A 68,776-nucleotide genomic window follows, 5' to 3' on the forward strand; every position below is an offset into this window, starting at 1 on the left:
GATCAGAAATGATTTCCTTAAGTGTCCTTTTCTTTCCTCTCCTCTCTCCTTCCTTCCTCACCCCTTCCCCTCTTCCTTTCTTCCCTTTCTCATTTCCTTTTTTCCTTCCCCTTTAATCCTTCTTTGCATCCTTCACTCTCATTATCAACTGTTTTCTCCTCCCTTCCTTGTCTCCATTTTCCTTCCTTGCTATCTTTTTCTTTTCCTTCCTTTTCCATCCATCCATCCATCCATCCATCCATCCATCCATCCATCCTTCCTTGTCTATCTTCCCTCCTTTCTTCCCCATTTTCCTTCCTTGCTATCTTTTTTCTCTTTTCCTTCCTTCTTTCCATCCATCCATCCTTCTCTTTTCCTTCCTTGTCTATCTTCCCTCCTTCCTTCCCCTTTTTCCTTCCTTGCTATCTTTTTTCTCTTTTCATTCCTTCTTTCCATCCATCCATCCTTCTCTTTTCCTTCCTTGTCTATCTACCTTTCCTCCTTCCTTCCCCATTTTCCTTCCTTGCTCTTTTTCTCTTTTCCTTCCTTCTTTCCATCCATCCATCCTTCTCTTTTCCTTCCTTGTCTATCTTCCCTCCTTCCTTCCCCATTTTCCTTCCTTGCTATCTTTTTTCTCTTTTCATTCCTTCTTTCCATCCATCCATCCTTCTCTTTTCCTTCCTTGTCTATCTACCTTTCCTCCTTTCTTCCCCATTTTCCTTCCTTGCTATCTTTCTCTCTTTTCCTTCCTTCTTTCCATCCATCCGTCCGTCCGTCCGTCCCTTCCTTCCAGCCATCCTTCTCTTTTCCTTCCTGCCATCCTTCTCTTTCCTTCCTTCTTCCTTCCTTCCATCCTTTTCTTTTTCTTCCTTCCTTCTTCCCTCCTTCCCTCCCCTATTCTCTGCACTATTTTTCTTTCTACATTTCTTCTCATTTTCCCTTTTTTTACTTAATCAGATTTTTTGCTTTTTGCTTTGCTTTGCTTTTTGAATTTGTATACCGCCCTACTCCCGAAGGACTCAGGGCGGTGAACAGCCAGATTTGCTACTATTCAAACGTTTTAATAAAAATTTCATTTATTTTTGTTTTAAAAAAAAAGAAGCAACGCTTTTTCTTGACATGGACTCCCTGAGCCAGGCTGCACCCCCAAACTGTTCAGTCACACGCTGAACAATTGTTTACTGTCCATGGGTTATTTATGCTCCCGCAAGGGTCCCCGGTCAAAACTTCATGCCGTGTCGGGCGAGGTCGGCTCGGGCCTCTCGGATTTCGGCCTGCAGCTCGAGCGAGGCCTCCTGGCAGTCGTTGAAGGTAGCCAGGCGGTAGCCCACGACTCCCAGCGAGTAGCAGCCGAAGGTCACCAACAGGTAGGTCGGCAGGGCCCACAGCACTTGGTGCCAGCTTGGGGATAAGGGGTGAGATCCCACGAGATCCAGCATCAACGCAGCCCAGATGCCACCCAGGAGAGCCAGTGAACCAAGCCACTGCAGCAGTTTCGTCATGATCCTGAAAAACAGCAGAGAAAAAAAAAAAAAAAACAGTGAAAACTTGAGAGATTTACAAGTTTCTGCCTAGCCCGGTATATTTTCAGGACACCTCTGCCAAAATTTAAAATTTTTCTTTGCAAGTAAGTACAGGAAGGATTTTTAGCTTGGCCTCTCCCTATACCACCCACCCATCCTCCTTGCAAAATCTGGAATCAAGTCTTGAGTATTAAAAACAGGCCAGGAAAAGGACAGACGTCCCTGCCTGGCAGAGAGAAAAAATGGGTTTGAATATCAGTAGATAATATAGTAGATATATTGGAGATATATTAAGAGAGAGAAAAGTGTGGGAAAGGCAGGCGGAGGGGAAAAAATGGGTTTGAATATCAATAGATATTTAGTAGATATATTGGAGATATATTAAGAGAGAGAAAAGTGTGGGAAAGGCAGGCGGAGGGGAAAAAATGAGTTTGAATATCAGTAGATATTTAGTAGATAATATAGTAGATATCGGTAGATATATTAAGAGAGAGAAAAGTGTGGGAAAGGCAGGCGGAGGGAGAAAAAAAAACAACTTTCCAGACAAGACTACAAGTCCCACTAAACTCTTGTTGCCATTTGCCCAGGCAGATGGGAACTGGAGTCCAACCTCCGAAGGGCCAGGAACTTCTACCCAAACAAACCAAATTTTGCAATCCTTTCTTAACAGCGATGACAATATGTATATAGTAATATCATTATATATATATATATATATATTATAGATTAGTGGCTCAGTGGCTGAGCCTGTCGATCAGAAAGGCCGGCAGTTTGGCGGTTCGAATCCCTAGTACAGGTCTCCTGCGTGAGGAAGGGGTTGGACTAGATGACCTCCAAGGTCCCCTTCCAACTCTTATTCTGTTAATTAATCAGTGGTATTGCCTGGCTACAGGTGGCTCAGTGGCTATGACTGAGCTTAGGCAGTTTTAGCAGTTCGAATCCCTAGTACAGGGTCTCCTGCGTGAGCAGGGGTTGGACTAGATGACCTCCAAGGTTCCCTCCCAACTCTGTTCCTGTTAAAGATGTTATTATTTAACATACATTATTATATCTGTGCATTGCAATGGCACAATTATATCTATTATTATTATTATATCTACGATTACATCTCTGCCTCTAACAGCAACGGTTAAGATACCTTTACTATTATTATAGGATTATATTCGTGCATCTACTAATTGCAATGATCTATATAGTTATATATTTATTATTAGCAGCAATTAAAAAAAAAAAAAAAGCCCTCCCACCCTTTTCCAATTTTTTGCAACAATTGCAAAAAAATAAATAAATGCATAAAATAAATAAGCCTCCCCAGGGATAAACCCGCAACTGTCGACCCGCGCCCGCATTCTCACGACCCACCGACTCCGGGTGCAGCTCCGAGTTTTGCTTTTTTTTTCCCTTCCAGCTTCCCCGACTTCCCCGTCGCTCGCTGGTGACGTCACCCCCGGCCCCTGCCAATCACCGCGCCCGCTGAGCTGGGTGGCGCCGGTGGAGATGCCGGGAGTTGTAGTTTTTGTCCCCCCCTTTAACAAGTTTGATGTTTTTAAGCGGAAGGTGGAGAGGGAAGGCGGGTTCTTGAGCATGGGCAGAGTGCTGGGGAGGTGTTGATGCACTTTTTTGTGGGGAGTGGGGTCTGGCCAAGGTCTTCTTTTCTTTTTTTTCATTTAAGACTAACCCCCAACTCTCATTTAAACCTGTTGGAAGTTATTCTGGATAATAATAATAATAATAATAATAATAATAATAATAATAATAATAATAACAACAACAACAACAACAACAACAACAACAACAACAACAACAACAAGAATAATAGTAATATCATCATCATCATCATCATCATCATCATGTTGGCCTAGGTTTGCTCTGCAGAATCATGAGGACTGGAAACTTGGTTATAAGTGCTGTTTTTTTAAATGCTTCATGTGCAGAAGCCTGAGGACTGTCTGGAATCATTATTTCCTATATAAGCGTGGCCTTTCAGTCGCTTTTCTGGGCAAAACCATGAGGACTAGAAACTTTTATTATAAATGCTGTCTATGCAGAATCATGAGGTCTGGGAACTTGGTTATGAGTGCCGTTTTTTCAAATGCTTCATGTGCAGAAGCCTGAGGACTGTCTGGAATCCTTATTATTTCCTATATAAACGTGGCCTTTCAGTCGCTTTTCTGGGCAAAACCATGAGGACTAGAAACTTTATTATAAATGCTGTATATGCAGAATCATGAGGACTGGGAACTTGGTTATGAGTGCCGTTTTTTAATTGCTTCATGTGCAGAAGCCTGAGGACTGTCTGGAATCCTTATTATTTCCTATATAAGCGTGGCCTTTCAGTCGCTTTTCTGGGCAAAACCATGAGGACTAGAAACTTTTATTATAAATGCTGTCTATGCAGAATCATGAGGTCTGGGAACTTGGTTATGAGTGCCGTTTTTTTTAAATGCTTCATGTGCAGACGCCTGAGGACTGTCTGGAATCCTTATTATTTCCTATATAAGCGTGGCCTTTCAGTCGCTTTTCTGGGCAAAACCATGAGGACTAGAAACTTTTATTATAAATGCTGTAGTCTTTTCCATGGAGAATCATGAGGGCTGGTTATTTATAAGCCTGGGATTTAAAGCAGCTTTCTGTGCAGAATCGCGAGGACGGGGAGTCTTCATTAGAAATGTTGCATTATAATTCAGTTTGTCTATGCAGAATCATGAATGTCGGGAATTTTTTATTGCGTATAATAAACACGGCTGTGAAATCAAGTCGTCTGTGCAAACTCATGAGGACTGGAATCTCTGTGGGAAGCGTGGTATTTAAATCAGTCGTTCTATGCAAAGCCATGGGAACCGAAGTCTTTATTATAAAGCATTTGCGTCATTTTTTTCCCCCCCATGCATAACCATGAAGAGGGGACTCTTTATCATAAAGCCACCCTTCGGCATTTAAACCAGGCAAAAACCAATGAGGACCAGAAGCTTGGCATTCATTATCCCTTGAGGAAGAAGCAGCATAGCTTATCTGGTTGTCTTGAATGTGTGACCTGATATAAAAAGCCCATTTTTTTTTTGTATTGCTATTCCCACAGCATACACCCACCCACCCCCCGCCTTCAAGCCCCATTGGGATCACACAGCCATGAGGACTAGAATCTTGACTTTCGTTTCTCTCTTCGGCGTTTCCTTTCGCCTGGAAGAAAGCCGCAGAAAAATACCAAGAACCAATCGCTCGAAATATCGACGGCTAAGTGAAACTGGTCCCCCCTAGACCAGAGGTCTCCATCTTTGCTAACTTTTAAGACCTGTGGACTTCAATTCCCAGAATTCCCCAGCCAGCCAGCCAGCTGAGGAATTCTGGGAGTTGAAGCCCACACTCTTAAGGTTGGAGACCCCTGCCCCGGACAAAACCATGAGGACTGACACCTTGCCTTTATTCGTCGAGGAAATGGCGTCAAGTCCAGACCAGAAAGCCTATTTCCTTAACTCGATAAAGGCAAGGTGCCAGTCCTCAATGTTTGGATTTGGTATCGAAGGCGGCGATGAGGCCCAACCCTTTTCCCGTCCACCGAGCCGCCACTTTTCTCGACAAGGACCCGAGACAAAACCATGAGGACTGACACCTTGCCTTTTTATCAGTCGAGGAAGTGGCTTCGCGAGCCGTTTCCTTAACTAATAAAAGAAAGGCAAGGTGCCAGTCCTCATGATTTGGACTGGGTATTGAAGGCGGCGAGGACCAACCCCTTTCCCATCAACCATCCTCCGCTACAAGGACTCAAGTGGACCTGGCCGAAAGTGCTGGGAACCAGGCGCCGCGACATTCCCACTGGGTTTTCTCTTGACCAGGCGCGTGGGAATCCCGGCGGGCACGGGAAACAGCGGGTGGGGGGGTGCCCCCCGCACGAGGACGCTGCCACCCGCCATGTTCCCAGCTTTCTTTCGTCCTTCCAGCTCCTGGAATTGGCGCTCAAGGAAAAGTTTTGGGAAGCTGAGGCAGTTTCTGGCAGGAAACATCTGGTTTCCTCCATTTTCCGGCCCAGGCAGGCCGGGATTTGGCTTGAGATGGGAAGGAGAGGCTGGCATGGAGGGTGGGGAGGCCGAAGATCGGAGGGAGGGAGGGGTTGCAACTTGGCTGTGGGGTCAGATCTGGGGACTTAGAATAGAATAACCAAGTCGGGAGGGACCTTGGAGATCTTCTAGTCCATCCCCCTGCTTAGACAGGAAACCCTACTCCGCTTCAGACAAAATGGTTATCCAACATCTTCTTAAAAACTTCCAGTGTTGGAGCATCCACAACTTCTGGTGGCAAGTTGTTCCACTGGTGAATTATTCTCATGGTCAGGAAATTTCTCCATGGTTTTAAGGAATCGATCGAACCTTCTCCTCCTCCTTTCTCACCTTCCTTCCCTTTCTCCTCCTTCGTCTGTTGGTTTATCTTCTCCTTCCTGCTTCCCTCCTTTTCCTTTTCTCTCTCTCTCCTCCTCTCCAATTTCTCTTTCTTCTCCTCCTCCTTTATCTTCTCCTTCTTGTATTCTGCCTTTTCCTTCTCTCCCTTTCTCTCTCTTTCTCTCTTTCTTTCTTTTTCTTTCTTCTTCTCCTCCTCCTCCTGTTCCCTTCCTTTTTCTTTCCTTCCTTCCTTCTCCTCCTCCTCCTCCTCTTCCCTTCCCTCCCTCCCTCCCTTTTTCTTTCTTCTCCTCCTCCTCCTCTTCCCTTCCTTTCTTTCTTCTTCTCCTCCTCCTCTTCCCTTCCCACCCTCCCTTTCTTTCTTCTTCTTCTCCCCCTCTTCTTTTTCTTTCCTTCCTTCCTTTCTTCTTCTCCTCCTCCTCTTCCCTCCCTCCCTTCTTCTTCTTCTCCTCCTTTCCTCCTTTCTTCTCTTCTTCCCTTTCTCTTTTCTTTCCTTCCTTCCTTCTTTTCCTCCTCCTCTTCCCTTCCCTTCCCTTCCTTCCCTCCCTTTTTCTTTCTTTCTTTCTTTCTTTCTTTCTTTCTTTCTTTCTTTCTTTCTTTCTTTCTTTCTTTCTTTCTTTCTTTCTTTCTTTCTTTCTCTTTCTTTTTCTTCTTCTCCTCCTCCTCCTCCCCACTAACCAGAATTCACAAAAATTAAACTTTCTCTACCAGCCTTTGCAAAGAGGCCTCCTGGCATCGAAAAGCCCGTGCGTGTTACGATTCTGCCTTTAGATCAGGTTTTGCTCACAGGTGCCTCTGGGCATGTACAGAGTACTTTCCTCCTTTCTGTTAAAAAAACAACAAAACAAAACCCCAGATCTTTGCAGTGGGAGGTTGACTCCTTTCACACGGGGTGCCTTCCCTCCCCGATCAAAGGCAGAAAACCAGCTGCAAAGTTGCTTTGTCTAGAAATCCTGGCTGGCAAACAAAGAGACGCCCGAGGCCGGCTTAGCTCGAAACGCTGAATCGGCAAAAATAAATAAAAAAACAACCCCAAACACCCCGTTTCTCTTCTTCAGCCTTGCAAATTTGCAGGGTGCAAATTCTTCAAATAATTCTCCCTTTTATTTCTGCAGCTTTGACTCTCTGGCACACACACGGCCCCCCAAAAAAAACCCAGGAACGGCCTTCGACGAGACCCATGGCCTTGCCACCACCCCATAGCCCATCACCCTCAGCCAGCCTAGGTTTAGATCCTTTACCCCTGCCATATTTGGGAATCTTTTTGATTATTATTTCTCTTTAGCAAATCTCTTGTTGTGTGTGTGAATCACGCTTTTATTCTAAATCACACGCACCAATAAATCCCACGGCGGCTTATGTTGATGGAAGAGGTGGGATCCCAAAAGAAGATTTTAATTGCAGAATTCGCTTCTGCAAGACTCTTTCGGTGGTCCAGGCCAGGGGGATTATAAGTGGAGCCTCCGTGTTCAGGCATAGCCTATCTGAGCAACGGTGGGAGTTTCCACCGGGGGGGGGAAATCCGAGTTGTTTTTCAATTGCAACAGTCTGGGGTTTTTTTTTTAGGAGGTAGGTTGGCAAAGCACAGCCATACATACTTTCCATCCCACTCCCCAAATAATCCCTCAGGGCAGATGACCTCTCTCTCTGTCTCTAATTTGGGGACGTCACGGCTCTAGATTTGCAGACAGACACCCCCCCCCCATGTTTGGACGTGCTCGAAAGAAGTCAAGGGGGTCCCCATCCGCAGATGAAATTATTCATCCCTTGTTTCAGCTGGCTGCAACCCAGGACAGACTGGAAAACGGCAAGAGTCCCAAGCGGAACTAAAAGATCATCTAGTCTAGCCCCGTTTCGGTCCTGGGTTCAAGGCGGGAATTTTTCCTACCCCGTTTTTTAGACAGCTTTTCCAGTTATTCCTAGAAATCTTGTCTCCCCTTAATTCTTTTTTTCTTTTCTTTCTTTTTTCTCTCTCCAATGTTGTCTGGAATCCTCTTTCCCCTTAAGAGCGGTGCCAAAAAAAGAGAATTATCAGCCAATGCAATGCATATCTCTCAATGTTCCTCAGGTTTTTGGTCCCCTCCAGCGAGGGGAATCTGAATTCAAAGCTGTTGGCTTTTTATCAGGGGTTTTGGCCGCAGGGACAAGACAATAGAACAATATTCTGCAATCGGGAGATTGCTGGCTTGATTGATCTCAGTGCTGATTACTTAGGAAAACATATTTTTTTTCTGTAGCTCTTGCTTAATTTACTCCTGCCGGAGCAGGTATAGTTAGCTGTTTATACCAGGGATATTTGCAGATGGGAGGGAAGGAAGGAAAGAAGGAAAAATGAGAGGGAGGGAGGAAGATGAGAGGGAGGGAGAAAGGGAGGAAGATGAGATGGACGGAGGGAGAAAGGGAGGGAAGGAAGGAGGCAAGAAAGGAAGGAGAGAAAGAGAGGGAGAGGAAGGAAGGAAAGAAGGAAGGAGAGGGAAAGGAAGAAAAAAGAAATGAAGGGAAAGAGGGGAGGGAAAGGAAGAAGGAAGGAAAGGGAGGGGAAGAAAGAAAGAAAAATGAAAGGTGGAAAGGGGAGAAAGAAGGAAGGAAGGAGAGGAAGAGGGAGAGGAAGAAAAAAGAAATGAAGGGAAAGAGGGGAGGGAAAGGGAGAAGGAAGGAAGGAGAGAAAGGGGAAGAAAGAAAGAAAAACAAAAGGTGGAAAGGGAAAGGGAGAAAGAAGGAAGGAGAGGGAGGGGAAGAAAGGAGAGAAAAGGAGGGGAAGAAAGGAAGAAAAATGAAAGACGGAAAGGGAAAGGGAGAAAGAAGGGAGGAGAGGAAGAGGAAGAAAAATAAAGGGAAAGAGGGGAGGGAAAGGAGAGGGAACGGGAGAAGGAAGGAGAGAAAGGGAGGGGAAGAAAGGAAGAAAAATGAAAGGTGGAAAGGGAGAAAGAAGAAATGAAGGGAAAGAGGGGAGGGAAAGGGAGAAGGAAGGAAGGAGAGAAAGGGAGGGGAAGAAAGGAAGAAAAATGAAAGGTGGAAAGGGAAAGGGAGAAAGAAAGAAGGATGGAAGGGAGGGAGGGAGGAAAAGGAGAAAGGGAGGGATGGAAGAAAATAAATGAAGGAAAAGGGGGAGGCTAGGGAATGAAAGGAAAGAAGTAAAGGAAGGAAGGAATGGAAGGAAGGAAGGAAAGGAATAAAGGAAGGAATGGAAAGAAGGAAGGAAAGAAGTCTCTCTCCAACTCTTATCGCTTCTTCCCAGCTTTGGCAGATCTGTCTGGAATTGCTTCCCCTCTTTTGCCGATGCCCCAGATTCATCCTCGCCCTTCGCTGAATGCCCACGACTCCTGCCAACACCTTCCAGAGCCAAAAAAATATTCTTTTTTTTTTCCCTCTCTCCTTACCGAGAAAAAAACAAAATAAAACAAAACAAAAATTAAAACAACTCAGTGGGGTCACTTGGGGGGGGCCCAGCCTCCGCTCACCCCAGGCCAGTCGAGCAAATTGGGACTTGCCAGGCCAAGCCAAGCTGCCCCCCACTTGCCGCCTTGCCCCCCCCCCAAGAACCCAAGAGAGGGAGGGAGAGAAAGAGGTTATTGGAGCCGTCTTCAAGTAAATAAACCCTCACTGGAGGTTGGGACTTGCTCCAACCTGCCCAATTTCTCGTGAATGCTACTCACCTTGCCTACAGGTCTAAACACACATCACGCTGGAGAGAAACAGAAAAAATAAAAATAAAAGATTTGAGATATTCGGCCAGCTTTAAAAAAACAACAACGGAGGCCGGAGCTCTTGGCGAATTGTGTTTTTCCCGATTTTTGCAATGCATATTTTGATTTTTTTTTTCTTCCTCTCTCTCTGGAGAGAAATCCCACCCCCACCCCTGCAATTTTTACTTTACAGTAGTGGGTTTTACTCCTGGGAGGAGAGGTTAAGGCCCTTCGTTACTCCCAGATAGAATCTTGGATCACGTGATTACGGGGACAACGGTCGTTAAGTGTGAAAAACGGTCATAGAAGTCCCTTTTTTTTAAAGTGTCGTTGTAACTTTGAATGGGTCCCTCAATGAACCGTTGTAAGTCAAGGACTATCTGTATAGCAATAATAATGACTTGGTTAAGGTAGATAGATAGCTATAGAGAGCGCGATAAATAGATAGACAGACAGACAGATAAGATGGATGGATGGACAGACAGACAGATAGAAGGATAAAGATGACAGAATGATAGATAGAATGAAAAAGATGATTGAGATAGGTAGGTAGCTAGGTAGGTAGGTCGGTAGCTAGCTAGCTAGCTAGCTAGATAGATAGATATGATAGTGAAGATAGAGAAAGATAGATAGGAATAGATAATTATTGATAGAGATAGAGATGATAGAGAAGATAGAGAATGGAGAAAGATAAATAGATGATAGATATAGAGAATATAGTTAGAAATAGATAATGATAGATGATAGAGATAATGATAGAGAAGATAGAAAAGATAGAAATAGACAATTATAGATATAGAAGAGAAAGAATAAAGATAAAGATAGAGAATAGACAGATAAATAGAAAGATGATAGATGATAGAGATAGAAAAAATAGAAAAGATAGAAGACAATTATATAGATGATAGATGGTAGAGAAGATAAAGAATATAGAGATAGAGATAAAGATAGAGAATAGACAAATAGAAATTGATGATAGATAGAAAAGATAGAAAGACAATTATAGATGATAGAGAAGATAAAGAATAAATATATAGATGATAGAGAAGATAGAGAATAGACAGATATAGATGATAGAGAAGATAGAAATTAGATAGTAATTATATAGAGAAGATAGAAAATAGATAGATGATATAGATAATGATAGAGAAGATAGAAGATAGAGATAGATAGATGATAAATATCCTAAATTCTTTTCGTCTTCCAATTGTTTTTCCTTTGTTAAGGATTTCTTAAATCACTTATTTCAGTGCCATCCTAATTTCACTCACTAAATGAGTGGTTGTACTCATTTGTTGGTGGGGGGGGGGTCGATGAAAAGGCTGCCCCATCCTGGCTCAGCAGACCCCCCCTCCTTTAAGACACGGCCAGTCAACCTATCTGGAAATGGGCCCAGATCCCATTTTTGTTTTTAAATGATTTTTTTCCAAGTTAAAAAGAATCTTTGTTTTTTAAAAAAAAACACAGCCGGAAAAACACTCAAGAGGGGAGATTTTAACTATAGCCCACCTACTCAATTCCACATCCCCTTCCTTGCTCCTGGGTTGTTTTCCTTGCAATCAAATCTTGGGGCGGGAGGGGGGGGGGATGGACAGGAAAGGGTTGAGTTACCCAAGGCTTTTGCAAGGAATGCGATCTGATTCCATCCCCCCCCCAAGGCAAAGGGGTCGGTGGTTCACGCAAGCCCCTCCCTCAGTTTGGGGAAGCTGAACTATATATGCCAGGGGCTCAGGGCAAAGGTTGAGCCAGGGAATCCTGTGGCTTGAAAAGGGGCTGGGTATGGGAGGGGGAGACTCGAGTGGATGAAGGGGCCAAAGCAAGCAATGAATGTCGTATTTTCCTTTCCTTTCCCTCCTTTTCTTCTTTCTCATACATCTGTCCTTCCTTTGCTTTCCTTTTTCCATCACTCCTTTCCTTTCTTTCTCATGTCTTTCCTTTTTCCATCACTCCTTTCCCTCCTTTTCTTCTTTCTCATACAAACTTTCCTTCCTTTCCTTTTTCCATCACTCCTTTCCTTCTTTCTCATACTTTCCTTCCTTTCCTTTTTCCTTCCTTTCACTCCTTTCCTTTCCTTTTTCCATCTCCTTTCCTTCTTTCTCACTTTCCTTCCTTTCCTTTTTCCATCACTTCTTTCCTTTCCTTCTTTCCTTTTTCCATCTCCTTTCCCTCCTTTTCTCATTCAAACTTTCCTTCCTTTCCTTTTTCCATCGCTCCTTTCCCTCCTTTTCTTTCTCATACAACTTTCCCTCCTTACCTTTTTCCATCCCTCCTTTCCTTTCCTTCTTTCCTTTTTCCATCTCCTTTCCCTCCTTTTTTCTCAAACTTTCCTTCCTTTCCTTTTTCCATCACTCCTTTCCTTCTTTCCTTTCCCCATCTCCTTTCCATCCTTTTCTCTCATACAAACTTTCCTTCCTTTTCTTTTTCCATCACTCCTTTCCCTTTTCTTCTCTCATACAACTTTCCCTCCTTTCCTTTTTCCAGCACTCCTTTCCTTTCCTTCTTTCCTTTTTCCATCTCCTTTCCCTCCTTTTCTTTCTCATACAAACTTTCCTTCCTTTCCTTTTTCCATCACCCCTTTCCTTCTGTCTTTTTCTATCACTCCTTTCCTTCCGCCTTTTTTTATCTCCTTTCCCTCCTTTCCATGTTCCTTCCTTTCCTTTTTTTTACAGTATCACTCTTTTCCCTCTTCTCATTTTTCCTTTTCTAAGTTGGGAAATTTTAACATAAAATAAATTTATAACCAACCTTCCTATCTCAAAGGTGGCTTTTAAAAAAGCATCCGAGATTCCCTTAAAGGAAGAAGGGGCGAAGTTAGCAAAGCCTGCCATGAATTAAAATTAAAAATAAGCCTGATCTTTCCTTGTCCAACAGCGCTCCCTGCTGGAGATCTGATTGTGGCACGATGCTGAGAAGGCCGATCTGGGTTGGTGATAAGACCCATCATCCCCAGCCTGCCCTCTTTCGGCGGCAGCTTTAAGGAGGTTTCAGGGGCATTAAACACCCTGTTAGAGAGTCTAGACTACACAGATAGTCATCTATGGCAGTGTTTCTCAACACTAGAAATCTGGACTTTTAATTCCCAGAATCCCCCAGCCAGCCTGCTTTAAGAGAGGTGGACTCCAATCCCAGAATCCCCCAGCCAGCCTGCTTTAATACAGGTGGATTTCAACTCCCAGAATCCCCCAGCCAGCATGCTTTAAGAGGGGTGGACTCCAACTCCCAGAATCCCCCAGCCAGCATGCTTTAATACAGGTGGATTTCAACTCCCAGAATCCCCCAGCCAGCATGCTTTAAGAGAGGTGGACTCCAATCCCAGAATCCCCCAGCCAGCCTGCTTTAATACAGGTGGATTTCAACTCCCAGAATCCCCCAGCCAGCATGCTTTAAGAGAGGTGGACTCCAATCCCAGAATCCCCCAGCCAGCATGCTTTAATACAGGTGGATTTCAACTCCCAGAATCCCCCAGCCAGCATGCTTTAAGAGGGGTGGACTCCAACTCCCAGAATCCCCCAGCCAGCATGCTTTAAGAGGGGTGGACTCCAACTCCCAGAATCCCCCAGCCAGCATGCTTTAAGAGGAATGGACTCCAACTCCCAGAATCCCCCAGCCAGCATGCTTTAAGAGGGGTGGACTCCAACTCCCAGAATCCCCCAGCCAGCCTGCTTTAATACAGGTGGATTTCAACTCCCAGAATCCCCCAGCCAGCATGCTTTAAATTATTTGGACATCAACTTCCAAAATTACAGCTGGGGAATTCTGGAACTTGAAACCCACCCATCTTAAAAGGGGCTTAAACACTGATCTGTTGAGATTTCTCGGGATCGATTTGGGCCAGTCCTTTCCTCTTTTCTCTCGATCGAGCCTACCTCGCAAGATTGTTGGGACGGGGGGAAGAAAAATCACAGAGTGTGCCACGCACGCCGTCTTCTTGAGAGGCCAGGAGATAAATCTAACGTATATTTAAAAAAAAACTAGAATAATTGTCTAATTATTCTACTTTTCCATCTCCTGCGCAGTCACTTCCCGACGGCAGATAATTTAAAAAAATATGTTTTTTTGTTTGTTTTTTTGGGAAATATGCTAAATTTGCAAAGCGCTCACCCAAAAAAAAAAAAGCTTGCAAGAAGAAGGCAGATGGCTCCGAAGCTGTAAAAGACACCAGTCTGGTTGCTGTTTTCGGTATAAAAAAGAAAAAAAGAAATCCCTCCCAAGGGAAGAGTGTTTTTTTTTTTTTAATTGAAATTTCATCGATGGGGAAACGGGGGGAAGCGAAGGGACGATGTTCCCGTCGTCAATTCCTCTTCCGGCTTTTGCTGACCGTCTTGGCGGGCACGGAGACCGGGGTGGCCATTTGGTAGAGGGTGGAGGAGATCTTCTGGATGTAGTAGAGGGCCACCAGGGAGAAGATTAAGCTGCAAGAGGGGGGAGAGAGAGAGAGAGAGTAGCAAAATTAAGCCGGGTTTTGCTATCTGCAGCCACCGCAGGCCGAGGGAAAAATTTTAAAAGGATTTACTGCTATATTGGCCTCCGAGAAGGAGGAGGAGACCGTTCGGTCAAGGGAAGGTGAGAATGGGTAGAAGGTGGGTAGACAGATAGATGAGTGAGTCCTTCCTTCCTTCCTTCTTCAGCAGGGGGTTGGACTAGAAGACCTCCAAGGTCCCTTCCAACTCGTTATTCTGCTATCCTTCCTTCCTTCTGTTATTTTGCTTTTCATCTTTCCTTTTTCTTCCTTCTTCCTTCTCTCTGCTTGTCTTTGTCTGTCCTTCCTCTGCTTCTATTTCTCCTTCCTTCCTCTTCCTTCCCCTCCAATCCTGCCTTCCCTCATTTCCTTCTTTATCTGCTTCCTTTCTTTTCTTCCATCCGTTTTTTTTTCTCCTTCCTCTATTTTTTCTCCCTTTCTTTCCCTTTGCCCTTCCTATATCTTTCTTTTCCTTCCTCCCTTTGCTTATCTTTCTCCTTCCTTCCTCCCATTTATCCCTTCCTTCTTCCCTCCCTCTGCTCCTTTCTTTCCTTCCTCCCCTCCCATCTATCCCTCCCTCCCTCCCTCTGCTTATCTTTCTTCCTTCCCATTTATCCCTTCCTTTTTCCCTATCTTTCTCCTTCTTTCCTTCCTCCTCTCCCATCTATCCCTCCCTTCGCTTCTTCCTTTCTTCCCATCTATCCCTTCCTTCTTCCCTCTGCTCCTCTTTCCTTTCCTTCCTCCCCTCCCATCTACCCCTTCCTCCCTCCCTCTGCTTATCTTTCTTCCTTCCTTCCCATCTATCCCTTCCTTTTTCCCTCCCTCCCTGCTTATCTTTCTCCTTCCTTCCTTCCTCCTCTCCCATCTATCCCTTCCTCTGCTTCTTTTCCTTCTCTCCCATCCCTTCCTCCTTCCCTCTGCTTCTTTCTCCTTCCTTCCTTCCTCCTCTCCCATCTATCCCTCCCTCCCTCTGCTTATCTTTCTCCTTCCTTCCTTCCCAACTATCCCTTCCCTCCCTCCCTGCTTATCTTGCTCCTTCCTTCCTTCCTTCCTTCCTTCCCATCTATCCCTTCCTCCCTCACCTTATCTTTCTTCCGTCCTTCCTCCTCTCCCATCTATCCCTTCCTCCGCTTCTTCCTTCCTTCCTTCCTCCTCTCCCATCCCTTCCTCCTTCCCTCTGCTTCTTTCTCCTTCCTTCCTTCCTCCTCTCCCATCTATCCCTCCCTCCCTCTGCTTATCTTTCTCCTTCCTTCCTTCCCAACTATCCCTTCCCTCCCTCCCTGCTTATCTTGCTCCTTCCTTCCTTCCTCCCTTCCCATCTATCCCTTCCTCCCTCACCTTATCTTCCTTCCTTCCTTCCTCCTCTCCCATCTATCCCTTCCTTCTTCCCTTCCCTCCCTCTGCTTATCTTTCTCCTTTATCTCCCTTTTTTCCCCTCCCAACAAGGCCTTTCAAAGAATTTAAAAACAAAACAAAAAAAAAAAAACCCCTAGGATTATTATTATTTTGTTTGCTCACATTCCTGATCCCAGGTGGGATTCTTTCTAAACTCTTTTAATTGCCGCAGAGGTGGGCCAAGTATTTGTCTTCTTCCTCCTCCTGCCTTGTTTTTTTTTTTTTAGATTTAAGGCGTGGAGCTCGCCCGTCAATCGTTAAGCCAGGCTGATATTATTCAACCGCCCTTCCGAGACACACAAAAAAACTCTTTCTCCAGATTTCAAGCCAGCCGCTTTCCCGGACGTGCCGAAATTCCAGACCACCCCTTAGCCAGGACTGTTTTGATTCAAGGATCTGTGTCTGGATTCACAGAACAGGAGAAGAGAGCTCAGAAGGGACCTCAAGAGGTCTTCTAGTCCAACCCCCTGCCCAAGCAGGAAACCCTACACCATTTCAGACAAGATAGGCTGTCCAATCTCTTCTTAAAAACCTCCAGGGATGGAGCTCCCCCAACTCCTGAAGGGCAAACAGGAACTGGGCCTGGCTGGTCTAGGGAAGAGAAGGACCAGGGGAGACGGGAGAGCCGTCTTCCAATATTTGAGGGGCTGCCACGGAGAGGAGGAAGGGAGTCAAGCTGTTTTCCAAAGCAGAAGAAAGAAAGAAAGAAAGAAAGGAAGAAAGAAAGAAAGAAAGAAAGAAAGAAAGAAAGAAAGAAAGAAAGAAAGAAAGAAAGAGAAAGGAAGAGGAAGGAAGGAAGGAAGGAAGGAAGGAAGGAAGGAAGGAAGGAAGGAAGGAAGGAAAGGTAGGAGGGAGGGAAGGAAAGAAAGAAAGAAAGAAAGAAAGAAAGAAAGAAAGAAAGAAAGAAAGAAAGAAAGAGGAAGGGAGGAAGGGGGGAAGGAAAGAAAGGTAGAAGGGAGGGACGGAAGGAAAGAAAGAAGAAAGAAATCTGAATGAACCATGGATGGACAGAAGATATGGCTGGTCTAGTGAAGAGAAGGACCAGGGGAGACAGGAGAGCAATGTTCCAATATTTGAGGGGCTGCCACAGACAGGAGGAAGGGGACCAAGCTGTTTTCCAAAGCAGAAGAAAGAAAGAAAGAAAGAAAGAAAGAAAGAAAGAAAGAAAGAAAGAAAGAAAGAAAGAAAGGAAGGAAGGAAGGAAGGAAGGAAGGAAGGAAGGAAGGAAGAAGGGAGGGAGGGAAGGAAAGAAAGAATGAAAGAAAGGAAGGAAGAAAGGAAGGGGGGAAAGAAAGAAAGAAAGAAAGAAAGAAAGAAAGAAAGAAAGAAAGAAAGAAAGGACATCTGAGTGAACCATGGATGGACAGAAGACATGGCTGGTCTAGGGAAGAGAAGGACCAGGGGAGACAGGAGAGCATCTTCCAATATTTGAGGGGCTGCCCCAGAGAGGAGGAAGGGAGTCAAGCTATTTTCCAAAGCAGAAGAAAGAAAGAAAGAGAGAAAGAAAGAAAGGAAGAAAGAGGAAGGAAGGAAGGAAGGTAGGTAGAAGGGAGGGAAGGAAGGAAAGAAAGAAGGAAAGAAAGAAAGGAAGAAAGAGGAAGGGGAGAAGGAAAGAAAGGTAGAAGGGAGGGAGGGAAGGAAAGAGAAAGAAAGGAAGGAAGGAAGGAAGGGATGAAGGAAAGAAAGATAGAAGGGAGGGAGGGAAGGAAAGAGAAAGAAAGAAAGAAAGAAAGAAAGAAAGAAAGAGGGGAGAAAGGAAAGAAAGGTAGAAGAGAGGGAGGGAGGGAAGGAAAGAAAGAAGGAAAGAAAGGAATCTGAGTGAACCATGGATGGACAGAAGACATGGCTAGTCTAGTGAAGAGAAGGACCAGGGGAGACAGGATAGCCATCTTCCAATATTTGAGGGGCTGCCACAGAGAGGAGGAAGGGGGTCAAGCTATTTTCCAAAGCAGAAGGAAGGAAGGAAGGAAGGAAGAAAGGAAGAAAGAAAGAAAGAGGAAGGGAGGAAGGAAGGAAAGAAAGGTAGAAGGGAGGGAGGGAAGGAAAGAGAAAGAAAGGAAGGAAGGAAGGAAGGAAGGAAGGGATGAAGGAAAGAAAGATAGAAGGGAGGGAGGGAAGGAAAGAGAAAGAAAGAAAGAAAGAAAGAGGGGAGAAAGGAAAGAAAGGTAGAAGAGAGGGAGGGAGGGAAGGAAAGAAAGAAGGAAAGAAAGGAATCTGAGTGAACCATGGATGGACAGAAGACATGGCTAGTCTAATGAAAAAAAGGACCAGGGGAGACAGGATAGCCGTCTTCCAATATTTGAGGGGCTGCCACAGAGAGGAGGAAGGGGGTCAAGCTATTTTCCAAAGCAGAAGGAAGGAAGGAAGAAAGGAAGAAAGAAAGAAAGAAAGAGGAAGGGAGGAAGGAAGGAAAGAAAGGTAGAAGGGAGGGAAGGAAAGAAAGAAAGAAAGGAAGGGAGGAAGGAAAGAAAGAAAGGTAGAAGAAGGGGGTCAAGCTATTTTCTAAAAAGCAGAAGAAAGAAACTAGACATCCCCAATTCCTCCAATTCCTCCTCCGCTCATCTTCCTTGCTCTCCTCTGCCCTCTTTCCAGAAAACTGGATGCAGGACCACCAAGTGTGGCATCATTAAGATAAATCCCCCCCACCCCACTTCGATCTCACACATACCCCAGCCCACCTCTGTCCTTACCAAGTAGTGACACACACTCGATGGATAAGCCCTGATGCGAACAGGGCCAGGAGGAGACAGGAAATAACTGTAGACAGGAGGCGGAAGAGAGAGAGAAAAAAAAAAAACAGGTTAAAAATCAGGATAATCCCAATCCTGGAAATTAGAACAGTTGCCAACCGAACAACAAATAATTCAAAAGCTATTTATATGTGCAGAAATGGATAGATTAACTTTAAAATTAAACGATAAGGAAGACTCACAGTATTTCCAAATATGGGAACAGATGGTATGAATGGAGTCTTGGTAGTACAGTGGTCTAAAGCACCCTGTTATTAAGACCAGCTGCCTGCAATTACTGCAGGTTCGAATCTCGCCAGGCTCAAGGTTGACTCAGCCTTCCATCCTTTCTAAGGTGGGTAAAATGAGGACCCGGATTGTGGGGGCAATAAGCTGACTTTGTATAAATATACAAAAGGATGAAGGTTATTGCTTAACGCATTGTAAGCCGCCCTGAGTCTCCGGAGAAGGGCGGCATATAAATCAAATTAAAAAAAAAATGGATTAATCGATGGAAAAAAAAAACTAAAGTCAAATACAGTAAGAAATTAAAGGTAACAAATATACACCCTCATTAAGAAATTAAGATTAATGTATGTATGTATGTATGTATATATATATATATATATATATATATATATATATATATATATATGTTTAAATATTCATATTTATATTAAATATATTAAATATTCATATATATATGAATATATATATATTCATGTTTAAATATTATAAAGAGATAATCCTGTATGTTAGTTTTAGTAGATATGTAATTTAGAACTGTATTTTCTTTTTTAGAGTTAAGGACGCTTTGTACAATTTTTTAATCTTTTTATATTGAATAAAGTTTGTTTTTAAAATTAAAAAAAAAAATCAGGATAATCCGTTTTGAGCCGCTCGAAGCCGCCCACCCCTTCCGCCATTTGACTCACTTTCAGGAAAAACTTTGGCTTGGAAGCCTTTGCCGAAAATCAGACTTTCCAGGTTGTTGAAGGCCTTCGTGGGAATCTCGGGTCAAGGACAATTGTCAAAAAGATTGGAGGTGTTTTGCAACGGTTTTAAGCCGGATGTTTCCTTCTGCCTGGCAGCCCTGGAGAAAAGCTTCGTAAGGTTTTTAAATATATTGGGGGGGGGGTGCCCTCTTTAATAACTTTTTATTAAGGCCGCTGCCCCCAAGCGGAAACTTCAGGTAAATCGAGCAGCGGGTTGGACTAGACAACCTCTGAGGTCCCTTGTTATTCTGTAATCTGGATTTAAAACAACCAGAATTGAGACGGACATTTCTGCGGCTACCAAGACAGTTCTTCGGAGAGTTTTGCTCCATTTTAAGATAAAACACGATAAAACTTACTCGACAACTGTCTCACTTAGCAAACGGGGATCTGGGGCGCAATCGTGGTCATAAATCAAGGACTTAAGCTGTAGCTGTATTCTTTTCCTGCTGCTCCCTTGGAGGGGAAGGGAGACCAGGGGTGAAATCCAGCAGGTTCTGGAGAACTGGTAGCGGAAATTTTGAGTAGTTCGGAGAACCGGTAAATGCCGCCTCTGGCTGGCCCTAGAGTGGGCTGGGAATGGGGATTTTGCAATATCCTTCCCCTGGAATGGGGGTGGGAATGGGGATTTTGTAATATCTTTCCTCCAGGAGTGGGGAAGGAATGGGGATTTCGCAGTATCCTTCCCCTGGAGTGGGCTGGAAATGGGGATTTTGTAATATCTTTCCTCCAGGAGTGGAGAAGGAATGGGGATTTCGTAGTATCCTTCCCCTGGAGTGGGAATGGGGATTTCGCAGTATCCTTCCCCTGGAGTGAGGAGGGAATGGGGATTTTGCAGTATCCTTCCCCTGGAGTGGGGAGGGAATGGAGATTTTGCAGTATCCTTCCCCCTGGAGTGGGCTGGAAATGGGGATTTTGTAGTATCTTTCCTCCAGGAGTGGAGAAGGAATGGGGATTTCGCAGTATCCTTCCCCTGGAGTGGGGTGGGAATGGGGATTTTGTAATATCTTTCCTCCAGGAGCGGGGAAGGAATGGGGATTTCGCAGTATCCTTCCCCTGGAGTGGGGTGGGAATGGGGATTTTGCAGTATCCTTCCCTTGCCATGCCCACCAAGCCACACCCACAGAACCGGTATTAAAAAAAATTGGATTTCACCACTGGGGGGGAGATACACAGACATGGGACAACTTGTCATAGTCAACGTGTTGCGGCCAACTCATCCCAGGCAACTCGCTGCAGTGGGGCAACTCAACGATTCTATTCAATCATTTCAAATAAATAAATTACTATTTGAAATTTTTGCCATTCACATTTCCTTCCGCCCCTCCTTTGGCATCCTTTCATGATTCTGTTCCACCATTTCTTTGATATTGTTGTTGTTAGTTGCGAAGTCGTGTCCGACCCATCGCGACTCCATGGACCACGTTCCTCCAGGCCTTCCTGTCCTCTACCATCCTCTGGAGTCCATTTAAGCTCCCGCTGACGGCTTCGGTGACTCCATCCAGCCACCTCGTTCTCTGCCGTCCCCTTCTCCTTTTGTCCTCCGTCATTCCCAGCATTCGGCTCTTCTCCAGGGAGTCCGTCCTTCTCATTAGGCGGCCAAAGGATTTGAGTTTCCTCTTCAGGATCTAGCTGTCAGGGTTCGAGGTCATCTCAGATAAATTGCATTTCACTCCCCTGCACTCATTGGCCATCTTCCAAGTCACTCTACCCCTCATCTACTGCTCCAGCTCAAAGGAATTTCCCCCCTCCCATCCCATCTCCTAGGGGATATTATCTCCAGGGAAAATAAGTAGGTGAAAAGTCAAGCGTCCCTTTCCAGACGCTTCCGCTTCTCTTTCTTATGTCAGCACTAGAGTAACCGCAGCTTGAAGTGCTGACACTGGCCTACTAAAGAGCAGACAGGGTTGATCTCCTCTAGGACTGACCGGTTGGATCGCCTTGCAGTCCAAGGGATCTCGCAGGAGTCTTCTCCAGCCCCAGAGTTCAACGGCCTCCATTCTTTGGCCTTCTCAGCCTTCCTCATGGTCCAACTTTCACAGCCGTCCATCGCAACTGGGAAAACCACAGCCTTGACGATACGCTCGTTTGTTGGCAGGGTGATTGATGTCTCTGCTTTTTAGTATGCGGTCTAGATTTGCCCATAGCTTTCCTCCCCAGGAGCAAGTGTCTTTTTAATTTCTTGGCTGCAGTCCCCGTCTGCGGCGATCTTGTGAGCCCAGGAAAATAAAATCTGTCACTCCCTCCATTCCTTTTGATATTAGTGCAACTCTTAATTGGCGAATTGTCATGGATTCGACACCCACCCGCACACACACCACACACACACACACACGAGAAAATCAAAGGATACGGTGAGGGAAACAATGAAGAGGGCAGACCCTAAAAGACCCCCTTGGATGGTCAGCCATTCGCTGGAAGCCAGTTGGCGGCTGTACATCTGCATCCCGGTGAAGAGCAGCAAGGATAACAGGGAAGAAAGCACCAGAGATATTCCCGTGCTGACGGCTAGAAAGGACAAAAAGAGACGGTCACGGCCGGTGAGACAATTCGGCGCTAGGAAGGATCCAAAAAATGAGTTAGGTAGGAGGGAATCCGGGCAGCTGCGCAGCCCATGCTAAGCCCTGTTTTGCCACCTTCTTGGAGGGGTCTGGAGGGAACTCCGGCTAATGATGGTTTGTTTGAGGAATGCATCCTGGTTTATCCAGGATTGGGAGAGGAGGGGGGGGGTGTTGTGTCTTCCCGTCCTGGGATCAGGCTGGTGGGGTGCAGCTTTGCACGAGAGCCCAGGCAGACGGGACTCCGGGAAAGCTGCCTCCCTCGAGTAGTTTATATGGCGGGATACAAAATAAAATTTAGCAACGTTGTTCTTTGGCATAAAACTTAGGTTTGTTCCGACATTGTCTGCCAAAAAGAGGCTGGAATATACAGCGTGAAACTCACAAAACTTTGAAAGGATATATGTTTAAATGTGAAATCTTCTAGTTTCATGCAAGTCACAAAGGTTTTCTGCCCTCAATGCCCCCTCTACCCATAATCCCCTATGTCTACAATGCCTCTTAGCCCATAATCCCCTCCATCCACAATGTCTTTTTACCCATAACTCCCTCCACAATGTCCCTCTATCCATAATCCCCTCCATCCACAATGTCTTTTTATCCATAATCCCCTCCACCCACAATGCCTCTTTACCCATAATCCCCTCCATCCGCAATGCCCTTCTACCCATAATCCCCTCCACCCACAATGTCTCTTTATCCATAATCCCCTCCGTGCACAATGCCCCTCTACCCATAATCCCCTCCACCCACAATGTCTTTTTATCCATAATCCTCTCCACCCACAATGCCCCTCTACCCATAGTCCCCTCCATCCATAATATCCCTCTACCCATAATCCCCTCCGTGCACAATACCCCTTTACCCATAATCCCCTTGTACCCACAATGCCCTTTTAGTATGAGAGCAAACAGAACAGCACAAATAGCTCTCTTTGCCCAGGGAAGCGGTGCTGTTTGGGGATGATGGGGATTGTAGTCCAACACAGCTGGAAGGCACCAGTTTTGGGGGATTCTGGGTAATGCCATGGCCTCTTTCATTGGCCTGGCCTTGCCTTGCCCACCCCTGCCAGATTACCCAGGATGCACTTGGATTACTTAATCTGAGGCCCACCTCCCCCCTGCCCAGAGACCACGTTACCCATAATGCCCCGCGCGACGCCCCCCGCTCCGTCCGCCGAGCCAACGACGATTCCCTCCTCGGTTTGAACCAGAGCGTCTCTGTCTGCCTTGCGCATGCGCCACCGGGAAGAGCCTCTTTCTCTCCCCTCCCCAACCACGCTGGAACTTCTTTTTGCGCACGCGCCGGACCGCCCCGGCTGCTAAGCGCAGACGTGTACTTTTTTTTTCTTCCGCGCCTGCGTACAAAAGGAGGAGGGGGAAGCGAGTGAAGCGCCTTGGTACATGCGCGGTGATCGCCTCGTCACTTTAATAGGCGGGAGGGCCTTTTTCAGCGTCCGGCCGCTAGGGGGCCGCGCGCACCCGCACGCCTCTCGAACAAAGCGAGGCGTGACGCGTTGTCGCGGGTTCGAGACCCGCCTCCTCGCTTTTTGCAAAGATTTGGGTGGGTGGGGTGTTGGAATCCTAAAAAAAAAACAAAAAAAAAACAACGTATATTGAATAAAATTTACACGAGTCGCCTTTGCAATCCTCCTTGACCAGCAACGCCTTCCCCATCTCTGCCCTTGCAGAAGAGAAGAGGCACTCTGCGTAGGCTCAGAGGCGGCCTCTCCACCAAGGGCTGTGCAATGCATGCCCGGCTGAGCAACACCTTGTGCAGAAGGCTCCCCCACCGATGCACAACTCCAATGTGGGCGCCCCCCTCTCTCTAAACTTGCAAATTCTTTTGGCTCATCCATCAATCGCGATGCAAAGGGATTCCCCCCCCTCCCTCCTTAAAATGGGTGGGTGGGTGGACTGGAGGGGGGTGGGATGAGCCACTCTTCCCCCCGAGCATGCGCACTCTCCCTTCCTCCCTCCCCACCCCCCCCCACCCCTCCCTACGGATCAGCCCCAGCTGCAATAGACCGAAGCGTTAGCCGGCCGCCGCCGCTGCAGGCGCGGCGCTGGGTGGGTGGGTGGGGGTCCCCGCTGGGAAAAGCATCCCCGCCCCGCTTCCCCGGGAGACATGGCCGAGGGCGACGACCTCCACTCTTTTACCTCCATCATGGATGCCCTCGTCCGGATCAGCGTGAGAAACAAGCCTTTTTTTTGGGGGGGGGGGGGTGTCGGATAGATAGATAGATGGATGGATGGAGGGGGAGGGGCAGCCAAGCAGGACAGGGGCGCCCCTCCCTCTGTGCAATATATGGGGAGATTTGGAGGGGGGGGGGTGGAATTTAAATTTTTTTTGGGGGGACCGGGAGAAAATTCGACAATCCGCTATTGTCTCCGTCGTGGGTAGAAGGAAAGTGGGAGCGTCGCTTCTTCCCCCCCTTTTTTTTTTAATTGCCCCCCCACTCCAGGTGGGTGTTGGCTGAGCCCCCCCAAAAAAATCTGGCGCCTTTCCTAATTCCAACCCCCCCCCCCCATTTTTTCCCCTGGGTGTTTTTCTTCTATTCTCCCTCCGGGGCAAAAAAAAAAAAAAATGAGCAAGGATGCTATGAGCATCCGAGCACAGCCGCCGTCGCCATGGCAACCTCCTCCCTGCCTGCTACCCAGGCCGTGGTCCAGCTCTCTCTCTCTCTCTTTTTCCCCCCTCCCCTCCTCTCTCTCTCTCTCTCTCTCTGCTTTGTCCCCTTTTCCTCCCTTGCCTGCCAGCAAGGAAATGGCACCCCGGCTGAGGGTGGGCAAGGTAAGATTTCTTTTTCCCCACCCTCGCCCACCCACGCGCCCACCCACCAAAGCCCATGCTTCCCAGCCTGGGCTTTGGATGATGGGCCACCACGGGAGGAGAGAGGTGGGTGGGGCTTGGCTGGCTCATTTTGGCTAAAATGGAGAGGATTTTTTTGCTGCGAGAGGAAACTCTTGAATCCCTGGCATGGGTGGTGGTGGGGGGCACATGTGGGTGGGTGGGGGGGCTCAGATGCGGGGAGATCCCGAAAGGAAGGTAGGAGGAAGGATCCAGGAATGGATGCCCTTGAAGGATTCGTGGCAAAGATCAGAGACCGGGCAGTCAGCCGAGATGTTTTGAGAAACGGGGAGTGTGTGTGGGGGGGGGGGATCTTTTCATGCGTGGCGATGGAGGAAAATTAGAGACTGGGGGGGTCAGCGGGTATATTTAGATAGCGGCCTCCGGTCTGCCCTTGATCTTAAGACGGATCCCTGGTGGGAACAAAGTCATTTTTAGATCTTTGGGGAGGGGGGAGAGGGAAATCTGTCAGATTCATTTCTTCTTCTTCTTCTGGAATCCATCGGAACTTGGTCTTTGCAGATAGATTGCTCCTGGACAGGAAAGTTCTCCTAAGGTTTCCTTTCTTTCTTTCTTTCTTTTTTTTATGAAAGAAAAAAAATGTTCTTTTTTTCTGATCCTAGACAGATCCCAGGTTGAGAACAAGGAGAAAGTCATTTTTAAATCTTTGGGTGGGTGGGTGGGTGGGGAATCTGTCAGATTTATTTTCTTCTTCTTCTTCTTCTTCTTCTTCTTCTTCTTCTTCTTCTTCTTCTTCTTCTTCTCCTTCTCCTTCTCCTTCTCCTTCTCCTCCTCCTTTTCCTTCTTCAATCCATCAGAACCTGGTCTTTGCAGATAGATTGCTCCTGGACATGGAAGTTCTCCTAAGGTTGCCTTTTTTTTTTCTTTTATGAAAGAGAGAGAAAGGAAATGTTCTTTTTTTCTGATTGATTGGCTGCATTCCGAAGAGCCTCTTGAAACGCTCTCTTGAGCTGTAAAACATGTCGGGGTTATTCTTAGCAAGCCAAGATGGAGTCCTAATTACTTCGTTGGGTTTATTGTGTGTGTGTGTGTGTGGGGGAATCTGGGGTTCAGCTCCAGCAAAAGCCTGAGGGGCTTCTGGATTGCAAGTCCCATCGTCCTCAGCAGCTGATTTTTCGCTGTTTGCCGGTTTGGTCTAATGGTGAACGCACAAGGCTAGGAAGTGGGAGATGCGAGTTCTAGTCCTGCCTTAGGCATGAAAGCCAATTAGGTGGACTTTGGACCAATCACCAGAAGACTGGGAGTTCTAGTCCCGCCTTAGGCATAAAAGCCAATTAGGTGGACTTCGGACCAATCACCAGGAGACTGGGAGTTCTAGTCCTACCTTAGGCATGAAAACCAAATGGGTGACTGTGGGCCAATCACCAGGAGACTGGGAGTTCAAGTCCCGCCTTAGCCCTGAAAACCAGCTGGACGACCTTGAGCCCATCCATCTCAGCCCAACCCACCTCACCTCACAAGGTTGTCGTTTTTTTGCGGGGTAGAAATAGCAGGAGGAAGGCGTGTTGGATACATTTAGCCACCTTGAATGACTTGTAAACCTAATAAAGGCGGGATTACAAATACATTTTACAAGGACCCCCTATAACAGCTGATCCGATCTCGTGGCGGGTACCAAAATAGAGCACGATTATTTGCAGATTTGGCGCTTTTGGTTTTTTTCCCCCCCTTCCAACTCTCCTCCCTCCTCTTTTCTTTTTCCTTTTCTTTTTTCCCTTTTTTTTTTTTTTTTTTTTTGCAGACGAGCATAAAAAATATGGAGCGAGAACTGCTGTGCCCAGTCTGCAAAGAAATGTACAAGCAACCTCTGGTTTTGCCATGCATGCATAACGTTTGCCACATCTGCGCCACCGAAGTCCTTCTGCAGCAGGGTTACATCTGTCCGGACCCCACCTCGGAGCCAACCTCCCCGGCGTCCACCCCAGCCACACGGAGTCCTCGTTTAGGGCGCCGGATCGTGCCAAAACCGGAGCGGTTAGACCGGCTTCTGAAATCGGGTACTCTTCTTTTGGACTTCCTGTCCGATTGGATCTTTGAAAATACAAGGCAGTCCTTGACTTATGACCGCAATTGGATCCCAGTGTTTCTGGTGCTAAGTAAGACAGTGGCTAAGGGAGGTTCCGCTCCATTTTACGACCCAGTTAAACGAATCCCCTGCCGTCGTTAAGTCAGGAACTTGGTCGTGAGGTGAATCTGGCATCCCCGTTGACTGTCCTTGTCAGACGGTCGCAAAACGGGACCACGGGACGCTGCGACCTCATCATAAATAGGAGTCGGCGTGGGGAGGGGCAAGCGTCTGAATTTTGACCACGTGTTCGCAGGGATCCTAGGTAGAGGCAGATATTTCTCTCTCTCTGGGCACTCTGAGAATATATCTGCTGGGAAAAAAGACTCCGCACTGGTGACAGGAAGGGCATCGGGCCAGTAAACAGTCAGTTCCATTCAGTTGCCCAGATGATGGGGTCGTTAAAAGAGGATTGATCGCAGGGATGCTGCCATGTCGTCAGTGTGAAAAACGGTCCGAAGGTCACTTTTTTCACTTGTAACTTCGAACAGTCGCTAGACGAGCTGTCATAAGTCGAGGACTAGCTATATACGGTTGCCGAGTGTTGAGTCGACAACATCTCGAGGGCACCAAATCCACATTTGGAGAGGAATCCAGAACCAGACAAAAGCAATTGTGGAGAGAGAGAGAGAGAGAAGATCCCTGAACGGATCTTTCCATCAAATTGCTTAGAGATAGACTGCTCCTGCCCGGAGCAGTCCTCCTTTGTCAATCTCCTAAGTAACATCCGGAAAACATATTTCTTCTTTGTAATCATCATAATCATCATCTTTTAACGACCCCATAATTGCTCACGGGGTGGAGTCTGGGCAACTGAAAGGAGCTAGCAGAGTGTTTTTAATGGCCGGATGCCTTTCCTGTTGGCAATGAGGAGTTTTGTTCGGCAGATATATATCCTCATTGTGCCCAGAGAGAGATCCTCTACCTAGGATCGAACTCGCAGCCTCCTGATTGGGAGCTGAGAACTCCGCACCACTCTCCTTTGTAATAATGTTCCCCGTTTTCCATTCCACCCAGGTTTCGGCACGTATCCCGGCCGGAAACGGGGTGGCGTCTTGCACCCCCAGAGCATTCTCTTTCCGTGCCCGCTGTGCCAACGAGACGTGGACCTGGGCGAGCGAGGTTTGGGCAGCCTCTTCCGGAACCTGACGCTGGAACGGGTGGTGGAGCGTTACCGCCACACCATCAATGTCAACGCGGCCATCATGTGCCAGTTCTGCAAGCCGCCGCAGCTGGAAGCCACCAAGGGCTGCACCGAGTGCAGATCCAGCTTTTGCAACGAATGCTTCAAACTCTACCACCCGTGGGGGACGCAGAAAGCGCAGCACGAACCGATCCCTCCGACGCTCACTTTCCGTCCCAAAGTAAGGCTCCCCTCTCGCCTTCGAGGGCTCAAAATGTGCCCCCCCAATTCCTTTCCTGAAGACTAAATGACCTCCCAGGTCCCTTCCAACTCTCTTTTCTGTTTCTATATCTATTTTTATACCTTAGTTCCGAAGGAAAACATTTGTGTTTTCATTTCTTAGATTTGAACACCCCATTCATGTTTTTATTTCGTAAGGTTCGTATTCTACTTTTAGTTCATCTTCTTTTAATAATCCCTTGCGGGGTGGAGTCGGGGCAACTAAATGGAGTTGAGTGTTTACTGGCCGGATGCTGTTCTTGTTGCCAGAGCGGAGTTTTGTTCAGCAGATATATTCTCATTGTGCCCAGAGAGAGAAATATTTGTCTTCTGGGCACGATGAGAATGTATCCGCTGAAAAAAACCCCTCCACATTGGCGACAGGAAGGTTCAAAAACAACGTCTAAGGATCGTCCTCGTTTAGTGACCACAATTGGCGAAATAAAACCACAACGGACAATCTTCCTTCCAGCTTTCTTTTGCTTAACAAAGGTCACAAACACGAGGATTGGCTGACAAATTACTTTTTCATCAGCGTTGTAACTGCAGACGGATGTTCTTTGCAGGGTTTGCTGTGTCCCGAACACCGAGAAGAAGTCACTCATTACTGTAAAACCTGCCAGCATTTGGTGTGCCAGTTGTGTCGAGTTCGTCGCACGCACGCGAGTCATAAAATCACGCCTGTGCTCAGCGCCTACCAGGCTCTTAAGGTGAGAATTTTGTAGAAGCTCATATTTTTTTCCCCCGTCTCCGAGTCCTTGACGTTTTAATCGGCCACCAAATAGAAACACAATTATTACACAATCTTTGGAAGGGACCTGGAGTGGATTATGGGAACACATCTCCTGTTTTTTTTTCCGTGCAACTAAACCAAAGCAGGAAACGTCTTAAAATGTCCTCTATAATAATAAAATAGCGATTTTTTTTCTTTGCAAGGTGTTGACTTTGACGCCAAATCCGATATTATTATTATTATTATTATTGCCAAATGAGAGTTTTCAGATGAGTTTTAATCCTCGGGATCAGGAGTGAAATCCAGCAGGTTCTAACAGGTTCTGGAGAACCGGTAGCGGAAATTTTGAGTAGTTCGGAGAACGGGCAAATACCACTTCTGGCTGGCCCCAGAATGGAGTGGGAATGGAGATTTTGCAATATCCTTCCCCCAGAAGGGGAGGGAATGGAAATTTTGCAGTATCCTTCCCTTGGAGTGTGGAGGGAATGGAGATTTTGCAATATCCTTCCCCTGCCACGCCCACCAAGCCACACCCACAGAACCGGTAGGGAAAAATTTTGGATTTCACCCCTGCTCGGGATTAACAGGGAGGCCATGATACGATGTCATCCAGATTTCCAGAAAGGGAGGGAGGGAAGGATTGGATTCCAGAGGAGCAAGAGACAACTCAGTTCAGAAAGTTAGTGTATGAGAAAGTGGGTGAAGACAGCTCCTTCTCAATAGTTCCCATAGTACAGTAATGGCTAACCTTTTTTTCTTCGGATGCCAAAAGCACGCGTGACAGCGCGCGCACGTGTCAGCACCCATACTGCAATGCGTTCCCCCCGCGCATGCATTGCATGACCCCCTACGCTCCCCCGTGCATGTGCATGTGACCCCCCTATGACCTCTCCCCCCCGCATATGTGTGTGAGGGGTGGTGTCAGGTTTCGATATCGTCTTCAAATAAAATAAATTGCATTTCCAAACAGATAGTCTTTGAAGAAATCTTTCATTTTATTAAGCACGACAATCTGCCCCGGATCGTGGCGTAGCCAACTCTGACTTCCTGACCCCAAACCTTCCCTTTCCGTTCCCCAATTCTCTGCGTCTCATTGGCCATCTTCCAAATCACTCTCCCCATATCTACTGCTTCAGCTCCCAGGAATGTCCCCCCTCCCATCTCATCTCCTAGGGGATATTATCTTCAGGGAAAATAAGTAGGTGAGAAGTCAAGCGTCCTCTTGCCAGCTGCCCCCCTCTTCTCCTTCTTATGTCAGCACTAGAGTAAATGCAGGTTGAAGTGCTGACAGGTGGGACTCAAAAAGTTAGCAACCTGCATCACAACGGGATGGGGGGCCGTTTTCGCCTGCCCCCCCCAGTCTCTGGAGGCTATCCTTTTGGAACTTCTGGGAGGCCTGTTTTTTGCCCTCCCCAGGCGCTGGAGGTTTTCTCCGAGCCTCTGGTGGGGGGGGCGAAAACAGCCTCCCCTGGGCTCTGGAGCCCTCCAGAGGCCAGAAACGGGGCCGTTTCTGCACTTCCGGAACGTGTGTGCCACTCCCACCACGCTGCCCCCATCCGCCACACATGTATGCAAATCTCACACATACACCCCACTCCCTGCGCATCCCGAAAATCAGCTGGCCGGCGGGAGGCATGCACGCATGCGCAGTGGACATGTGATAGGTTCGCCATCACAGCCATAGTATGTCCTCTTTTTGGAGGTCGTGTTAGCATGCTTTAGCTCGGTACGATTCTGTCCCTGGGTGAAAAAACGATAAATCTTCTTAGAAGAATCGCCGAGGGATTTTCTTGGGTTTTGGAGCCTGATAGAGATCAGGGGTCTGTAGGATCACTCCCGCTGCCCAGTTACGTCACTCTATTTTTTTCTCGCTCGCAGGAAAAATTGACGAAAAGCCTAACTTATATCCTGAGCAATCAAGACACGGTGCAGTCACAAATCAACGAATTAGAAGAGACTCTTCGACTCACGGAGGTAACGTTGCTTTTCGTTGTTATTTTGTTGGGGTGAAAATCCAGCAGGTTCTGACAGGTTCTGGAGAACCGGTAGCGGAAATTTTGAGTAGTTCGGAGAACCGGCAAATGCCACCTCTGGCTGGCCCCAGAGTGGGGTGGGAATGGGGATTTTGCAGTATCCTTCTCCCAGGAGTGGGGTGGGAATGGGGATTTTGCAGTATCCTTCTCCCAGGAGCGGGGAGGGAATGGGGATTTTGCAGTATCTTTCCCCTGGAGTGAGGTGGGAATGGGGATTTTGCAGTATCCTTCTTCCAGGAGTGGGGAGGGAAAGGGGATTTTGCAGTATTCTTCCCCAGGAGTGGGGAGGGAATGGGGATTTTGCAGTATCCTTCTCTCAGGAGTGGGGAGGGAATGGGGATTTTGCAGTATCTTCCCCCAGGAGTGGGGTGGGAATGGGGATTTTGCAGTATCCTTCCCTCAGGAGTGGGGAGGGAATGGGGATTTTGCAGTATCCTTCCCCTGGAGTGAGGTGGGAATGGGGATTTTGCAGTATCCTTCCCCTGGAGTGAGGTGAGAATGGGGATTTTGCAGTATCCTTCCCCCAGGAGTGGGGAGGGAATGGGGATTTTCCAGTATCCTTCCCTTGGAGTGGGGGGGAATGGGGATTTTGCAGTATCCTTCTCCTGGAGTGGGGAGGGAATGGGGATTTTCCAATATCCTTTCCCTGGAGTGGGGTGGGAATGGGGATTTTGCAGTAACCTTCATTGTGCGTCTCTCCCCCCCTTTCCCCTCCCCGTATTGTCAAGTTGTCAAATTTCCTCGCAGGTGAATGGCACTCAGGCGAAGGAAGAGATCATAAGGTTGATGAACAATTTAAGCAGCCTGCTGGATGAGAAGCGATCCGCCCTGCTTAACGCCATCGAAGATTGTCGCCAAGACCGGGTCGGTCGCCTACAAACTCAGCTGCAGGAACATCAGGCCATGATGGAAAATTCTGGAATGGTAGGCTACTCACAAGAAGTCTTGAAGGAAACCGACCAGCCCTGTTTCGTCCAGGCCGCCAAGCAGCTTCATCACAGGTGCGTTTTGCCAAAAAACAGCAAAAAACAACAACAACCCCAAAACCCATTGGGGAGGCTGGATTCACTTAGCGACCGTCTGATCCGCTTAATGACTGTACGATCCCACTGTCGGTGATTGCGGTAAGTCATTTTGCCAGTTGGATTCACTTAACAACCCTCTGATTTGCTTAACAACGGTACGATCCCACTGTCGGTGATCGTGGTAAGTCATTTTGCGGGCGGGATTCATTTAACGGCCATCTGATTCGCTTAACAACTGTATGAATCCACTGTCGGTGATTGCGGTAAGTCATTTTGCGGGCTGGATTCACTTAGCGGCTGTGTTTCGCTTAACAACTGTACGATTCCACTGTCAGTCACGGCGGTCGTAAGTCGAGTCGGACTTGATTTGATGACACATTTTTAACAGCGGTAAAAATTGATCAAATCAGGTCCGACTCGACTTAGGACCGTCCTGACTTCATAGTGGAAAATTCGGACCCAATTGTGGTCATAAGTTGAGGGACTGCCTGTACAGTGTCAATGTATGTGTATATAGTTAGTCCTCGGCTTAACGACAATTCATTTAGTGACCGTTGAAGGTCACGACGACACTGAAAAAAGTGATGGTTTTTCCAAATTCACTCGACCAACGTCTCACTTAGTGACAGAAAGTTTGGGGCTCCATTGTGGCCGTAAGTCGAGGACTTCCTGTACAATATAAATGTGCGTGTGTATTGTCTCTCACAATCCAGTAAGTGATGGTGGTTTATCTATATTCAGAGACTAATTTTTTTTCCCCCCTGATTCTTGATTTATTTTTCCTGCTCTCATCTGGGCTGCTCCGCCTTTACGACAGGATCCTCAGAGCGACCGATTCCCTTCAGGCGTTCCGGCCAGCGGCCAGTGCCTCCTTCAGCCAATTCCAGGTGGACGTGAGCCGAGAAGTGAAGCTGCTTACAGACCTAATTTTTATTAAAGGTGCGTCAAAAGCCGTCATTAAATGATGCTTGGCCTTCTTCCTTCCGGCTACGACAAAAATTTTAATTTCTCTCCCCCCAAAATTAAAATGGCAGTTTATAGATTAGTGGCCAACTACGGCTTCCATTTCTGACAGACATTTCTTAAAATCTGCCCTGTTTCTATGGCCGCCGTCATCGTTTTCAAGTCGCTACAGGCGGTCCTCGTTTAGCGACTGCCTCCTTTTAGCGACCATTCGCAGTGACGACCCGTGACGAGAAAGTAACCTTGCAACCATTCCTCGCATCGAAGACCTTCGCAGGTCTTGTAAAGCAAACAGATCATTAGCACGGTCGACGTTCTACTTAGCGACTGCCTCGTTTAACGGCCCCGTTGTTGGTTCCCACGGCGGTCGCTAAACGAGGATGACCTGTAACTGTCAGGCGTGCTGGTTGTTACCAATATAGTTTCAGAGTGCTTTGCACGGGGTTGTAAGTACCCGTGTAGATTTCTCAACCTTGGCGATTTTAAGATGTGTGGACTTCGACTCCCAGAATTCCCCAGCCAGTCAGGTCAAAGTCTATACATCTTCCCCTTCTGGCTGGGGAATTCTGGGAGTTGAAGTCCACTCATCTTAAAGCATGCAGGCTAGGGAATTCTGGGAGTTGAAATCCACCTCTCTTAAAGCATGCAGGCTGGGGGATTCTGGGAGTTGAAGTCCATCCCCTCTTAAAACAAGCTGGCTGGGGAATTCTGGGAGTGGAAGTCCACCTCTCTTAAAACAGGCTGGCTGGGGGATTCTGGGAGTTGAAGTCCACCCCTCTTAAAACAGGCTGGCTGGGGGATTCTGGGAGTTGAAGTCCACCCCTCTTAAAACAGGCTGGCTGGGGGATTCTGGGAGTTGAAGTTCACCCCTCTTAAAACAGGCTGGCTGGGGGATTCTGGGAGTTGAACTTCACCCCTCTTAAAGCATGCTGGCTGGGGGATTCTGGGAGTTGAAGTCCACCCCTCTTAAAACAAGCTGGCTGGGGGATTCTGGGAGTTGAAGTCCACCCCTCTTAAAACAAGCTGGCTGGGGGATTCTGGGAGTTGAAGTCCATCCCATCTTAAAACAAGCTGGCTGGGGGATTCTGGGAGTTGAAGTCCACCCCTCTTAAAACAGGCTGGCTGGGGGATTCTGGGAGTTGAAGTCCACCCCTCTTAAAGTTGCCAAGGTTGGGAATCGCTGCTGTAGATCAAAAGACTTGAATATCTCAAGAGTTTCCTGCAACTGGAGTGCCAACTCTGTACTGTGAGCCTCTCGGGGCACGTACTGTGTTGTTTTTTTGTTGTGTTGTGTATATGTGTTGCATGACCTGTGGAAGAGCGGAAAGACCTTGGAGCCTGGAACCGTCGGCGTGGTGGTGAGTCCACCTTGGCCCTTACCTGTCCCTCACCTGCGGACAGGAGTACCTGAAATCCTTTCCGATGCTTTGATTCCCATCGCTTGTATCATTTGTAATTCTCAGGGTCCCTTCGCCCCAGCCAGCCAGCTTCCCTCTTTCTCCCCTGGCCCGGATGCGATCCATAATCCACAGCCGGCCCCAAGTTCGAGCCACAGAGCCTGCCCACCCCACGGCCCAATTCTCTGAGGTGTTTTTGGCCGTTGACTGACCTATTCATCACCGAAGGGGATCGCACGGCCCTCGGACGCTGCGCCCGTCCTAAATACGGGGTCCGTTGCCAAGCACCTGAATCGTGAAATACACGGGGCTACTGCCGCGGGTGTACGTCCGAGAAACTCGCTTTTTTTCCCAGGGCCGTGGTAACTCCCAACGGTCGCTAAACGAGCGGTCGCAAGTCGGGAACGGCCCGTAGTTTCGAAATGGATTGATGTAGGGCAAAACGACAGCTACTAGAGCTTTCGGTAGACAGCGGGAATCCTGGTTGTTTTGGCTCCCACGGGAACCGTGTTGGAGATCACGAGTTTAATTTTGGTTTCCTGCCGGGTCGAAGCCCGCCCGCCGCCCACCCCACCACGGCCCACTCCTGCCAGGTGCGTGGCTGTTGACCCCTCTGCTTTACCTCTCTTTGTTTATAGGCTGGGTCTGCTGCTGAGACATCACCGCAGTTAAAACTGAGGCAAGTCACGTCCCACTCCACCGATCCCGTCCCGCCCCGATCCTTCTCCCCCTCCCCACACTTCTCTTTCTTCTCCTCAACCCTTCCATTGCATCCATCCCTGCCTCTCCCTTCTCCCTTCCCGTCCTCAGACCTTCGTTTTGGGACCTTATTTCAAAGACCTTGTTGAAATAAACATTCTAGTCCTCATGAAGGCCGGAAGAGCTTCCGCGAGGGCTTAGAATGCTGGAATGCTTATTTGCACCAAGAGTTTCCGATCGAAAGTGTTCTGAAGGCTTTTCCTACCCGCCACGGCTCCCTGCAGTTCCCCTCGGTGGCCTCTCCCTAAGTTTTGCGAAACAAACAAACCATGGCTTAGTTTGTCAAAATTTTTGTTAGCCTGGTTCGGTTGGACTGAACTTGGGTGGGACGGGTTCCTCCAGTGATCTTCTCGGCAGTGAAAACCTGGTTGTGGAGTTCCCAAAAGAAGGCAAAGCGAGGTTAGATATGATTGAGAGAGAGGGAATGGAGTACCAGAGAATGGGCACCAACAGGTGGCTGGCACAAAAAACCCCACCCCATGTCATTCTTGCTTTGGTGTCCTGTTGCCAAGTCTTTCATATTGACATCTTCAAGACTTGCTTTCCCCAACCTGACGCTCTGTATAAACGTAGGCCACCGGTACCCATTATCCTCTCCACCAGCAGGGCCATGCTAGGGGTGCATTATGGGACCTGTAGTTCAACAGAACCTCTTGTCCTTCTGTACGGTGCGAGTTCCAAAGCCTTGACTTATTTGCAGATTTAATCAGATGGCAGAGCAAAAAGTGCCTTCGCGTAACCAGCTAAAGGCACCCCTAAGTGCAAAAGATAAGCTTACTTCTAATCATCATCTGTTGCTTGCTGACTTCCTGTAAATCCATGGCTTAATTTATTTGGGACAAAACAACAACCACCAGGGAGTCCGGTAGACGACGGGAATCCTGGTTATTTTGGCCTCCACGGGAACCGTGTTGGAGCTAAAAAGCTTAATTTTGATTAGTTTCAATGGTGTCCCAAATCCTTTCCTTTATTTTCGGCATCTCTCCTCCCGTATCCTTGCACCCTTCTCTTGTTTTTCTCACTCTCCGTCTCTCTCTCTCTTCCCTCCTCCGCCTCTTCCTCTGATTTTTTCCCCGACTTGCACTCAGTCTCTTGTGCCCCCCCGGATTCTTCTCAGCAGCTTGCCTATCCCCCTTGATTCTTGTCCCTCTCCCCTTCCGATGTTCCTCCGCGGAACATGCCCGTTTCTTCTCCGTACTTCGGGACCTCGTACCTGGTCGTCTGCGGTCAGTCCGCAAAGCGCTCGGCTGCGCCGTGCAGCCCGTGGTCTGACATCGCGCGCCTTCCTCTCTCTCTCTCCTCTCCCCTCCCGTTGCAGCCCCGGAGGCTCCTGTGATCGACACGCAGCGGACGTACGCCTACGACCAGATCTTCCTCTGCTGGCGCCTGCCGCAGCATTCACCAGCCGCCTGGCACTACACGGTGGAGTTCCGGCGGGCCGAGCCCAAGGGCAAGGCGCTCAAACTGTGGCAGAGACGGGAAGAGGTCCGAGGCACGAGCGCCGTTGTGGAGTACGTGGACACGGATAGCGTTTACGTGCTGCGCGTCCGAGGATACAACAAAGCTGGCTTCGGAGACTACAGCGAGGATATCTACCTCCGTACGCCGCCTGCACCCGGTAAACCCTCCTTTCTCGTTTTCCTCGTCTCGCGTTTTTCCTTTTTCCAGTGCTGTTGTAACTTTGAACAGTCACACAACGGATGGTTGTAAGTTGAACACTACAGTAGCGGCCAAAATTGTGGAAACCTTTTGGGAAAAGTGTATTTTCTAAAACTAGCTAATAACACCACTTTTTTTGGGGAGTAGTACCATAAAATTATATATCCATGGAAAGATAATTTAATCAAGAATGTAATGAAATAATTTTTAGGAAGGATTTGCTATTAGAATAGCAGTTGCGGTATAAAGAAGAAAAGTGAAACACGTAGAAAAAACGAGATATACAAAAATGATATACAAAAATATTTCGTTGGGTATTTTGAATGACGGCCTTCCAATGAAATTGTGTGCATGTGCGCAAGCTGGAGCACCCGGAACCTGAGGACCAACTGGCTGGCGCACGCACGCCTGTTTTTTCAGGCTGTTTTTGGGCCGTTTTCAGGCCTGTTTTTGAGCCGTTTTCAGGCCATTTTTCAGGTCATTTTCAGGCTGTTTTTGGGCTGTTTTCAAGTCTGTTTTGGGGCCGTTTTTCAGGCTGTTTTTGAGCCGTTTTCAGGCCTGTTTGGGGGTCGTTTTTCAGGCTGTTTTTGAGCCGTTTTCAGGCTGTTTTTCAGGTCATTTTCAGGCTGTTTTTGGGCTGTTTTCAGGCCTGTTTTTGGGCCGTTTTTCAGGCTGTTTTTGGGCCGTTTTCAGGCCTGTTTTGGGGCCGTTTTTCAGGCCTGTTTTTGGGCCGTTTTCAGGCCATTTTTCAGGTCATTTTCAGGCTGTTTTTGGGCTGTTTTCAAGTCTGTTTTTGAGCCGTTTTCAGGCTGTTTTTCAGGTCATTTTCAGGCTGTTTTTGGGCTGTTTTCAGGCCTGTTTTGGGGCTGTTTTTCAGGCTGTTTTTGGGCTGTTTTCAGGCTGTTTTGGGGCTGTTTTCAGGCCTGTTTTGGGGCCGTTTTTCAGGCTGTTTTTGGGCCGTTTTCAGGCCTGTTTTGGGCCGTTTTCAGGCCTGTTTTTGAGCCATATTCAGGCTGTTTTTCAGGTCATTTTCAGGCCATTTTCATGCCTGTTTTAGGGCCATTTTCAGGCTGTTTTTCCAGCCATTTTCATGCCTGGTTTTTGGCCATTTTTTGGCCGTTTTCAGGCCATTTTCCAGGCTATTTTGGGGGCGTTTTCGGGCCATTTTGAGGCTGTTTTTCTGGCCATTTTCATGCCTGTTTTTTGGCCGTTTTTCGACCGTTTTTTGGGCCATTTTGAGGCTGTTTTTCTGGTCATTTTCATGCTTGTTTTTTGGCCATTTTTCAGGCTGTTTGGGGGCCATTTTCAGGCCTGTTTTTGGGGCCATTTTTTGGGCCATTTTCAGACCATTTTCCGGCGCTCTGGCACTTGCGAAGACCAGCTGGCTGGCATACATGTGCACGCCGGAAACCAGAAGTGCAGCTGGCAACGGCACACGTACCCACAGAGAGGGCTCTGCGTGCCACCTGTGGCACGCGTGCCATAGGTTCCCCATCCTGTGTTTAGGCTCTTCCTATATTCTCACAGCTCCTGTTCTCATATGGTTTAGGCTCTTCCTAATTCTTTGTTCCTCGCTTTCTTCTCCCATCCCCTCTTCCTTCCCCCAAGTGCTGAATTTCTTTCTGGACAATCGGTGGGGTTTCAACCGAGAACGCCTGGCCATTAGCAAGGACCAGCGAGCGGTCCGCAGCGTTCCCGGTCTTCCCATGCTGTTTGCCGCCGAGCGTTTGATGACCAGCTGCCATCTCTCCGTTGACCTGGTGATCGGCGACGTGGCGGTCACTCAAGGACGCAGCTATTGGGCCTGTTGCGTGGATCCCAGTTCCTACCTGGTCAAAGTCGGCGTAGGGCTGGAGAGCAAGCTGCAGGAATGGTTCCAGGTGCCCCAAGACGTGACGAGCCCCAGGTGAGCATATATTCAGAAAGGCAGAGAAGGAATTAAGTTTAGAACTTGTTCAATCACAACTCTGAAGATCTAGAACGGTGTGTGTGGGCGTGGCCATGTTGTGGATTTAATAAGACCAACGCAACTTTTCAGGGTTAGCCAGAGACATTGTATATTGCGCAATAGGTTCAAAGCTCGTTCGTACATGAAGCGTTGAACAAAGACAGAAATTAGCTACAATGGTTTTTATACCCTTCTAAGACAAAGGATTCTGTTAACTCGGCAGTTTATGTGATCATATACATTTGTCATATTTAATTGACACTTCCCAATTACTAAGTTTTACATTTTTCTTTGCCAACAGTCATAATTCTTTTTGTAAATTACTGAAGCATAGATTCAGATTATCTCTTGTTGATATTACATGTGGTCATCCTTTGATCTGTTTTAACCTTCAAACAAATATCTCTATCTCTGGCAACTGAGGGGCCCCTCTTGTGAATGTTTCTACTTCAAAGGAATTCTCTCCTTTCAACTGGAGATAATTGGCTTCCCTCAAACAAGCACATTTCCTTCTTACAATACTATGAATAAAGAGGGCCCTTCAGTGATCATCCAGCTGGACCCGCATTTACCTACATTAGCCATGGTGGGCGTGGAGTAGTCAGCCTCCTGCACCATGGGGTGGGGGGCATTTTTTCCCTCCCTGGGCTCCGGATGCTTTTCTCGAGCCTCCGGGAAGGTGAAAACGGCCTCCCCAAGCTCCAAAGGCCCTCTGGAGGCCGAAAACTTCAGGTAGGCCCGTTTTTCACCCTCCCTGAGCCTCCGCAGGCATCCTGCACTTACCAACATCCGAAACGGGCCGTGTGGAGACTCCTGGGAGCGGCAGGACAGGATGGGTGGGGATTTGGGGGTTCTCCGAACTGCATAGAATCTTAGCTAGAGATTCTCCCAAACCCCTACGAACCACCAGCAGCCTACCCTTGCTTCTGTCCTTCCAAGATCGGTAAAACGAGGACCCAGATTGTTGGGGGGCAAGATGCTGACTCTGTAAACCGCTTAGAGAAGGCTGTGAAGCACTGTGAAGCTGTATATAAGTCTAAGGGCTATGGCTATTTCCTTCCTTCCTTCCTTCCTTCCTTCCTTCCTTCCTTCCTTCTTCCCTTCCTTCCTTCCTTCCTTTCCTTACTTACTCCTTCCTTCCTTCCTTCCTTCCTTCCTTCCTTCCTTCCTTCCTTCCTTCCTTCCTTCCTTCCTTCCTTCCTTCCTTCCCAGCGGTTAGAAAGCAGTATTGCAGGCTAACTCTGCCCACTCTCTGCCAGGAGTTCGAATCTCACTGGCTCCAGGTTGACTCAGCCTTCCGTCCTTCCGAGGTCCTTAAAACGAGGACCCAGATTGTTGGGGGGGCAAGAGGCTGACTCTGTAAACCGCTTACAGAGGGCTGTAAAGCACCGTGAAGCGGTATATAAGGGCTATCGCTATTGCTAATCACCGTGGCAAGCAAGGTCGTAAAAGGGGGCAAAGCTCACTTAACAACCATCTCATTGAGCAACAGAAATGTTGGGCTTAATTGTGATGTAAATTGGGTTGCTCTTTTCGACTGCGAAAATGAATGAACCGAGAATGGACGTTTTGCTTTTCCTTTCAAGAATCTGTATTTTACCTCGAATCATTTTTCTCCGGCTCAGGTACGATCCGGATAGCGGGCACGACAGCGGTGCTGAGGATACCACGTTGGAGTCATCGCCGCCCTTCGCCTTCCTGACCATCGGCATGGGCAAGATCCTCCTTTCCCACGGAGTGTCGCTGACCTCTCGGGATCCCGGCAATTCCACCGTGCCGCTGCCTCCCCGCGTTGGCATCTGTCTCGACTACGAGCACAGCAAAGTGACGTTCTTCGACGCCGTCTCCTTCCGCAGCCTATGGGAGTGCGGGGTAGACTGCTCGGGGCCCGTCTGCCCGGCCTTCTGCTTCATCGGCGGCGGCGCCTTGCACCTTCAAGAGCTGGTGGTCAGCCGTCAGGAACGGAAAGTAACCATCAGCGGCTTCTCGAAGCTGGACTGAATTTGCCGTCGGCCGATTCCGAGCATGTTCGGGGAGAGGATCCACCAGCAGAGGGAGACCTTGGGGTCTGGTGGGTGGGTGGGGGCTCTCCAGCCCCTGCTTGCAAAAAAAGAAAATGAAAAAAATATCTCTAGGTATGGGGTGAATGAGCAGAGGGTTTCAGCGGTTAGGAACAGGGCAGAGCATATGTTGAGCAATGCTGCCCTCTAGTGAACTTCCAACAGATAGACTCTTTAAATTCCGACGGCGGCGGTACCCTCTTCCCATAAAAATTGAGCATCCCAGCTGTGGGGACTAAGAGCAACTTCCCCCCCACAGCCGTCCCATGAAGGGGGATTTTTTAAAACTATCCAACGTCCTTTCTCTGTTTTGTTCTCATCTTCTTCAACGCACCGCCTAAACTTCTGGGGGGAAATCCAGATTTTCCCCACCCTTTTCGTTCCTGTCCGGGGCAGGAATCTCAGTTGAGAAAAGACAAACATGACCCCATCTCCCCCCAAATCCTTGTTTGGAGCATGGCTGAGTTTGGAATGGCTTCCAATGCCTTTCCCCCCCACACTTTTTGTGTTGAAAAAGATAAAAAAAAAAAAAGATTGTAAAACGCCATCTTGAAACCATCCTCTCTTCAATTCTGTCTCTTTACCCGTTAGGTACAATCGGTCCCGCTGTGGTCATCGTTTTAAATCAATCTCTCTTTTTTAAAAAAAGTCACTCGTCATGCTCCTCAAATTTACCGCTCCTGTGAATCGCTCCGTAACTTGTTTCCTAATTTTGGCAACTTCCAATTTTTCTTCGGCGGTTGTGACACGCGGCTACCTATAATTGTATCGTCTCTCAGAAACTATGAGCAGCTGGGAAGATAACCACGTTTTAAAAATTTCCGACTGTTTCCTTGCCAGAGTTTGCTTCTTTCTGGCTCGACCGAGTGTCGATCCCCGGCGCGACTAAGTGTCGATCCCCGGCCCGAAGCTATCGCCGAAACCCGCAAATGGTTTCTAAGCAGGATTTCACAGCCTAAATTTCTCAGCTGAAAACGGGGCATGAATTCCCCCTAATTCCCTAACCGGGAATCAAAATTGCTCTTTTTCCCCCGTTTAAAACAATGCTAGAGTTTCTTTCCCAAAAAGTTCCTTCTCGTAAAACTAAAGATAGCCAAGTTTTTGTTGGGTATTGTTTCTCGGTTTCTTCTACGCCAAAGCTGTTTTGACATCCTGAATTTCCGGTTTAGCTCGGGATCCGTTTGATCTTCCACCGTGGAAAAGCGGCCGGGGGTGGGGGGTCCCAAACAAGGACGTGACAAATCATCGATTGACGACAATTCTTTTTTAACGACTTTCCAAGATAACGACAAAAAAAAGTGACTTTTGCAACTGCCCCATTGTCTCCATGACGGCGTGATTAAAAATGTGCGCGCTTGGCCATCTGCACGAATTGACGAAGGCGGCAAATTCCCTGGGATCGTGGGCCGTTTGCGACCGTTCCCGGGTTGTCTTCCCATAACCCAACATCCACGAGGGAAGCTGGATTCGCTTAACAACCATGGTGATCGGCTGAACGACCCAGCACCCACAAAAAAAAAGAAAGAAAGATGGCGCTCGCTTAACGAGTGGAAATTCCGGTTGCCATTACGGTCGTAAGCCAAATTGCTACCTGTGACTGGACGTCGAGCGCCCTTTCCCAGGCTGAACGGAGTGAAATCCAACAGGTGCAGAGCCCGTGACGGTTCAGTGCCCAGGAGAGGTGGTTTTGGTTTGGTTTCTGAAAAAGGGAACTGTTTTGTAAGTGTTGAGGTGTTTTGTGACAATATGGTGCCTGGTAGAATATATCCCCTAACCCCCACCCCCTCTGCAAACCCCTTCCCTAAATTAGCCCTGTTTTCATCAAACTTCCTTCTTGGGGCCCGTTTTTTTTTTTTAATTATTATTTTGGTCTCGGTTCTTCTCAGCATGCGCGACGAGAGCCATGCTGGATTGTGCGTCGGTGTTGTTGCGGAATTTGTGGTCGCGAAAAAAGAAAAGGGGTACCGGAGGCCCTCACGAGGCCGGTGTGAATCCCCTCGGGGTGGAGGGGGGCTCGGCGGAGATTAGAGGGATCACCGAGGGATCTTTTTTTTTTTTTTTTCAAGGAACGCGAGCGAACCAGCCAAAAACCAAGCACAGGTTGTGAGTTCGAAAAAAATCCAACAACGCCATGACAATCTCTGCGGTTTGCCTCAGAAAAGCCGCTCAATTTGGCGGACTCTCCCTCCATCCACACACACACCTAATGTTGTTGTTGGTTTCTTTTTTTTTTTAAATTTTAATTAGGCCTCCCCTTCCCTGTCCCCTTCTGAGTCCACACTGAGGACTAGAATCTTGCTTCCTGAGGAGAGAACACCACGTAGAGTTGGCTCGCACCTCGTACGCAATCCCCGGCCTAGGTTGAAAAAAAACGGACCTAGGGACGGACGGACACAGAGAGTCCAACGGGGTAGAAACCTTGCTACGTTCCTCCTCCTGCCCCTCTTTCTTTTTTTTTTTTCTCTTTCCATTTCTTTGGCCAGATTGTTAACTTAAAAATAAATAAAAACGAATAAAAATTTTAATTGTTGGCTTTGGTTGAAGTTTTTTTTTTTAAAAAAAAATTGAACGGAAGGTGTCGTTCCAATCTGAGCCAATAGAGAGCGCTGTGACCTTACGATTGTACAGAATAAATTCTCTTTTTTTTCCTCCTCTTAAGAAATTTTGAGTTTTGCTGCAGAGGGAAATGTTTGGAATTTTTTGCTTTTCTGGGATCGTTAAGGCTTCTGTCTCTTTCCATTTCTTGGTTAAAGTTGTTTGTTGCTTCGTGCAGCCGTTCAAAGCTACTGAGCCCCCTCCGGGGACTTGTAGTCCGTCTAAAGTTACTGTTGTGTCTCTGATACTCCCTCTGGGTAATGTCTATTTGTAATATAAATTAACGGGGGGGGATATTCTTTGTTCACTGGGAGGGGGCAATGGCCCAAAACAACTGGGTTTGGAGAAGGGAGGAACAAACCACTGGCTACTGCTGTCCTGGGAATCATTAAATTCGCACATCGGAGCATCCTTCTTCGTTCATTCAAATAGCTTTATGTCCTATTCCATAGATGGACTTCAACTCCCAGAATTCCCCAGCCAGCAAGGGTGAATTTCAACTCCCAGGATTCCCCTGTCAAAATGAGTGGATCCACTGGTGCTTTTTTAAGAGGCAACTGGACTCCCATTTATAGATGTTCGACAAGACGAGCGGACTTCAACTCCCAGACGTCAGCATGGGTGAACTTCCAACTCCCAGAATTCGCCTGCCAAGACAGATGGACTTCAACTCCCAGAATTCCCCAGCCAGCATGGGTGAACTTCCAACTTCTGGAGTTCTACCAACTTAGGTGGAATTCAGCTCCCAGAATTCCCTCACCAACATGGGTGAACTTCAACATCTGGAGTTCTGCCAATTTAGGTGGACTTCAGTTCCCAGAATTCCCCCACCAACATGGGTGAATTTCAACATCTGGAGTTCTCCTGCCAACTTAGGTGGACTTCAGTTCCCAGAATTCCCCCACCAACATGGCTGAAGTTCAACATCTGGAGTTCTGCCAATTTAGGTGGATTTCAGTTCCCAGAATTCCCCCACCAACATGGCTGAAGTTCAACATCTGGAGTTCTGCCAACTTAGGTGGACTTCAGTTCCAGAATTTCCCCGCCAACATGGGTGAACTTCAACATTGGAGTTCTCCTGCCAAGTTAGGTGGACTTCAGTTCCCAGAATTCCCCTGCCAACAGGGGTGAACTTCAACATCTGGAGTTCTCCTGCCAACTTAGGTGGACTTCAGTTCCCAGAATTCCCCCGCCAACATGGGTGAACTTCAACATCTGGAGTTCTGCCAATTTAGGTGGACTTCAGTTCCCAGAATTCCCCCACCAACATGGCTGAAGTTCAACATCTGGAGTTCTCCTGCCAACTTAGGTGGACTTCAGTTCCCAGAATTCCCCCGCCAACATGGGTGAACTTCAACATCTGGAGTTCTCCTGCCAACTTAGGTGGACTTCAGTTCCCAGAATTCCCCTACCAACAGGGGTAAACTTCAACATCTGGAGTTCTCCTGCCAACTTAGATGGACTTCAGTTCCCAGAATTCCCCCACCAACATCGCTGAAGTTCAACATCTGGAGTTCTCCTGCCAACTTAGGTGGACTTCAGTTCCCAGAATTCCCCCGCCAACATGGCTGAAGTTCAACATCTGGAGTTCTCCTGCTAACTTAGGTGGACTTCAGTTCCCAGAATTCCCCCGCCAACAGGGGTGAACTTCAACATCTGGAGTTCTCCTGCCAACTTAGGTGGACTTCAGTTCCCAGGAGTTACCATCAACCAGGCTCCTGGTCTTGAAGAGCCGTGCTATTCTGATTTTAATCTTCGTGGAATGTAGCATATACCGTAAATATAATAAATCTAATAAAGTCAGAATAACCTCAGCAAAAGAAGGAGAGGTTCTTCGTAGGCTAATCTCCTGCATCTGTTTGCAACCCAATTTGACATGAGATGTCACGCCGGGTACCGTCGGTCCCTGGACGGAAGGACTAAATGCCCCTTTGGCTGCTGGACGATGGGCTTCCAGCTTCTTTTCTGCTGGGACACGAGATCCTCCCACCCGCAGGACAGAGTGTCACCGCTTCAGCCAAAGCAGGGGGAAGGTTTGAACCTGCCAGCTGCCCTCATTCCGCCTGGATTCGGGCCCAAAGCTGCCGGGAAACGGGCCCTCCGGATTGCCTATGGCGGTTGTGGGTGTCGTGGCAAAGGTTTTGGCAGAAAGAGAGAGAGTGAGTGAGAGAGCGAGAGAGAGAGAGAGAAAAGAGGGGGAATTAATTATGCCTTGTTTCCTTGTACACCCATACACAGAGACACAGAGAGAACTTTTTCTGGCGCCCAAGCTTTCCCTAACACTGCCCCAAAGAGTAGATGCCTACCTAAACTGAGTAAAGGGGGGGGCTTTACCAAATTTGGGTAGTGAAATGCCTGCGAGGAAACCGTCAGAGAGTACAAAGGATCCCGCAGTCCTTTTCTTCTTCTTCTTCTTCTTCTTCTTCTTCTTCTTCTTCTTCTTCTTCTTCTTCTTCTTCTTCTTCTTCTTCTTCTTCTTCTTCTTCTTCTTCCTTCTCCTCCTCTTCCTCCTCCTCCTCCTCCTTCTCCTTTTCCTCCTCCTTCTTCTTCTTCTCCTCCTTCTCCTCCTCCTCTTCTTCTTCCTTCTCCTTCTCCTCCTTCTCCTCCTCCTTCCTCTTCATCTTCTCCTCCTCCTCCTCCTCCTCCTCCTTTTTCTTCTTCATCATGGCTTAACAAATTCTTTTAATAATTTTAATTGGTTTTGTCTTTTTAAATTTGGGGCCAAACAAATTGTTTTTAATGTTTGTATTATATGCTTTTATCTGGCTGTACACCGCCCTGAGTCCTCAGGGAGAAGGGCAGTATATAAATTTGAAATAAAATAAAATAAAAATAAAAATCTTCTCCACCTCCTCCTCCTCTTCTTCTTCATCTTCTTCTTCATCATCATCATCTTCTTCTTCTTCTCCTCCTCCTCTTCTTCTTCTTCTTTTTCATCAGCATCTTCTCTTCCTCCTCCTCTTCTTCTTCTTTTTCTTCATCATCTTCTTCTTCATCTCCTCCTCCTCCTCCTCCTCCTCCTCCTCCTCCTCCTCCTCCTCCTCCTCCTCCTCCTCCTCCTCCTCCTCTTCTTCTTCTTCTTCTTCTTCTTCTTCTTCTTCTTCTTCTTTTTCTTCTTCTTCTTCTTCTTCTTCTTCTTCTTCTTCTTCTTCTTCTTCTTCTTCTTCTTTCCCCTTCCCGAAATTTCCACCAGCACTGTCTTTTCCCTCTTTTCACCACCTCCTTTCTGCTCCCCCAAGGAGAAGACGCACCTGCCATTCAGGTACACCTGCCCGGCCATTCCATTGGTTAACGGACACGAAGAAAGGGGACCCAGCCAGGGGTGGGGCTTCAAAAATTTAAGCAAGAGGATCTCTGCCCGGTTGCTGTTTGGGCATGGCCATGGTGGGCGTGGCCTAATCTGCCTCCTGCACCATGGTGGGGAGGTTGTTTTTGTCCTCCCCAGGCTCCGGAGGATTTCCTTGAGCCTCTCCCCAGGTTCTGGAGGCTGGAAACGTTCCCGTTTCTGGCCTTCCCGAACTTCCGGTAGGCCTTTTTTTCGCCCTCCCCCGAGCGTCGGCTCATGTCCTGCACTTACCTGCATCCAAAACGGGCCGTGTGGAGACTCCTCGGAGGGGCGGGGTGGGGTGGGAGGGGCCAGCCAGGAGTGGGATTTGTGGGGGTTCTCCGAACTGCACAGAATCTTAGCTAGAGGTTCTCCCGAACCCGTGCGAACCCCCAGCAGCCCATCCCTGGAACTGACCCCCGGACCCACTCAGAGGCACCGCATTATTCGCGAACCGTTCATCGCCTGCGACGCGAAACTCGTCCAAAGTCCCATCTGACTTTGGGCATCAGGACGAAACTCGAACGGGGAGCGCCCCGTCAAGAAACCCGATGCGTGTCAAAAAATAAATAAATCAACATTCTTGGGGCCGATGACGGACAGCCATTCTCCAGCCTTTCAGTCTGCTTCCTTGTTACTCAATTTAGGATAAACTTCAGTTGAGTTTGTGGCTTTGTTCCACCGTTTGGGTGGGGCAAATTGAGTGAAAGGGAAGCTTCCTGTTTGAAGGTCACCTGTCGGTCGTAAGCCGAGGACTACCTCTAACTTGCGCAGAAATCAGGCCTCTTCGGACGCCAGACCTTGTTTCCGCACAAATTTACAGCTCGTTCTCGATTTACGACCGGTCACTTAGCTGCTAAAGTTGTGACGGACCACTGCAGGACTACCTAAAACCCTGTTTCAAAGTTATGATGGCTTCCCCCCTATCCCTGGACATGTGGTCATATTTACCCACCTGGCCACTATCCCGGATTGACGTCCGTTTGTAGTTTTCCACGTTCAACACGGACCATATTTTGTGTTATTTGGATGAAAAATGACCATTGATTTCTGATTTCCAAGGGGGTTGGTTTAACGCCCGTTGGGTTTGTTTAATGACCACCCCTTTGGCTTAATGATGGCGGCGTTCGTTTAATGACTGTTGCTAAAAATAACAGGTGAGCAAATCGGGCAGGTTCATACGGGGATTTAATTGAATTAAATTTAATTGGCCTTGTGACTTAGGATGTAATACAGGTAGTTCTCGACTTACAACGGTTTGTTTAGTGACCACTCAAAATTACAACAGCACTGAAAAGAGGGACTTATGACTGTTTTGCACACTTAACGACCGTTGCAGGATTATAGGCTCAAAATTCAGGCGCTGGGCAACTGACTCGTATTTATGATGGTTTCAGTGGACTCCCGGAGGTCACGTCATCCCCGTTGGGCGAACATCTGACGAGCCAAGTCCACGGGGAAGCCAGATTCACTTAACAACCATGTCCCTCACTTAATAACCGCGGCACGAAAGATCGGGGACAAAAGTCACTGAACGAATGTCTCGCTTGGGGTTCCGTTGTGGTCGTACGGCGAGGACTCCCTGTTCACAGCGGTTTTTACAAGAGTGACGTTTAGCAAGGGGTTGGTCTAAATGACCACTCGTGTCCCCCCCTCCTGGCTTTCACATCTCACGAGTCTACGCCTCCAGGAATTAAACGAACGCAGCTCCATCTTCTCGGCCCCGAAGCAGCACGAAACGAGGAAAACACAAATATTTTATTTATTTCTTTTTAGTTCCGTTTATTTCTTGGGTTTCTTTCTCCGCTCACCGCATCACCGACACGGGCTGACTTTTGGTGCAGTTGAAGCCGAGCCAACCTCGTTCGTTCTTTCCTCCTTCTTTTCCATTTTTTTTTTTTCTGACCTAATTCAAACATTGAATTGCATTTCCTCATTTTTCTCTCCCTACAAGGTGCTTGGCAAGCTTCTGGTTCCAAGGTTTAGAGGAAAAAAAAAACACCCACACCACAAAACTACTTTATTTCAGAAGAATTTCTGGGAGCCAGTTTCTCCCCAAGGATTACTTATTAAAATGTATTTAAATTTCTTGATTACAATGGATTAAATTGACTAATTTGGTCACGGCACAATTCATTACATTTTAATTAAACAATTAAAAAGATATTTGCTAACCCGTTTGAAGTGGTGTAGAGTTTCCTGCCTAAGCAGGGGGTTGGACTAGAAGATCTCTAAGGTCCCTTCCAACTCTGTTATTCTATTCTATTCTATTCTATTCTATTCTATTCTATTCTATTCTATTCTATTCTTATTCTTATTCTTATTCTTATTCTATTCTATTCTATTCTAATTCTTATTTCTATTTCTATTTCTATTTCATTCTAATTCTTATTCTATTCTATTCTATTCTAATTCTAATTCTATTCATTTCTATTTCTATTTCTATTTCTATTCTATTCTATTCTATTCTATTCTATTCTAATTCTTATTCTTATTTCTATTTCTATTTCATTCTAATTCTTATTCTATTCTATTCTATTCTATTCTATTCTATTCTATTCTATTCTATTCTATTCTATTCTAATTCTAATTCTAATTCTAATTCTAATTCTAATTCTATTCATTTCTATTTCTATTTCTATTCTATTCTATTCTATTCTATTCTATTCTATTCTATTCTATTCTATTCTAATTCTAATTCTTGCAATGGTCGTAAGTCTGAAAAAAGTAAGTCTTTTTTCAGGGCCGTTGTAACTTTGGACGGCCATTCAATGAACTTGTTGTAAGTGGAGGTGTAAGAGGGGCAGCTGCCCTGAATCTTCGGAGAGGGGCAGCATTTAAATTAAAAAATTAAATTAAATTAATTAAATTAAATTAAATTAAATTAAATTAAATTAAATTAAATTAAATTAAATTAAATTAAATTAAATTAAATTAAATTAAATTAAATTAAATTAAATTAAATTAAATTAAATTCCAACTCTCTGTCCATTTGTCATCTGAATCTGTTTGAGGCTGTGTTTTTCTGTTTTGCTCTAACAGGCAGAATGACGGTTTCCTTTGAAGCTGAATTTCTTCCAGGTTTTCAAGCTTTGTTTCTCTTGTTTGTGGTTTTACGTTGTTGTGGTTTAAAAAATTTTTTGTTTGTTTGTGTTGCATTGGCCGCTCTGTTGGCAAAGACGTTGTTTTTTGGGGTGTTTTGTTTCCTCTTTCTTAAACCTCGCCAGCCCTCAAGAGCTTAAAAGTCTGCTTGAGGCAAACCTTGTTTGTCTTGGGTTTTTAAAAGTGGCTTATCTTTTCTTTAGGCCACAATAGCTAACATTTCCCACAAAAGCCCGACAATCAATCGGCAAACAGCTTGTTATGCTTCTCTACCTTTGTGTCACTTGAACCGTTTCCTAGAAGTATATACTGTATATACCCAGCGGAAGAATGGGTGGGGGAAAAAAAATGAATCAATCAACCTTCGGGCAATGCTTTCTCCCTGCCTTTAAAGCAAGTTTCTAGTCCTCAAGGCGCTTCCGGATAGCCGATATTCCTTGTCCCTGGAAAATTACAGCTCAAAACTTTCCAGAGTCCAATTCTCCATCGAACCTAACAGAAGGGGTCCCGTCTTCTTTATTACCAGCCGAATAAATTTATTCAAATGAGTGGCACTATTTGTTTGTTTTAAAACCATTTAAAAAAAAAAAGCAAAATGGAGGCCTTAGTTCTTCCAAAATACATTATTATTTTTTTTTACATCCGTAAATTGGAAGTGAAGTTGCGCCGTAACAGAGGGAGGGAATTTTAACTCTAGGTACATATTGTGTCGATTCTCAGTTTGCTGAATAGATAGAATCCTATTCTATTCTATTCTATTCTATTCTATTCTATTCTATTCTATTCTATTCTATTCTATTCTATTCTATTCTATTCTATTCTATTCTATTCTACTCTACTCTATTCCTTCATTCCATTATTCTATTCTATATTTTACATTCTATTCTATTCTGTTCCATTCCATATTTTCTACTCTACTCTACTCTACTCTACTCTACTCTACTCTACTCTACTCTACTCTACTCTATTCTATTCTATTCTATTCTATATTTTATATTTTATATTCTATTCTATATTTTACATTCTATTCTATTCCATTCCATTCTATTCTATTCTATTCTAGTCTAGTCTAGTCTAGTCTAGTCTAGTCTAGTCTAGTCTAGTCTAGTCTAGTCTAGTCTAGTCTATATTTTATATTCTATTCTATATTTTACATTCTATTCTATTCCATTCCATTCTATTCTATTCTACTCTACTCTATTCCTTCATTCCATTATTCTATTCTATATTTTACATTCTATTCCATTCCATTCCATTCTATTCTATATTTTACATTTTATTCTATTCCATTCCATTCTATTTTACTCTATTCTACTCTACTCTATTCTACTCTATTCCTTCATTCCATTATTCTATTCTATATTTTACATTCTATTCTATTATGTTCCATTCCATATTTTCTATTCTATTCTATTCTATTCTATTCTATTCTATTCTATTCTATTCTATTCTATTCTATTCTATTCTATTCCATTCCATTCCATTCCATTCCATTCCATTCTATATTTTACATTTTATTCCATTCCATTCTATTTTACTCTACTCTACTCTACTCTATTCTACTGTATTCCTTCATTCTAGATGACCTCTAAGGGCCCCTTCCCACTTTCAGGGTTCTGCGATGCCGGAGAGGCGAGTGTTTTTGTTTCCTATTTATTTACGTTCCGATGAAGAATTTAGGAAGGGACATTTGGAGAAAGAAAAACACGCGATAGAAATTAAAATTTAAAATTTCATTTATTCCATTCCTTCATGTCTCCAAAAGTTGGCTTCTCGGGAACTCTTTCTTTTTTTTATTTTGATTTTTTTTTTTTCAAGACAGAGGGCAAGAAAGAAACAGGGAAGGCCAGAATCTCTCCTTCCTCTCTTTTACGTCCAAAATCGACGCCTCGCAGAGCGAACCCTTAAAAAAAATAAAAAAAAAATCCCGCCTTCGATTCTTCTTCTCCTTCTCCGGAGACGTAGTTAGCGGCCTTCTTCTCCAGCTACGAAACTTCCCAGCACCGTCTCCATAAATTAATAAATGGGCCATAAATTAATGAAGCAAAATAGTCTGCCCGTAAGTGAAGACGCCATGAAGAGAATTCGTCGCTTTGACTTCCTGTCGAGATGCTCGTGGCAGGGAGTTCCGCCGGGCTCGGAGATGATTTTTTTTTTTTTTTTTGGAAGTAAAATCTCCCAGCTTGGTCAACAAGTCGCTCCAAGTTTCTAGTCCTCAGTATCTAGGAAGGGCAACGAATTTCTTCTTCATCACCACTACCCATCTGTAATTCTGTTCCTGGTCAACGGAGGAGCAACTCTTCGGAAGCCCTTCTCCCGCAAAAAAAAAAAAAATAAAATCGCCCCACTTTTTCACTGGTCCAAAAGAAAAAAAGAAAAAAAAAAAGAACTTTAAGTGCCGAAGTTCAATTTTTTTTTTTTTCAATTCATACCCCTCGCCCTCCAAAGTCCGGCTGTAGGAAGAGCGCCCCCTACAGTTCCTCGTTGGCCATGGCAGGGTTGGTATAAGAGAAAGGCTTCGTGCCGTTTTTGGGGTGCCCCTAAGGAAGAAGCAGAAGAGAGATTGGAGGGGTCCCCCGATTTGCAGCTGTCTCACACCCCCCCCCCATTCCCCCAACCTCCCACCCTGGCCTCAATCTCCATCCGGGTATTTGACGGTTCACACATTACTCTAAACCCAAGTTAAACGCTAGTCCAAATCCCACTCGAAGTTGTGGGAACTTCATCACTGGGAGGATTTCAAGAAGAGATGGGACTGCCATCTGTCAGAAACGGTGTAGGATCTCTTGCTTGGGAGGCGGGTTGGACTAGATGACCTCTAAGGTCCCTTCCACCTCTGTTAATCTGTAATCTGGCCCTCATTAAGATTTCTGGGAATCGTGGCGGGAAACACTGTTGGGAAATAGCTACTTAAATTACGAACCAGTTACATATTAATACATATTCTAATAGAACAAATAAAACAAAACAAATATTAGACTTCAAAATTAAAGTATTTTGGGAGTGACAAATTTGAGATGGAAATGTTGATTGATTTAGAAACGATTAAGAGAGGAGGAAAATATTCTTTGTCAAGATTATGGGTACTACTAGCTGCCATTTAAGAGAGGTACAATATAGATTCGATGTAACGGGTCTTAGAAATGAGGAATACATATGAAATATTGATTGTTAAAATGACTAAGATTTGGAATGATGCCTATTTGGAAATAATTGTCTAGAATTTAGGGCGACAGAGTAGAATGATAAATGTTTAGAATAAGATTTTTCTTTTTTTCTTTTTTTTTTTAAAGATGTAAATGGATAAAATTTGGAACAAAATCGGTTGAGGGAATGTGAGTAATTGTATTGACTTTATACCAGATCAAATCCTTGCTCTAAAAAGATGTTTTTTTTAAAAAAAAATTGATTTATATGCCGCCCTTCTCCGGAGACTCAGGGCGGCTTATAATGTGCTAAGCAATAGCCTTCATCCTTTTTGTATATTTATACGAAGTCAGCTTATTGCCCCCACAAACTGGGTCCTCAATTTACCTACCTTAGAAAGGATGGAAGGCTGAGTCAACCTTGAGCCTGGTGAGATTCGAACCTGCAGTAATTGCAGGCAGCTGGTCTTAATAACAGGGTGCTTTAGACCACTGTACTACCAAGGCTCTTCTTATTATTATTTTATGTGTTATGCTTAAAAAAATAAAAAACTTTTCAAAAAAATAATAATAATAATTCTGGGAATTGAAGTTCTCTGGCGGATTTTGCTGTTTGCACGAAGGCCGTTGCTGCATTTTGCAAACTTGGTGGGGGGGGGGAGACTCGATTGATGGCTTAAAAGTCACCGTTTCTGGCTTATTCTAGAAATCCTGGCTTGGGGGAAGGTGGGAAAGCCCGGATTACAAAACCCATCCTTCCCTGCCTGCCTGCCTGCTGTGCCTTTGGTCCCAAGCTGTTTGCAGAAAGTGCAGGGGAAAAAAAAAAATATCACGTTGATGGTACGCGATAGGGCAGAAATGGCCGCTTCAGTCATTTATATAAAATAAATAAGGAAGGAAGGATTAAATAAATACACGAAAAGTAAATAAAACGTCCCAAATTCTCTGGCAAGGTGTGGCAATGTTTAAACAGCCTGGAGAAGCCATGAAGGACTCTTGTTTTCCAACAGTTAGAAAACTGAATTGGTCAAATGCATATATTTTTTTTACATGATAATCAACCGAAAGCAAATATACCGATTTGCATATTATAAAAGATTGCTCCAATGTTGTGGGTGGAGAAACAAGGGGGAGGAGGGGGGGAAGGAGAGGGAGGTGGAGTTTATCGCAGGTGGGGTGGAAAGGTAACTCGGAGGGAGGGGGAGAAAAGCAAAATTGGTTTGAGATATTTTTGGGGTTGCTTTCTATTCACAAGCAGCCCTAGGCTAAGACTCAAGAGGGAGGGAGGGAGAAAGGAAAGAAGGAAATGGAAGGAGGGAGGGATGAAGAAGAAAGGGATAGAGGAAGGAAGGAAGGAAGGAAGGAAGGAAGGAAGGAAGGAAGGAAGAAAAGGAAGGAAGGAAGAAAAAGAAGGAAGGGAAGGGAAGGAAGGAAGGAAGGAAGGAAGGAAGGAAGGAAGGAAGGAAGGAAGGAAGGAAGGAAGGAAGGGAGAACATAAAACATGCTTTAGGATTGTAAGGCTTGGAAGGGACCTTGGAGGTCTTCTAGTCCAACCTCTGGCTCGTACAATGGAAGATCAAATGGGGAACTACCAAAAGTTAGAAGGCAGGCAGGCAGGCAGGAAGGAAATGGAGGGAAGAGAGGGGATGGAGGGCAGAAGGAAGTAGAAGAAAGAAAGAAAGAAAGAAAGAAAGAAAGAAAGAAAGAAAGAAAGAAAGAAAGAAAGAAAGAAAGAAAGAGGATGGGTGGAAGGAAGGAAATGGAGGGAGGGAGGGATGAAGAAGGGAGGTATGGATGAAAGGAAGGAAGGAAGGAGAAGAAAGAGAAGAAAGAACAAAAGAAAGAAAGAAAGAGGAAGGAAGAAAAAGAATAAAAAAGAAAGAAGAAAGAAGGAAAGGAAGGAGAAAGGAAGGAAAAGAATGAAAAAGAATGAAAGAAAAGGAAGGAAGAAAGGAAAAGAAGAAAGAAGAAAGAAGAAAGAAAGAAAAGGAAGGAAAAGAATAAAAAGAAAGAAGAAAGAAGGAAAGGAAGGAGAAAGGAAGGAAAAGAATGAAAAAAGAAAGAAAGAAAGAAAGAAAGAAAGAAAGAAAGAAAGAAAGAAAGGGAAGGAAGGATAAGAATAAAAAAAGAAAGGAAGGAAGGAAGAGAATGAAAAAGAAAGAAAGAAAGAAAGAAAGAAAGAAAGAAAGAAAGAAAGAAAAGGAAGGAAGGATAAGAATGAAAAAAGGAAGGAAGGAAGGAAGAGAATGAAAAAGAAAGAAAGAAAGAAAGAAAGAAAGAAAAGGAAGGAAGGAAGGAAAAGAATGAAAAAAAGAAAGGAAGGAAGGAAGAGAATGAAAAAGAAAGAAAGAAAGAAAGAAAAGGAAGGAAGGAAAAGAATGAAAAAAAGAAAGGAAGGAAGGAAGAGACTAAAAAAGAAAGAAAGAAAGAAAGAAAGAAAGAAAAAAGAAAGAAAGAAAGAAAGAAGTGGGAGAGAGGGAAAGATTTCAGACAAAAGCTATCTATTGAACAAAATTAATTTCCTCATAAAAAACCAGGAAACCACTCCTCGTCCAACTTTGCTCTCCTTTGGACTTCTCTCTCAGGAGGCTTAAAAAAAAGGAAAAAAAACAAAGAAAAAAAAAGGAGGGGAGGGGGACCTTTCTGAATTTCCCAATGAGAACTAGAAACCTGCTTGGGCTTCTCTCCTTGAGATTTCCTCCCCTTCTTTCCCCCTTCCCCCCCCCACACCATACCCCCAACTCTGGGTGAGAACTTAAGGCAACTGTTGTGTTGAAAAGTTTAGGCAACCTCCAGATGCTTCAATGTGGTGTGTAAACACTGTTGGGTCACGAGGAGAGGGAGGGGGGGGGAACAGCCGGGCCAGCTGAAGGCCTCATGTGTGCCCCCCCCCCCCTGCCCCCAATAATCAAGGGCAAACAAACCCTCTGCCAGTCTGGGAAAGTCCCTCTTGGAAATCTGGGGCGGGAGCTGAGCGGAGCTGAGCTGGATATTTGCACGAGCGCCAATGTTTACGGAGCTCAATCAAGCACGTAATGGCACGGATGGGGCCAGTTCGGCTTAGATTGGCCCCGCCACTGGCCGGCTGCAGAGGATCCAGGCCGGGCTCCCCTCCCCTGCCACCTCTGCCAGGCTGGAGAGAGATGGCACCACTCAGCTGGGCATCAGTTCAGCCTGGGGGTAATAGGTGCCCTGAAGATTCTTGGTTCTGGGGTCTGGAAGGAAGAGGAGGGCCAAGGGAAGGGGGAAAGAAAAAGAAAAGGGAGGGAGGGAGAGAGGGAGAGAAGGAAGGAAGAAAGAAAGAAAGAAAGAAGAAAGAAAGAAAGAAAGAAAGAAAGAAAGAAAGAAAGAGAAAGAAAGAGAAAGAAAGAAGGAAGGAAGGAAGGAAGGAAGGAAGGAAGGAAGGAAGGAAGGAAGGAAAGAAAGAAAGAAAGAAAGAAAGAAAAGAAAGAAAGAAAGAAAGAAAGAAAGAAAGAAAGAAAGAAAGAAGAAAGGAGAAAGACAAATCAAGTTAGATAAAAAGGAAAGGAAAACGGGAAGGAAAAGGAAGAGAAGAGGAAAGAGGAAGGAAGAAGGAAGAAAGAAGGAAAGGAGAAAAGAAGGAAAGGAAGAAAAAGGAAGGACGGACGGGCAAATCGAGTTAGATCAAGAAGGAAAAGAGGGAAGGGAAAGGAAGGGAAGGGGGAAAGAGATGGAAGGGAGGGAGGGAGGGAGGAAGAGAAAGAAAGAAAAGAAAAGAAAAGAAAAAAAGAAAGACAAACCAAGTTGGATAAAGAAGGGAAGGAAAAAGGGAAGGGAAGGAAAAAGAGACAGAGAGAAAAGAAAGAACCGACAGAACGACGGAAAGGATGACGGAGGAAAGAAAGACGGAAGGAAGGCGAAAGAAAGAAAAGAAAGATAAAAATAAATCAAGTTAGATAAAGAAGAAAAGAAAAAGAGATGGAAAAGGAAAGAAAGAAGGAAAAAGAAAGAAAGAAAGAAAGAAAGAAAGAAAGAAAGAAAGAAAGAAAGAAAGAAAGAAAGAAAGAAAGAAAGAAAGAAAGTTTTGCTAGCCGATCCACGGCTGCTGTAACCTCTAGTTCCTGCAGCTGTCCTGGCCTCTGCGCCTTTCCCACCAGTTGGAGGGCGGACCCTCTGCCCCATCTCAAGATGTCGAAGGTGTGACCCACCACGGGCACCCCTTATCATCATTGTCATTTAACGACCCCCATAATCCCTTGTGGGCTGGTGTCTGGACAACTGAACAGAGCTAGCAGAGTGTTTTACTGGCCGGATGCTTTTCCTGTTGCCAGGGCGGAGTTTTGTTCAGCAGATCTATTTTCTTAATCCGAGAATATGGTTTGGGACGGGTCTCCGTTTTCCCCACGGCTTCTGGTTCGGGGTTTACGCACGGCGCTCTTACCTCGTCGTAAGGGTTTTGTTTGTTGCCGGGGGCCATGAAGCGGCCGTGGGTCTGGTATGTGGGGTACTCGTTCATGGGGTGGTACGAATCCCGGCTACTCAGCAATTCCATGCTTCCCCGGTGGTTCCGTCGGCAGTAGTAGATGAGCTGCGATAGAGCGCAGGAGGAAAACAATTAATGGGGGAGAAAATCACGAATGGCCTGGACTTTCTGAAAATAACTACGGATAGTCCTGAATTTACAACAATTCGTTTAGTGACCGTTCAAAGTTACAACGACGCTGGGGAAAAAAAGCAACATACGACCCTTTTTCACAGTTACGACCTTCGCGGGCCTCTCTGCCCTGATCAAAATTCGGAGGCTCGGCAGGCCGATTCACTTTTACGACAGTCGCAGCAACCTGTGTGCGTGTGCGTGTGTGTGTCACGCAATCTCCTTTTTGCGACCTTCTGACAAGCCAAGTCAAGAGGGAAGCCGGATTCACTTAACAACCGGGGGAACTAACTTATCCGCTGTGCCGTGATTCGCTTAACGACGGCGGCAAGCAAGGTCGTAAGATGGGGAGAGGCTCGTTTTAACACGCGTCTCGCTTAACCGCAGGCAGGATGGGCTCAATGGTGGTTGTAAAGTAAGGTAGCCCTCGATTTACGACCATTCGTTTTGGAACTGAAGTTGCAACGGTGCAGATTTAAGAATATTTTTCAAAACACTTACGTCTGTTGTAAGTGGGGACCCCCCACGTCCCGCCCCCAAAACAGGGACTCACCAGCCACAAAAGGGCGAGGAGCAGGACAAATACGAGGATGCAGACCAGGACGAGTAGAGCGATACCCCAGCCTGGGACCGTCTCCGAGGATGAGGTGATGGGGTTGGTACTCACTGCAAAGAAGAAAACAAGGGAGGGGGAAAAAATCAGGTTTGCGTGGAAATCGTGCAGGGAGACGGCGAGAAAACAACAAGAGTTACGGTTCTAGCGTGCTGGTTTTTTTTTTTTTTTTGAGCAATCTGATAATCTCCAGAAGTTTTGAATGCCCGAGCAGGGGGTTGGACTAGAAGACCTCCAAGGTCCCTTCCAACTCTGTTTATTCTATTCTATTCTATTCTATTCTATTCTATTCTATTCTATTCTATTCTATTCTATTCTATTCTATTCTACTCTACTCTGTTCTAAATTGTAAATGCTATATTTCTATTCTATTCTATTCTACTCTATTCTAAATTGTAAATTCTATATTTCTATTCTATATTGTAAATTCTATATTTCTATTCTATATTATAAATTCTATAATTCTATTCTATTCTATTCTGTTCTACTCTACTCCACTCTACTCTGTTCTAAATTGTAAATGCTATATTTCTATTCTATTCTACTCTACTCTATTCTAAATTGTAAATTCTATATTTCTATTCTATATTGTAAATTCTATATTTCTATTCTATTCTACTCTACTCTACTCTAAATTGTAAATTCTATATTTCTATTCTATTCTATATTATAAATTCTATTCTATTCTATTCTATTCTATTCTATTCTATTCTATTCTATTCTATTCTATTCTCTGTTCTCCTCTTCTCTATTTTCTATTCTCTATTCTCTAGTCTGTTATATTCTATATTCTATATTCTATATTCTATATTCTATATTCTATATTCTATATTCTATTCTATTCTATTCTATTCTATTCTATTCTATTCTATTCTATTCTATTCTATTCTATTCTATTCTCTGTTCTCCTCTTCTCTATTTTCTATTCTCTATTCTCTAGTCTGTTATATTCTATATTCTATATTCTATATTCTATATTCTATTCTATTCTATTCTATTCTATTCTATTCTATTCTATTCTATTCTATTCTATTCTCTATTCTTTATTTTCTATTCTATTCTGTATTCTGTTATATTCTATATTCTCCTCTTTTCTCTTCTATATTTCTCTTCTCTTCTCTTCTCCTCTTTTCTCTTCTCTTCTCTATTCCTATTCTATTCTATTCTATTTTCTCTTTTATTCCATTCCATTCCATTCTATTCTATTCTGCATTCTCTCTTCTCTTCTCGTGTCTATTCTCTCATTTTTTCTTCTATTTCCCCTCCCTTCCCTTCCCTTCCCTTCCATCCCATCCCATCCCATTCTTTTAATAAGTTAATAATATTAAGAGAGGAAAGTGTATACAGGTAGTCCTTAACTTACGACCATCATTGAGCCCCAAATTTCTGCTGTTAAGCGAGACACTTGTGAAGTGAGTTTTGCCCCGTTTTGTGACCTTCCTCGCCACCGCTGTTAAGCGAGTCACTGCAGTTGTTAAGTTAGCAACACGGTTGTTCAGCGAACCGGGCTTCCCCATTGCTTGTCAGAAGGTCGCAAAAAGGGGATTGCGTGATCCCAGGGACACACTAAATGAACTGCCCTAAGCCAAGGACAACTTGTATCATCCTCTTTTAACGACCCCATAAATCCCTTGCGGGGTGGAGTCTGGGCAACTGAAGAGAGCTAGCAGAGTGTTTGAATGGCCGGATGCCTTTCCTGTTGCCAGGGCGGAGTTTTGTTCAGCAGATAATATTTTCATTGTGCCCAGAGAGAGAGAAATATCTGCCTCTTCCTAGGATCAAACTCACAGCCTCCTGATTGTGAGGCCAGAACTCCACCTCTAGGCCACCGCACCACTCCAAGGACAACTTGTATGTTTTGTTTAAATTCGCCATCCTCCGTTTACAAATGTATTACCTTCCACTTTGCTTATTTTTAGGCCTGCCATGGATTCGGGCGCTGCCGTTCTCAGCAATTCCTCGACCTTGCTTTCTGAATTATTTGTTCTTTCGAAAAATAATTTTGATTCCACTGCCACCGAACCTTGACTGTTGGTTTAAAAGAAAAGAAAGTTAAGAAATATTTTTGTTGGGCATCTTACCGGAAAAAGTATAATAAGGGGAATACATATCTGATTTTACATGTGTTAACTGCAGCTAAGAGTTGTATTTGCACAACAAATTTAAAAGTGAAAAAAAAATCCCTACAGATGAAAACGTAATTTTAAAAAAAACATTAGAATGTGCAGAAATGGATAGACTAACACTTCAAATTAAGGAAAAGGAAGAAACGGAATATTGTTTTAACATGGGATTCATTTTATCAACGGCTAGCCAATAAAAACAGAAGTTAGAAACATGGAAATATAAGAGAAGGACTAAAGATTGTTAAAATAGGCATGCAAATATTATTATTATTAATAATAATAATAATAGTAATAATAATAATAATAATAATATCAATGTAATGAATATTATTGTAAACATTATGGTTATTATTTCTTAATAATAGATTTAGCTATCTATCTAAATAGATAGCTTTTGTCCTAAATCTTTCCTCTCTTGCCACTTTCTTTCTTTCCTTCCTTCCTTCTTTCCTTTTCTTTCTCTCTCTTTCTTTTTTCCTTCCTTCCCTTCCTTCCTTCCTTTGTTTATTTCTCTTTCTCTTTCTTTCTTTCTCTTTCTTTCTTTCTCTTTCTTTCCTCCCTCCCTCCTTCCCTCTTTCTTTCTTTCTTTTCTTCCTTCTTTCCTTTTTTCTTTCTTTCTTTCTTTCTTTCTTTTTTCCTTCCTTCCCTCCCTCCCTTCCTTCCTTCCTTCCTTTCTTTCTTTCTTTCTTTCTCTTTCTTTTTATTTCTTTCTTTCCTCCCTCCTTCCTTCCTTTCCTCTTCTTTCTTTCTTTCTTTCTTTCTCTTTCTTTTTATTTCTTTCTTTCCTCCCTCCTCTCTTCCTTTCCTCTTCTTTCTTTTCTTTTCTTTCTTTCTTTCTTTCTTTCTTTCTTTTTTTCTTTCTCTTTCTTTTTATTTCTTTCTTTCCTCCCTCCTTCCTTCCTTTCCTCTTCTTTCTTTTCTTTCTTTCTTTCTTTCTTTCTTTCTTTCTTTCTTTCTTTCTTTCTTTCTTTCTTTCTTTCTTTCTCTTTCTTTTTATTTCTTTCTTTCCTCCCTCCTTCCTTCCTTTCCTCCCCTTCCTTCCTTCCTTCCTTCCTTCCTTCCTTCCTTCCTCCTTACACGGAGCAGAGGTTTAATACCTAACCAGAAAAATTCCACCCCTCTCTGCCCACTTCTACTGATAAAGGAGTTGGAACACAGTGTGAGAACAAACAAAATAAAATCCCATTGCAAAATGAAAAGCGTCACAAACAGAAGGGCGACACAAAAAATCCTGTTGTGCTGCTAAAATAGAAAGGTGATTTTTTATTTTTGTTTTTGAAAGAGTACCATCAGGGCTCACTCTGGTAAACAAAAAACAAAAAAACTTATTTGGGCAGCTGGTTTCATGGTATTTTGCTGAAGCCTGCAGCTGCCTTTGATCTGCGACCCCTGAATTTCGAGAGTTTCTCTTTAATTTTTTATTTCCATACCTGAATGAGATTATTTCATAGCCTGCATAACCGAGCCCGCAGTTGCTACAGTTGTAAACGTTGTTATACTGTGGAAAGAAAAAGAAAGAAAAAAGGAAGGAGGGAGGGAGGAAGGAAGGAAAGAAAAAAGGAAAGAAAGAAAAAAGGAAGGAAGTGGGAGAAAGGGAAGGGGCAAAGGAAGGAAGGAAAGAAAGAAAAAAGGAAAGAAAGAAAAAAGGAAGGAAGTGGGAGGGAGGGGGCAAAGGAAGGAAGGAAGGAAGGAAGGAAGGAAGGAAGAAAGAAAGAAAGAGAGAGAGAGAGGGAGGGAGGAAGGAAGGAAGAGGGAGAGGGGAAAGTAAGAAAGAAAAAAGAAAGAAAGAAAAGAAAGAATAAGAAGGAGGGAAGGAAAGAAAGAAAGAGGGAGGAAGGAAGGAAGGAAGGAAGGAAGAGGGAGAAAAGAAAGAAAGAAAGAAAGAAAAGAAAAAGAAAGAAGGAGGGAAGGAAAGAAAGAAAGAGGGAGGAAGAAAGGAAGGAAGAGGGAGAGAAGAAAGAAAGAAAGAAAGAGAGAGAGAGAGAGGGAGGAAGGAAGGAAGAGGGAGAGGGGAAAGAAAGAAAGAAAAAAGAAAGAAAGAAAAGAAAGAAAGAAGGAGGGAAGGAAGGAAAGAAAGAAAGAGGGAGGAAGGAAGGAAGGAAGGAAGGAAGGGGGAGAAAAGAAAGAAAGAAAAGAAAAAGAAAGAAGGAGGGAAGGAAAGAAAGAAAGAGGGAGGAAGAAAGGAAGGAAGAGGGAGAGAAGAAAGAAAAAAGAAAGAGAGAGCGAGAGAGAGAGGGAGGAAGGAAGGAAGAGGGAGAGGGGAAAGAAAGAAAGAAAAAAGAAAGAAAGAAAAGAAAGAAAGAAGGAGGGAAGGAAAGAAAGAAAGAGGGAGGAAGGAAGGAAGGAAGAGGGAGAGAAGAAAGAAAGAAAGAGAGAGAGAGAGGGAGAGGGAGGAAGGAAGGAAGAGGGAGAGGGGAAAGAAAGAAAGAAAAAAGAAAGAAAGAAAAGAAAGAGAAAGAAGGAGGGAAGGAAAGAAAGAAAGAAAGAGGGAGGAAGAAAGGAAGGAAGAGGGAGAGAAGAAAGAAAGAAAGAAAGAAAGAAAGAAGAAAGAAAGAAAGAAAGAAAGAAAAGAAAGAAAGAAAGAAAGAAAGAAAGAAAAAAGAAGAAGTTGGGTTAGAAACAGACGTAATGTCTTGGCATTCAAAACATAACTGCTTTGCTAATTTTCCACCATTTTTAAATGATGATTTCGTATTTCTTGGCAACTTTAAGATGTGGGGCCGTCGATTCCCAGAACTGGAGTTGAGAATAGATGGTGTGTTGAAATCCCCACCTCTTAAAATTGCCAACTTACTTCGAGGGACGCTCATTTAGACGATTTCTTTCCCATCCTTCCCCTTCTTCCCAATGGATGCCTTGATTCTGTCACAGGCGTTAACACAGGTGAAAAATGTGTGAAGTTGTGCGTATTTTTTGCAAATCTGAGAGTACCAATAATTACCTTCTGTACTAGGGGTCCGTTTGCCACCCACAAATGAGAATATTGCTAGGCCTCCTTTTCGTTTGGGAGCCCTTACCCTCCCACTTTAGCCAAAGCTAATTTTGGAGCAATGAGGACTAGAAACCTGACGCTGATTTGAAACAAACCCCGCATCTCCTCAAATCTACGGCTGTGATCACAGTTTAGGGTACCCTTTCAGGCTGGGTGATCAGAGATGGATGAGGAAAGGCTGAAGGCAGCAAAAAAACCCGAGAATTTGGAGGCCAAACAAGGCCCAAATAAATCTGGGAAAAAAATTGATCCGTTTTAATTCCAGTTTGGAAATAATCTCTGAAAAAAAGAGCATTTGAAAAATGGCTTTTCAGATTCTACTAGCAAAGGGTTCACGGATTTAGTTCTGCTGAAAAGAACAGTCATTTTTTTTTAATCTACCTGGTTACCTATATTTTAACACAGGTAACTATATTTTAACACTAGGCCACTTTTAAGATTGGTGGACTACAACTCCCAGAATTCCCCAGCCGGGCTCCACCCACCCACCATCGTTTAAAATTCGGGCCCTTCACCGACCCCCGGAAAAGATGACGCCGTCTTTCGTGTGATTTTGCATAGGTTAAAAGCAGGAGTTTCCAAACTTGGCGACTTTTAAGACTTCAACTCCCAGAATCCCATTTAGAACGATGGCAGGTGGAATTCTGGGAGTTGAAGTCCACTGGTCTGAAAAGTTGCCCCCCCCCCCCCCCCCCCCGTTGCGTTAAAATATAGACAGCAAAGCAGATTTAGAAATGACGATTTCTCTTTTCGGTCAAACTAAATTCTAGAACAGTGTTGGCTAACCTTTTTGCCATCGCGTGCCAAAAGCGGGGGGAATGCGGGGGGGGGGGGTTTGCCATAATTTAATGCCCCCCACACCCCGCCCCCCCCACGAATGCACGACCCCCCCTGCGCTCTCCCCCCGCTTTTGGCATGCGACGGCAAAAAGGTTACCGGTGGACCGGTAGGCCTGTTTTTTGCTCTCCCCAGGCTCCAGAGGGTTCCTTGGAGCCTGGGGAGGGCGAAAACAGCCTTCCCGCCCCCCGCCCCACGGAGGCCCTCTGGAGGCCAGAAGTGGCCTGTTTCCCGACTTCCGGTGGGCCTGGAAGGCCCGAAAATCAGCTGGCTGGTGCCCGCATGCACCGCTGGAGCTGAGCTAGGGCAACGCTTGCGTGCCCACAGATATGGTTCTGCGTGCCACCTGTGGCACACGTGCCATTGGTTCGCCTCACAGTTTTAGAACATTCTAAACCAACTAAATTAGCATCTCTCAAAGCTGGCCTTCGTCGCGGTTTCCCCTGGTGCATTTGGGGGCCATAATTTTAAATGAGCCTTTAGAGGAAGGGTGGGTGGCCTTTTCCATAGCTGGATTGAAAATCCACCACTTCCTGGCTGGCCACAAAATAACACCCTCCTTTCCAACACCCCCCCCCCCCCCAAATGTCACAGTGTAGAAATGGTACGACTGACACTTAGGGATTTTCCCCGCCTTGCAATACTCACCATCGTTCCGATGTCTTTATTCAACTCCTTATAATAAGAGCTGTCGGGGTCCTGTAAACTGGAATTGAACACTTTATTGGTGATGTGGTAGTTGACGTAAAAAATGGATCTGCGAACACGACGTATTGTTGTCCTGGATGAAGTGTGAGTAGGTGGTTGTGGAGTTGACTTTCTCGTCACGGAGGTCAAGTGAGAGTCTGGTGATATGGCCTCCGTTGCGGAGTGCGGGGGTGTCTGTTTGGCTGTAGCTGGAGGACTAGCTGGTGGTTTGATCCCCGTTGGGGAGTGCGGGGTTGCCTCATCGGTTGTAGACTGAATGCCGGGTACAGGCGTGGGTGGTGGTTTGGTCCCCGTTGGGGAGTGCGGGGTTGCCTCATCGGATGTAGACTGAATGCCGGGTACAGGCGTGGATGGTGGTTTGGTCCCCGTTGGGGAGTGCGGGGTTGCCTCATCGGTTGTAGACTGAATGCCGGGTACAGGCGTGGGTGGTGGTTTGGTCCCCGTTGGGGAGTGCGGGGTTGCCTCATCAGTTGTAGACTGAATGCCGGGTACAGGCGTGGGTGGTGGTTTGGTCCCCGTTGGGGAGTGCGGGGTTGCCTCATCGGTTGTAGACTGAATGCTGGGTACGGGCGTGGGTGGTGGTTTGGTCCCCGTTGGGGGAGTGCGGGGTTGCCTCATCGGTTGTAGACTGAATGCTGGGTACAGGCGTGGGTGGTGGTTTGGTCCCCGTTGGGGAGTGCGGGGTTGCCTCATCGGTTGTAGACTGAATGCCGGGTACAGGCGTGGGTGGTGGTATGGTCCCCGTTGGGGAGTGCGGAGTTGCCTCATCGGTTGTAGACTGAATGCTGGGTACAGGCGTGGGTGGTGGTTTGGTCCCCGTTGGGGAGTGCGGGGTTGCCTCATCGGTTGTAGACTGAATGCCGGGTACAGGTGTGGGTGGTGGTTTGGTCCCCGTTGGGGACTGCGGGGTTGCCTCATCGGTTGTAGACTGAATGCCGGGTACAGGCGTGGGTGGTGGTTTGGTCCCCGTTGGGGAGTGCGGGTTTGCCTCATCGGTTGTAGACTGAATGCTGGGTACAGGCGTGGGTGGTGGTATGGTCCCCGTTGGGGAGTGTGGGGTTGCCTCATCGGTTGTAGACTGAATGCTGGGTACAGGCGTGGGTGGTGGTTTGGTCCCCGTTGGGGAGTGCGGGGTTGCCTCATCGGATGTAGACTGAATGCCGGGTACAGGCGTGGGTGGTGGTATGGTCCCCGTTGGGGAGTGCGGGGTTGCCTCATCAGATGTAGACTGAATGCCGGGTACAGGCGTGGGTGGTGGTATGGTCCCCGTTGGGGTGTGCGGGGTTGTCTCATCGGATGTAGACTGAATGCTGGATACAAGTGGGGTTGTTGTTTTTCGTCCCCGTTGGGTGTGCGGGGTTGTCTCATCGGATGTAGACTGAATGCTGGATACAAGTGGGGTTGTTGTTTTTGTCCCCGTTGGGGTGTGCAGGGTTGTCTCATCGGATGTAGACTGAATGCTGGATACAAGTGGGGTTGTTGTTTTTGTCCCCGTTGGGGTGTGCGGGGATGTCTCATCGGATGTAGACTGAATGCTGGATACAAGTGGGGTTGTTGTTTTGGTCCCCATTGTGGTGTGTGAGGTTGCCTCATTGGTTGCAAGTGTAGGACTTTCTTCTGAAGAGACTATAAAGACAAATTTTAATCAGCTGTCAGAAATGCCTTACCATTTATAGAGGAAGTCTTCCCTTTTGTTTCATACCATGTGCAGCCAGTCCTCGACTTAGGACCACAAATGGAGCACACACTTTCTGTTGTTAAGTGAGGCAGTTGTTAAGTGAGTTTTGGCCTATTTTACGACCTTTTTTCCCCTCAGTTGTTAAGTGAATCACTGCAGTTGATAAGTTAGTTTGTCCGGTTGTTAAGTGAATCTGGCTTCCCCATTGACTTTGGTTGTCAGAAGGTCACTAAAGGGGAACACGAGACCCCCCAGGATACTGCCACCGTCATAAATACGAGTCAGTGGCCAAGCGTCCCATGGGGACGCTGCAACGGTCACAAGTGTGAAAAATAGTCATTCGTCATTCGTTTAATTGTTTCCAGCTCTGTTGCAACTTTGAATGGTCATTAAATGAACTGTTGTTAAGTCGAGGACTACCTTTGTATCATCTATATATATCTATATATCCCCTATGCACATAGTCCTCAACTTACAACCACAATTGAACCCCAACATGTAGGTGGTTAAGTGAGAAATTTGTTCAGTGAGTTTCGCCCCGTTTTGATGACTGTTCTTTGTCACCGTTGTTATATGAATCGCTGTGGCGGTTTAAAATCTGGCTTTCCCCCTATTGACTTGGCTTGTCGGGCGGTCGCAAAAGGGGGAATCACGTGACCGTCATAAATACGAGTCCGTGGACCAGCCTCCAAATGTAAAACACGGGGACGCTGTGTGGGAAAACGGGTCACATTTTTTCCGTGACGTCGTCGCTTCGAACGGTTACTGGGCGATTGTTGTAAATTGAGAACTGCTGTATATGTAAATATCTGTCCATTTCGTGCTTTTTTAGAGCCTTCTAGATGGGAAAGGACAGAGTTCACGCAGGCCTGCTATTGTGAGTAACTTCCTCCTTGGTTACGTATCCTGCATTTTCTAGTTTCTCCGACTTTCCCGCCAGTTCAAGGCAGCCAACGCGGCCAGATTTATCACAGCTGCCAAACTCGGCACGCCTTCCCGACAGAAACAAATCCAGAATTAAATTCTCCTCCCCTGGGTTTTTTTTTTTGTGTGTCCAGAAAGTCCTCGACATATAACCCGTTCGCTTAACGACCATTCGAAGTTACCACGGCGCTGAAAAAAAAGTGACTTAGGATTGTTTTCACCTAACGACCGTTGCGGCCCTCAACAAAAGCTTGGCGACGCACTCGTATTTATGACGGTCTCAGCGTCCCTGTGGGTATGTGTGACGCGATCCCCTTTTGCGACCGCCTGAGCAGCCAAGTCAACGGGGGAAGACAGATTTGGCCGAACAACCGGGTTATTCAGAAATGCAGCACTTCGCTTAACGGCGGTGGCCAGAGACGTCGTAAAAATGGGGCAAGACTCACCGAATAAATTTCTCGCTTAGCAACAGAAATTGGTCCTAAGTCGAGGACTACCTGTCTAGGTGATATAGAGACAGAGAGATGGATGATATATGGTAGTCTTCAATTTACAACACTTCATTTAGTGATCGCAGATCTGGAAAGAGCCGGAAGTCTATCTCTATTTTTTTATTGATTGATTGATTAAATTTTTATTCCGCCTTTATGACTTACGAGGTAGGGAGCCAATGTGGCAGGACGGAGCTGATATGGGGCCCTCCTGAAGCTTGCAACGGGCTTCTTAAAAGTTCCCAACCAACTTTTGAAAGGACTCGGATCCCCTGAGTAATTTTTACACCCCTGGAGTAGAAATACCTAACTATCCCAAAGTTATGAGAAAGAAACTGCTCTCTTAAATTGGGTGTAGCCAAATTTTATACTGGAATGATATTAGGCTGTAAGTTGACCAGAATCGTGTCTTATGAGATGGACGGCAAAGAAAATTCGGGGGGGGGGGGTTGTCAGCAGGGGGTCAGACTAGAAGACCTCCGGAGTCCCTTCCAACTCTGTTATTCTGTACCCTATTCTGTTTTCTGTTCAATCATTAGCTCGGATCAGATCAGGAGGCTTTGTACAACGCCTACTCGTTGGTGCCAGCTCAAAGAAAAGCAAAATTTCGGCCGATGGGCAGCTTCGGATGCTAAATTATGTCTCGTTCGCTTTCATCTTTAATTTGCGGGGTGTTATCATCCTGTGCCCAAGAATTTAGATAAAAGGGAATTAAAACGCTGTGTGGGAAGACAGCAGATTCTTGATTCGGGCGTCCGTGAAAAAAAAATTATCTTGCATTCCACCACAGAAATTGTATATTTTCAGCTCCTGATTAGATTAGATTAACAGAGTTGGAAGGGACCTGGTAGGTCATCTAGTCCAGCCACCTGCCCACTCCAAAATGATGACGCCCAGAGCTTCCTTTTCAATTCTGTCTTATTCCCACCCCCCCAAAAAACCCACAATTTCTCAGCTCTGCCCAACCCACATTGATCCCAAAGCCCATTTTTTA

General features: G+C 45.9%; 4 protein-coding genes across 5 annotated transcripts; 1 reads left to right on the forward strand and 3 right to left on the reverse strand.

The window, feature by feature from the left end:
• Window positions 1-1,037: 1,037 nt before the first annotated feature.
• DPM3 (dolichyl-phosphate mannosyltransferase subunit 3, regulatory) lies at window positions 1,038-2,921 on the reverse strand. The gene is made up of 2 exons (XM_070950918.1): window positions 2,865-2,921; window positions 1,038-1,485 (listed from the first exon to the last, which is right to left on the reverse strand). Exon 2 carries the CDS (start codon window positions 1,479-1,481, stop codon window positions 1,200-1,202), a length of 282 nt encoding a protein of 93 aa, XP_070807019.1. The 5' UTR covers window positions 1,482-1,485; window positions 2,865-2,921; the 3' UTR covers window positions 1,038-1,199.
• Window positions 2,922-13,801: 10,880 nt separating this feature from the next.
• On the reverse strand, window positions 13,802-22,988 carry KRTCAP2 (keratinocyte associated protein 2). The gene is made up of 5 exons (XM_070950799.1): window positions 22,856-22,988; window positions 21,511-21,665; window positions 19,098-19,161; window positions 18,124-18,190; window positions 13,802-13,991 (listed from the first exon to the last, which is right to left on the reverse strand). Exons 1-5 carry the CDS (start codon window positions 22,950-22,952, stop codon window positions 13,871-13,873), a joined length of 504 nt encoding a protein of 167 aa, XP_070806900.1. The 5' UTR covers window positions 22,953-22,988; the 3' UTR covers window positions 13,802-13,870.
• Window positions 22,989-23,842: 854 nt separating this feature from the next.
• On the forward strand, window positions 23,843-40,571 carry TRIM46 (tripartite motif containing 46). 2 transcript variants are annotated; one of them, XM_070950642.1, is made up of 10 exons: window positions 23,843-23,905; window positions 26,328-26,583; window positions 27,669-28,015; window positions 28,620-28,763; window positions 30,665-30,760; window positions 31,567-31,820; window positions 32,662-32,783; window positions 36,282-36,581; window positions 38,231-38,528; window positions 40,196-40,571. In XM_070950642.1, exons 1-10 carry the CDS (start codon window positions 23,843-23,845, stop codon window positions 40,569-40,571), a joined length of 2,256 nt encoding a protein of 751 aa, XP_070806743.1. The 2 variants fall into 2 exon arrangements, with proteins under 2 accessions (XP_070806743.1, XP_070806744.1); XM_070950643.1 differs by lacking the exon at window positions 38,231-38,528 and having other exon boundaries at window positions 40,196-40,272.
• Window positions 40,572-51,372: 10,801 nt separating this feature from the next.
• On the reverse strand, window positions 51,373-66,057 carry MUC1 (mucin 1, cell surface associated). Its single transcript, XM_070951484.1, has 6 exons — window positions 64,630-66,057; window positions 61,583-61,650; window positions 59,924-60,054; window positions 57,967-58,079; window positions 57,201-57,347; window positions 51,373-52,192 (listed from the first exon to the last, which is right to left on the reverse strand). Exons 1-6 carry the CDS (start codon window positions 66,055-66,057, stop codon window positions 52,124-52,126), a joined length of 1,956 nt encoding a protein of 651 aa, XP_070807585.1. The 3' UTR covers window positions 51,373-52,123.
• Between the last annotated feature and the right edge of the window lie 2,719 nt (window positions 66,058-68,776).

Source organism: Pituophis catenifer, unplaced genomic scaffold, assembly GCF_029215685.1.
Source record: "Pituophis catenifer annectens isolate HBS135680 unplaced genomic scaffold, rPitCat1.0.hap2 SCAF_10, whole genome shotgun sequence".
Classification (NCBI taxonomy): Eukaryota; Metazoa; Chordata; class Lepidosauria; order Squamata; family Colubridae; genus Pituophis; species Pituophis catenifer.

Coding starts and splice junctions, on each gene's coding strand:
- DPM3 (XM_070950918.1), bottom strand. CDS start 1,481: ATGACGAAACTGCTGCAGTGGCTTGGTTCACTGGCTCTCCTGGGTGGC.
- KRTCAP2 (XM_070950799.1), bottom strand. CDS start 22,952: ATGCGCAAGGCAGACAGAGACGCTCTGGTTCAAACCGAGGAGGGAATC. Junction 21,666..22,855: donor CGTCGCGCGGGGCATTATGG/GTAACGTGGTCT, acceptor TGTCCTTTCTAG/CCGTCAGCACGGGAATATCT. Junction 19,162..21,510: donor TCTTCATTGTTTCCCTCACC/GTATCCTTTGAT, acceptor ATTCCCACGAAG/GCCTTCAACAACCTGGAAAG.
- TRIM46 (XM_070950642.1), top strand. CDS start 23,843: ATGGCCGAGGGCGACGACCTCCACTCTTTTACCTCCATCATGGATGCC. Junction 30,761..31,566: donor AGACTCTTCGACTCACGGAG/GTAACGTTGCTT, acceptor ATTTCCTCGCAG/GTGAATGGCACTCAGGCGAA. Junction 32,784..36,281: donor AGACCTAATTTTTATTAAAG/GTGCGTCAAAAG, acceptor CTCCCGTTGCAG/CCCCGGAGGCTCCTGTGATC.
- MUC1 (XM_070951484.1), bottom strand. CDS start 66,057: ATGAGACAACCCCGCACACCCAACGGGGACGAAAAACAACAACCCCAC. Junction 61,651..64,629: donor ATAAAGACATCGGAACGATG/GTGAGTATTGCA, acceptor TTCTTTCCACAG/TATAACAACGTTTACAACTG. Junction 58,080..59,923: donor AAAAATAAGCAAAGTGGAAG/GTAATACATTTG, acceptor TCTTCTTTGCAG/TGAGTACCAACCCCATCACC.